Source organism: Barbus barbus (genome assembly GCF_936440315.1).
Source record: "Barbus barbus genome assembly, chromosome: 4".
NCBI lineage: Eukaryota > Metazoa > Chordata > Actinopteri > Cypriniformes > Cyprinidae > Barbus > Barbus barbus.
In genome coordinates, this window is record NC_136732.1 from 8,596,649 (window position 1) to 8,658,992 (window position 62,344).

A 62,344-nucleotide genomic window follows, 5' to 3' on the forward strand; every position below is an offset into this window, starting at 1 on the left:
GAAATACGACTGTGTTATAATGTTAAATTGCAAAGCCCATATATGCAGACTGGGTGGCTGTAAGTCTCCGATTGCTACATTGGAGGCCAAAATAGCTGCAATCCAGACAGCATTAAATGTCAAACTAATTCTGTTAAGTGAAAATAAAGGACGATAAATGGTCTGGTGATAATGTGAGGAATGTGCCTGAGCGCAGTTTTAAAGTTTGTCTTAATCCCCTACACTATAAAATCAATTCTATGCACAAACAGTCTAAATAAATAAATGTTTAATATTTATGATTTTCTAAAAATAACACTTTTCTAAAAAACAAAAGTGGTTTCTAGGATTTTTGTTAATGGCTCATGTCAAAAGAGCCCAAAAGATAATTGTAAATGCATTTGGAGGTGATCTGTGATGAGTTTTGACCCCATTTCATGAAGTTGTAAATTAAAATGTGTCCAGCTGTACAAGAAATATGCAATGTCACATTGTAAAAACCATATGCGTCACTTTGACAGTGTCACTTAACAATTGTGCTGCGGGTTCTTGTCTTTTTCTCTTTCTTAGGCTCTCACAATGTGAAAAATACAACAGATGTGTTCTTGCTCTCGTGAGTTTACGAAAAATAACTGATTATTCATCAAATTATTTTACTGAATACATGGCTACAAAGGACCTGCAGTATAAAAGGAGTCAACTTCATCGACAACTTCAATCTTTTCTGGGGCCACAGACAACTGTTTAAACCGGATGGCCTCCACCTAAACAGACTCGGTGCAAGAGTGCTTAAGGACAATATCTATTTCTCCCTCCGTCATCCTTATAATGTTAAATTGCAAAGCCCATATATGCAGACTGGGTGGCTGTAAGTCTCCGATTGCTACATTGGAGGCCAAAATAGCTGCAATCCAGACAGCATTAAATGTCAAACTAATTCTGTTAAGTGAAAATAAAGGACGATAAATGGTCTGGTGATAATGTGAGGAATGTGCCTGAGCGCAGTTTTAAAGTTTGTCTTAATCCCCTACACTATAAAATCAATTCTATGCACAAACAGTCTAAATAAATAAATGTTTAATATTTATGATTTTCTAAAAATAACACTTTTCTAAAAAACAAAAGTGGTTTCTAGGATTTTTGTTAATGGCTCATGTCAAAAGAGCCCAAAAGATAATTGTAAATGCATTTGGAGGTGATCTGTGATGAGTTTTGACCCCATTTCATGAAGTTGTAAATTAAAATGTGTCCAGCTGTACAAGAAATATGCAATGTCACATTGTAAAAACCATATGCGTCACTTTGACAGTGTCACTTAACAATTGTGCTGCGGGTTCTTGTCTTTTTCTCTTTCTTAGGCTCTCACAATGTGAAAAATACAACAGATGTGTTCTTGCTCTCGTGAGTTTACGAAAAATAACTGATTATTCATCAAATTATTTTACTGAATACATGGCTACAAAGGACCTGCAGTATAAAAGGAGTCAACTTCATCGACAACTTCAATCTTTTCTGGGGCCACAGACAACTGTTTAAACCGGATGGCCTCCACCTAAACAGACTCGGTGCAAGAGTGCTTAAGGACAATATCTATTTCTCCCTCCGTCATCCTTCAGCGGTATGTGCCAATCTACTCGGCCTGAATGGCACACACACACCTGGACAGTATATGAGTTTCCACAGGACTTCATGTCAGCTTCTGAGTCAACATGATAACACCACGCAGCCACAACAAGCACTGCTCATGGACATCCCAGCTGAGCCCTGCCCACAGAGCTCATCACATGCAGACTGTGACGTACTACAACAGCTCCAAGACACAGCACCCAAGGACGACTTTCTGGAAAACAGCCAGGGAAGCCAGAACGACATCTCACAGCCACCGGAAACACCAGAGCCAGAGCCCTGCTCACCAGATACACTATCACTCTCCCCAGAATCTCCACTTCTAAGCTTCTCACAGAAAATGGAGGAACTGGTGTATGCTGGGACCAAACTCTCCCACTCTTTCGCTTCAAGCCCCCAGATATCAACTAAAAAACGGCGGGCCCCACAACCACCAAAGACTGCAGGCCCAGCTCACCCTCCTCCTCCTGCGAGAGCTCTCCGGCCGCTGCCACAACGCCAGGGCCCAAACCCCTCTCCATCTGGTGTAGGTGAACCAAAAACAACTGATAACAGCTCTCAGTGATATGTGTCGGGTCCCCGCTATATTAGCAGCAACATTCACAAATGTTTACAAAACAAGCGGGAACCCAGTGTGCCTGTAGCCTCCTCTATTTCTGTTTTATTAAGCAATAGAAAGTCTAAGGCCTTCTCAAGCCGTACGGCTGACCCATCTAACCTGCGGCCTATAATGCATCAATCTAAGATTGCTGTAGAGACAAAATGTAATTCCATCAAGTTAGCATTTTTAAACATTCGCTCACTTAAAAATAAGTCATTTCTGATCAACGATTTAATAACCACAAACAACCTGGATTTTATGTTTTTAAATGAAACATGGTTAGAAGACAGCTGCAGTTCAACAGTCCTAACTGAAACAGCCCCTCCTAACTTTAATTTTATAAGTGTCTGCAGGACTGTTAGGAGAGGTGGAGGTGTAGCTGCTCTGTTTAAAGATGTTTATCAGTGCAAGCAAATGTCATTTGGTCAGTATTCATCTTTTGAATACCTAGGTATTGTGCTGAAAGGTGCTCCACGCACCCTGTTTATCATTATTTACAGGCCTCCAAAATATTCTCCAGCCTTTGTTGATGATTTCACTGAACTGTTATCAATGATTTCCTCAGAGTTTGACTGTTTTGCTATTGCAGGGGATTTTAATATTCACATAGATAATGCAGAAATCAAAACTACAAAAGAAATTATAACTGTTTTAAACACTTTTGACCTGAGTCAGCATGTGCACGGACCCACACACAACCGTGGACACACCTTAGATTTACTCATCAGTAGAGGTCTAAACATCTCATCCATTGTAATTAAGGATGTAGCACTATCTGATCACTTCTGTATTTTCTTTGATATATTGATCTCGGTCACCACTGAATCTAGATCTGTCTCTATCAGAAAGAGATGCATTAACGAGAACACTAGTGCGCTATTTATGGAGGCAATATCATTAACACCAAGCATTTCTGCAGACTCTGTTGATCTTCTCATTGAATCATTTAACACAAAAATTAAGAATGTTATTGATGATATTGCCCCGATAAAGGTCAGCAAGAAGACGGGGAAACAGAAATCAATTTGGAGAAAATCAACAGCAGTTCAGAGCATGAAAAGACAATGCAGAAAAGCTGAGCGAATGTGGCGGAAGACGAAACTCGAAATCCACTATAGCATCTATAAAGACAGCCTTCATGCTTTTAATGTGGAACTAGCCACAGCTAGACAGACTTTCTTTTCAAACCTTATAAACAGTAACTTAAACAACACCCGCACTCTTTTTGCGACTGTTGAGAGACTGACAAACCCCCCAAGTCAGATTCCCAGTGAAATGCTCTCCGACAGCAAATGCAATGAGTTCCCTTCCAGGAACTCGAGCTGCGTCGAACGCTACGGGGAACGCCTTCAGCGTGACCGCGCTCTGAACCAGAGTGTAAAATGTCCAATGAAAGGGCGAGACGTCATAGGCGGTGACGTCACTGACCGGAAAGCATATAAGCACGTGCGGTGGAGCCGGCGTTTGCTTTTTGTCATTCAGCAACCGCTTCTCTGTCTGTGTGTATTGTCTTTGCATGTTGTGAGTCTTATTTAGTGTTGTTTGTCCTGCACAATCACTTAAATAGGTTCCAGCAATATGTGCAAGCACTGGGGCGATAGCAGATCGCATTCCGGGCTGTGTGTTCCTCCCTACACAAAAAAGAGCTGCTTGGGATACACGCAGTCTGTGTGTGGTCTGCTTGAGAGCAGAGCGCGCAGATTCAGCTCTCGAGGGAGCTGACTGCCCGTTTGTGAGCTTTTTCATTTCTTACGCCTGCTCTCTGAAGGCTCTCTTTGAAAAAGAAAAAGAGAGGAGTGAGTTTCACTAGCCTTGAATGAAGACGGGCGAGCCCGTGTCTTCTTCCCTTCCTAGACCTGTCTTCCTCCGAGGAGGTGGACGCGTCAATGAAACAGTGTTTGCACAAGCATATTATGAATGAGAACGGCGCGCAGTCAGCTCTAAAAAAAAAAAAAAAAAAAGGAGAAAGGGGGCTGATTGTGTTTCTCTCCGCTGTACATCTCGCATTCCCGCCGCTGCTGAGGCACGGCGGCGAGTGTGAGTGCGGGGATCGCAGCGCGCGTTGCCGAGGCGACGCGTGCGTTACGTATTCTCATTCATATCAGAGCGATGCCCCGGGTGGAACAGACGCTCGCGAGCTATCTGTCCCCTTGCGTGGCGTTGTCTCTGAAGGCTCGCGGCTGCAGGTCAGGCTGGTGCGTGTCTGCACATCATGGCAGTTTTACGGAAAAAAAAAAAAAGGCGCACCAAGCTGACGTACCTGCTTAGAGAGCTGGACGAGGGATGGGGCTCAATTTGACTGGAATATAAGCTGATCACTGAGCTCCCTAGAAACGCTGTCTGTGGTCGACCCTATCTGACATGAAGGAGAAGATAGGGTCTTCCTCATGCACGCCCCACTTGCGCCTTCTGGCCTGTTCGGCGACGCCATCATTTCGTCGTCGACAGGTACCAAGAGGCCTGTATACAGGCGGCGGCGTTTCAGCGGTTTCTCCCTCGCTTATCTCTGGCTCGCCGCGTGCCAGCCCCTCTTTAGAGAGGCGCAAAACAGAGCGTGGCTACTCGCACCCCACCGAGGTGGGGCCGTGGCGGCTAACACTCTGGGTCGGGGACCTCTAAGGCTAAGCCGGATCTGCGGACCGTTCTTAAGTCTAAGGGGGTTCTCGGCCAAGAAGCCTACGGGCGTGGGAGATCAGTCTGCCAACCCTGCCAGAGTTCCAGGGCGCAGCTGGCTCCAGCGAGCGATGTTCTCAGTTTCTTCCGCCCCGAAGTGTAGCGGAGCTGAGAAGCTCGCCACCCCTGCGGGGGTCTCTAGAGCTTCTGGTTCGGCCGTCTCCTGCCGGTCATCCGCTTCAGGGTACCGAGCCAGCAGCTCTAGGCATGAAAGAGGCCAGTCTCGAGAGACTGGTTCCCTTAGGAGACCATCGGGCAGCGTGAGAACTACTGCCGATGTGTCTCTTTGGGTCCTGCCTTGCAGGGTCTGGTTCTTCAGCTTGGTCTTCCTAGGAATGACGCGGGTCTGAGGACCGTTGTTCATTAGGAGGCTGAGGCTGAGGCAGTCCTGGTGCTGTGCCCAGGACTTACGAGGGCAGACCCCTCTGGGGCAGATCGGGTGTCCGTCTCCCCCAGTGCCCTCGGGAGAGCAGTCTGCCAACCCTGCCAGAGTTCCAGGGCGCAGCTGTCTCCAGCGAGCGGTGTTCTCAGTTTCTTCCGCCCCGAAGTGTAGCGGAGCTGAGAAGCTCGCCACCCCTGCGGGGGTCCCTAGAGCTCCTGGTTCGGCCGTCTCCTGCCGGTCCTCCGCTTCAGGGCACCGTGCCAGCAGCTCTGGGTACATCAGAGGCCAGTCTCGAGAGACTGGTTCCCTTAGTAGACCATTTAGGCAGCGTGAAAACTACTGCCAAATGGATCTCAATGGGTCCTGCGTACTGTAGAGAAAGGCCTTTTGTATTCAGTTCGGCGCTCCGCCACCGCCTTTCAACGGGGTGATTCCCACGTGCGTGGGCCCCCAGCAGGCTCTGATCATGGAACAGGAAGTAGACACTCTCTTGGGGAAGGAGGCCATCGAGGTGGTCCCTCCTCACGGAAGAGAGTCCGGGTTCTACAGCCGGTACTTCATTGTTCCAAGGAAGGATGGTAGATCTGCGTCAGTTGAACCGCTCAGTCATGTGACTGAAGTTCAGGGTGCTTACACTCATCAGTCGTGTCTCAGACCAAGTCCGAGGACTGGTTTGTCACGATGGATCTAAGGACGCATATTTCACGTCTCCATCCTTCCCTCTCACGGGAAGTCCCTCAGGTTTGCTTTTAGGGGCAAAGCTTACCGATATCGGGTTCTTCCCGTTGGCCCTGCACTCGTACCCCGCATTTTTACATCAACGATTGGTTGATTCTAGCTCGATCAGAGCAGGTGGCGACTCGGCATCGAGATGTCGTTCTCGCGCACATGAAGGGGTTGAGACTGAACACCAAGAAAGTGTGATTTCTCCAGTATAGAGAACCACTTATCTAGGCGTGGTGTGGGATCCGACCACGATGCAGGCACGTATGTCTCCTGCTCGGAGCGAGTCGATCCTCACCTCAGTCAAGAGAGTGAAAGAGGGCCAGTCACTCACTGTCAGGCAGTTTCAGAAACTGCTGGGGCTCATGGCAGCTGCGTCCAACGTGATTACTTTTGGCCTCCTGTACATGAGACCACTACAGTGGTGGCTCAAGACCAAGGGGTTCTCCCCGAGGGGAAACCCGCTTCGCATGATCAAGGTCACGCGGCGATGCCTACGTGCCTTAGACATGTGGAGCCAAGCTTGGTTCTTGTCTCAGGGCCCGGTGCTGGGAGCCTCTTGTCGCCGCGTAATGCTAGCGACGGACGCATCCCTCACCGGTTGGGGAGCGGTCATGAGTGGCCACCCTGCCCGCGGTCTGTGGAGCGGTATCCATCTAACGTGGCATATCAATTGTTTGGAAATGTTGGCCGTGTTTCGTGCACTCAAGCACTTTCTCCCGGACCTAAGAGATCACCATGTGTTGGTGCGCACCGACAGCACAGCGGTGGTCTCTTACATCAACCACCAGGGAGGTCTGCGTTCGCGACCCTTGTACAAGCTGGCGCACCAGATCCTTGTGTGGTCCCAGGGCAAACTTCGCTCGCTCAGAGCCATCGATATCCCTGGGTATCTCAATGTGGGAGCAGACATCCTGTCGAGGCAGGGGCTGAGGCCCGGGGAATGGATGCTTCACCCCAAGGTGGTGAAGCAGATATGGAGGTTTTTGGCTGTGCGACTCGAGAGTCAGCGCTATGCCCCTCTAGTTCCTCCAGCTCCTTTGGACTGGACGCTTGGTACAGACCTGGCCGAGGCTTCGTCTGTACGGTTTTCCCCGATCGCTCTGCTCCCGGGAGTTCTGGATGGCAACATGGATCTGGCGAACAGGTTGGAGACGGGTTCGCCCTATCTCCTCCTGCATTCCCCAGATCTAGCGCTCTCGCTCGTGGAAGCCCGCGAGTGCGGTTCTTCCCCCTTTGAGTGAGAGCTCGCTGTTGCTGCGCGCGTTGCCGAGGCGACGCGCGCATTATGTGTGGAAGTTCTGGCCTCTGAGGGGGCGCAGCTCATAGCTTCCGGTCTCTCAACTGAGGTTGCTGAGACCATCTTCCAATCCAGAGCTCCCTCTACGAGGAAACTGTATGCCCTGAAGTGAAAATATTTCACTTCTTGGTGCGGAGACCGCCACCTTGACCCAGTTAACTGCCCGTTTGGTACAGTGCTGCAGGTCAAGCAGGCCTGTTTCTCCGCAGGGGTAACTCACTCCACCCTGAAGGTTTACGTGGCGGCTTTATCGGCCTACCATGCCCTTCTCGGTGGCCTTACAGTGGGTCGACACCCCCTGGTTACATGTTTCCTCCACGGTGCGCTGAGGCTGAGGCCTCCTGTACGACGTGTCCCTACGGGGACCTGGCTGTGGTCTCTTAAGAGAGTGGGGATTTGTAGGCCCTTCATGGCCCCTTCTTATCTCGTCTTTGCCCCTGGTCTGGCCAAAGCATTTTTCTACCCTCGAGCGGGTTATTTCCTAGATCCCCTCTTCTATACCATGGCCTGTCGTGCTGCAGGCCCTCAGTCCTCCTCCCTTTCGGGAGCCTGACCAGCGAAAGCATAACTGTGTGTGTCCAGTGCGAGCACTGGACGCATACGTCCACAGAGCTGCCCTGTGGAGAAGGACGGACTAATTGCTAGTTTGCTTCGGTCCTCCTAAGCGGGGTCTGCCTGCCTGCAGACCCTTAGCAGGTGGATTGTGGATACTTTTCCTTGGCCTATGAATCTTCAGGCATCCCTTCGCCTCTGGGGCTTAAGGCCCATTCAACTAGGAGTATGGCGGCCTCCAAGGCCTTTCTGGCAGGGGTTTCGATGCAGGATATCTGCAATGCTGCGGGTTGGTCCACGGCCCTCACCTTTGTCCGGTTCTACGGTCTTGATCTCAGGGCCACTCCCGGCTCTTCGGTTCTCTCGCCCTCGTTGTGCTCCTAGTGATACACACAGGGCAGGTATTTGGAAGTCTGGTGGCGTTGGCATCTCGTTCCCCGTAGCGTTCGACGCAGCTCGAGTTCCTGGAAGGGAACGTCTCGGGTTACGTATGTAACCCTGGTTCCCTGAAGGGAACGAGACGCTGCGTCTCTAGGCCATACTTCCTGTATCCCTGCGAGCGGTTGCTTCATTCCTGGAAGCAAACGCCGGCTCCACCGCACGTGCTTATATGCTTTCCGGTCAGTGACGTCACCGCCTATGACGTCTCGCCCTTTCATTGGACATTTTACACTCTGGTTCAGAGCGCGGTCACGCTGAAGGCGTTCCCCGTAGCGTTCGACGCAGCGTCTCGTTCCCTTCAGGGAACCAGGGTTACATACGTAACCCGAGACGTTTGCTTCCTTCTTTTCTGAGAAGATCAATAATATCAGAAAGGAGATTGGCACATCCTCAAGTTATGCAGAGGTCACACAGATTCGACCGCAATTTAAAAAAGAAGTGACTATGTGTGTATTTAAAGAAATTGATAACAACATTTTGGAAGAAATAGTACAGCACCTTAAATCTTCAACCTGCTATCTTGACACACTTCCCACATCCTTTTTCAAAAATGTGCTTAACTGTTTAGAAGCTGATCTCTTAGAAGTGGTGAACGCCTCACTTCTTTCTGGGACTTTTCCAAACTCCCTTAAAACTGCAGTTGTTAAGCCCCTTCTGAAAAAGCGCAATCTTGATAACACCATGTTGAGCAACTATAGACCCATATCAAATCTTCCTTTCATAGGTAAGATTATTGAAAAGGTAGTTTCTAATCAGCTGAACAACTACTTAAAGTCAAATGGATACCTGGACAATTTTCAATCTGGTTTCCGAGCACATCACAGCACAGAGACAGCACTCATTAAGATAATAAATGATATTCGCGTAAATTCTGATTCTGGCAAAATATCAGTGCTGGTACTACTAGATCTTAGTGCTGCGTTTGACACTGTCGATCATAACATACTTTTAGAGAGACTGGAAAACTGGGTCGGGCTTTCTGGGATGGCACTCAAATGGTTCAGGTCATACTTAGAAGGGAGAGGTTATTATGTGAGTATAGGAGAGCATAAGTCTAAGTGGACGGCCATGACATGTGGAGTCCCACAAGGCTCAATTCTTGCACCGCTTTTGTTTAACCTGTATATGCTCCCACTAAGTCAGATAATGAGGAAGAACCAAATTGCCTATCACAGCTATGCTGATGATACCCAGATTTACCTAGCCTTATCTTCAAATGACTACAGCCCCATTGACTCCCTCTGCCAATGCATTGATGAAATTAACAGTTGGATGTGCCAGAACTTTCTTCAGTTAAACAAGGAGAAAACTGAAATCATTGCATTTGGAAACAAAGATGAAGTTCTCAAGGTGAATGCATACCTTGACTCTAGGGGTCAAACAACGAAAAATCAAGTCAGAAATCTTGGGGTAATTCTGGAGACAGACCTTAGTTTCAGTAGTCATGTCAAAGCAATAACTAAATCAGCATACTATCATCTCAAAAATATTGTAAGAATTAGATGTTTTGTTTCCAGTCAAGACTTGGAGAAACTTGTTCATGCCTTTATCACCAGCAGGGTGGATTACTGTAATGGTCTCCTCACCGGCCTTCCCAAGAAGACCATTAGACAACTGCAGCTCATCCAGAACGCTGCTGCCAGGATTCTGACTAGAACCAGAAAATCTGAGCATATCACACCAGTCCTCAGGTCCTTACACTGGCTTCCAGTTACATTTAGGATTGATTTTAAAGTACTTTTACTCGTTTATAAGTCACTCAATGGCCTAGGACCTAAATATATTGCTGATATGCTCACTGAATATAAACCGAACAGACCACTCAGATCATTAGGATCGAGTCAGTTAGAAATACCAAGGGTTCACACAAAACAAGGGGAGTCTGCGTTTAGCTATTATGCGGCCCGCAGTTGGAACCAGCTTCCAGAAGAGATCAGATGTGCTAAAACATTAGCCACATTTAAATCAAGACTCAAAACTCATCTGTTTAACTGTGCATTTGTTGAATGAGCACTGTGCTATATGTCCGAACTGACTGCAATATATTTTATGTATAATCATTTTCTTTAAATTTATTTTAAATCATTTTCTATATCATTTTAAAATTCCTTGTTTTTATTATTCTTATTTCCATGTTTTTATTGATTTTAATGTCTATTTCACTTTCTTTTATGTAAAGCACTTTGAATTACCACTGTGTATGAAATGTGCTATATAAATAAACTTGCCTTGCCTTGCCTTGCCTTACTGGATTACACTTGGAATTTACAGTTTCTCTTACTTGTCCAACTGAACAGAATATAGAAATGTGTCAATACATACAATGTACTATATATATATATACTTTATATAATATGTATAGTATGTATATGTATACTATATATAATATGTAAGTGGCAATATAATGTTGTGTGGGAAAGGCAGGTGCACACTGTACGATTTGTAATATTTATTTGCAACTGTTGCTTGTCAGTCTGTATGAACATGATCGCAGCAATAAGCCATTTCATACTGTAGGATCTTAGCTGTCAAACTTCACGACAGTCTAGACTCATTAAAAATGTACAAATGCAAAAAGACTCGTTCTGAGTTTCAATTGCTAGTATCTAAAAACAATTGAACAATTGGGTGTAGGAGAGCATTAGGTTCTGTGCTACTGATGGTTCTTGATTTGATGGTCGTCATAGGACAAACCTACAGATTTTTGTATTGCTTAGAAAAGTAGCAGTATATTTCCTCAACTAGCTACATGATTTGAGAAATCATTAATGTCCAGAACTGGGCTGCATGAGTTACGGCAAAGCTCCTTTCAAGGCAAGTCAGTTGACTCAGCACTTCTAACAGCAGCTCCATCAAAAAGACTGAAAGCGTTGACTTTGCTTACTGGTGATTGGCTCTTTTATTTGAAAGGTGCTTCGTTTATTACCAAGGTGCTCTTTTAATTTTGGGTGTTTCTCAATACTCAAATTAAGGAATGCTTATTGCCAGCTTAATTAATATTTACTAGGATTTTTTTAAATAACCAAAAACATAAGTACAGATTTCTTTGAGCACAGATGATAACACTCTGAAGTGACTCATGAGTGATCAACAATTTTACATTTTTGTATTATGCACTGTTTGTGATTAGTGGTGGTCCACCAATAACATACAGTGTACAACTCAAAAGTAAACTACAAAAATATAAATCATATCTCTATCTGTATCTAGTCACTGTTTTAGATCCGGCCAAAAAATCTCTTCTACAGACACCAGAACAAATCACTTCTCATGCAGATATATAGGTTACCATTTATGGCCATATCAAAAAGAACTCATCTATGGGGCTGAGGAATAAGGAAGAGGGTTAAAGGAAGACATTAAAATCTCAGAAAGTCAATGAACCAGCTACATATCACTTGGCAAGTGGAAACCTCTCCACTTTATTGGCACAGCATGATGGCTCCGGCTGCCCGGATCCCTCTACTCATCATGAAATAATTCACCCTGAAACCAATTCTTATTCTTCTCTAATGTGAATTTCTAATCACTCCTAAGAATAAAAGTTATTGGTAACACTTTATTTTAGGGTTACATCTATTAGTTGCTTATTTGCATGCATATTACTAGAATATATATTACTAAAATTTTGTAAATGATTTGATCAATGATAATAATCTAGATTTGCTCTGTTTGACAGAAACATGGTTAAAACCAGATGAATACATTACTTTAAATGAGTCCACCCCCCAAGATTACTGCTATAATAATGTTTGTACTGGCTACTGTATGCAGGCCACCAGGGCACCACACAGACTTTATTAAAGAATTTGCTGATTTTCTATCTGAGTTAGTACTGGCTGCAGATAAAGTCTTAATTGTTGGTGATTTTAATATCCATGTCGATAATGAAAAAGATGCATTAGGATCAGCATTCATAGACATTCTGAACTCTATTGGGGTTAGACAACACGTTTCCAGTTGAAATCATACTATAGATTTAATACTGTCACATGGAATTGATGTTAGTGGTGTTGAAATTCTGCAGCAAAGCGATGATATCTCAGATCATTATCTAGTCTTGTGTAAACTCCATATAGCTAAAACTGTAAATTCTACTCCTTGTTACAAGTATAGTAGAACCATCACCTCTACCACAAAAGACTGCTTTGTAAGTAATCTTCCTGATTTATCTCAATTCCTCAGCATATCAGCAGAAAAACTTGATGATGTAACAGAAACTATGGACTCTCTCTTTTCTAGCACTTCAGATACAGTTGCTCGTTTACGCTTAAGGAAGATCAAAGAAAACAGTCCGACTCCGTGGTATAATGAGCACACTCGCACCTTAAAGAGAGCAGTCCGGAAAATGGAGCGCAGATGGAGGAAAACAAAACTAGAGGTATTTCGTATAGCCTGGTGGGAAAATACCCTACCCTACAGAAAAGCATTAAAAACTGCTAGATCTGAATACCTTTCGTCTCTTCTAGAAGAAAACAAACAGAACCCCGATATTTATTCAATACAGTCACTAAATTAATGAAAAATAAAGCATCAACAGGTGTTGGCATTTCCCAAAAGCACAGCACTAATGACTTTATTAACTACTTTACTTCCAAGATCGATTCTATCAGAGATACAATTGTAACCATGCAGCCGTCAGCTACAATATCACATCAGATAGTGCACTATAGATCCCCTGAGGAACTATTCCACTCATTCTCTACTATAGGAGAGGAAGAATTGTATAAATTAGTTAAATAATCTAAACCAACAACATGTATGTTAGACCCTATTCCATCTAAACTACCAAAAGAGCTGCTTCCAGAAGTCATAGATCCTCTTTTGGCTATTATTAATTCATCACTGTCATTAGGATATTTCCTCAAAACCTTCAAATTGGCTGTTATTAAGCCTCTCATTAAAAAACCACACAACTTGACCCCAAAGATTTAGTTAATTACAGACCGATCTCAAATCTCCCTTTTCTGTCAAAGATACTAGAAAAGGTAGTATCCTCGCAATTATATTCCTTCTTAGAGAAAAATTTTATTTGTGAGGAATTCCAGTCAGGATTTAGACCGTATCATAATACTGAGACTGCTCTCATTAGAGTTACAAATGACCTGCATCTATCATCTGATCGTGGTTGTATCTCTTTATTAGTTCTACTGGATCGTAGCGCTGCGTTCGACACTATCGACCACAACATTCTTTTGAATAGACTAGAACACTTTGTTGGCATTAGTGGAAGTGTATTAGCATGGTTCAAATCGTACTTATCTGAACGCCATCAGTTCGTAGCAGTGAATGAAAGCTCTTGTATCATATCGATCACAAGTGCAGTACGGAGTACCTCAAGGCTGTTATGATCAGCATAATATTTGTTATGATACTCAGCTCTATATTTCCTCGTGGCCCAGTGAAACACACCAAATTGAGAAACTAACAGAATGCATAGTCGATATAAAAAACTGGATGAGTAACTTCTTACTGCTAAATTCTGAAAAAGCAGAGGTGTTAATTATCAGACCTAAAAACCCCACATGTAATAACCTAGAACACTATCTAACACTTGACGGCTGCTCTGTCAATTCTTCTTCATCAGTCAGGAACCTAGGTGTGCTGTTTGATAGCAATCTTTCATTTGAAAGCCATGTTTCTAGCATCTGTAAAACTGTGTTTTTCCATCTCAAAAACATATCAAAATTGCAACCTATGCTCTCAACGTCAAATGCAGAAATACTAATTCATGCGTTTATGACCTCAAGGTTAGACTACTGTAATGCTTTATTGGGTGGTTATTCTGCACGCTTGATCAACAAAATTACAGTTGGTCCAAAATGCAGCAGCTAGAGTCCTTACTAGAACCAGGAAGTACGACCATATTAGCCCGGTTCTGTCAACACTGCATTGGCTCCCCATCAAACATCGTATAGATTTTAAAATCTTGTTAATTACTTATAAAGCCCTGAATGGCTTAGCTCCTCAGTACTTGAGCGAGCTCTAATCACATTATAGTCCTCCGTCCTGCGTTCTCAAAACTCCATTTGATAATACCTAGAATATCAAAATAGACTGCGGGCGGCAGATCCTTTTCCTATTTAGCACCCAAACTCTGGAACAATATACCTAATACTGTTCGGGAGGCAGACACACTCTGTCAGTTTAAATCTAGATTAAAGACACATTTCTTTAACCTGGCTTACACAAAACACACTAATACACTTCTATTATTCAAATCCGTTTTAGGATTGTTAGGCTGCATTAATTAGATCAACCAGAACCGGGCACACTCCCCATAACACATGATGTACTTGTTACATCATAAGAAGAATGGCATCTACGCTAATATTTGTCTGTTTCTATTCTGTTTCTCAGTCTGTGTCCGGATCAGATGGTGGATCGGCGCCGGGAGATGATGTATGTGGCCCTGATCGTCGGCGGAGGCCGGACACCTGGATGAGCCCCGGGGACATATCCCCAGTCACCGTAGCCACTCCAGCTGGAATTTGTGTGAAAATGGGAATCTTGTTAATTAATGAATTTGTTTTGGTACAGTAAGTGATTCAATGGTTTGAAGCATTTTGCTCATTATATGAGTTTTAGCCTGTAAGTGATTGAAAAGAAAAGTGTGAATTTGCTTTTGGTTATTATGCTTAACAGTTTTGTAATAACCATATTTGATGATTACAGTAAGCTAGCTTTGTCATGTCATGTAAAAACAGAATAGCTCCAGGTTAAATACAGTGATACATGTTTTCCCTGGATTCTCGCTGCTTGAGAGTGAGTGGCTGAGGAGCTTGATAGGAGCACTGCTATATTTTAAGCCTGGTCCAAATCCATTAAACTTTTATGGTACATAATATTTCTTCCCTCAGTTGCTGCATAATCAAGCAGAGCTTGGGGTAAACACATCGCTCTTTTCCCTGTTGGCTTTGATGGATCGGTGCAATTTCGTTTTTTCCCCACACATCTCAGAATCTAGGAAATCTGAAAGCTTTTTCTTACAGCTAGAACTCAGGTGGGTGGATTTTTCCTATTGCTTTAAAATATATAACCTCCACCCGTTGATGGATTCTCACAATCATTTCATCATTCACATATAGCATGGTTTACAGAATCAAAGTCATCTGTCTTTGCTGTTGTGTTGTTCTTCACTATCCTCTGCGTTGCCGTTTGGACTGTCTGTGTTTTCCAATTCAGTTTTACACAGAACTAAAGACTCCTACTATCAGGTACATTATGTAGGTAGGTTTTCATCTTTAACCTTGAATGCTTTTATATTTATCATTTGAACCTCAAAAATGAAAATATGGGCACATCAAATGATGTGCAACATGTATTTTTATCCTGCAGAATGTGGCAGATTGAAATCAAGTCATCAAAAAGTAATATGAAGGTATGAAGAGACATGGAGGAGGTGTGAAGATTAGTATTTCCATTATAGTCATTCACATATAAGCTTCATTTGAGATCTTCACAGCACTCCAGATAAAACCCATCTAATAGATCTTGTTATAACAGTGGCAGACCTCAATTTGAAGATGAAGTCAAGTGGGGATAGAAAATATCACTGTTTTATTCATATGGTATCTCATCTTGGTCTACTTATGTTCTCTACCAATGGCCAAACGTGCTCAAAATCTTCTGACTTTTATCTCATCAATATGTGAACCAAATTTGATGTGGGTTCTCTTGAATCATTAATGCTCAGGAATGATGGTCTTCTTCTAAAGTGTTGGTGTTTGAAGAGCACGGTGTGTGTGGACTGTGGATTAAAGGATTGTGGCTGGAGAGTCAGAGGCGGATTTGAGGACTGAGGAGTCAAGTTGTGCTGTAAGAAATCCTCCTCCACTTTGACGAGAACAGACTTTGGGTGCCAGATCTTTGGTGTGAAATCCCTCTCTGGCTGCTTTCCTTAAACACTAATTGGAATTCTAGTAAGGCATTAACTGAACTTAATTGCTACGGTACATTTCCCAAAACCATCATAATCTTAATAGTAAATACAATTTTCAGAAATAACTGAGAGCCTCAAAGAAAATGCTTAAGAATTTTGTTGCGATTACAGTGCTCTTGGAGAGAGATCCCGCCCACATGTACTTCTGATTGGCTGTGATCTTTGATTGAGTATTGTCGTGTTTCTATGTCAAGTCAAGTCAATATTATTTGTATAGCGCTTTTAACAATGCAAATTGTGTCAAAGCAGCTTTACATCGGCTTGATATAAAGCTGGGTGGCTTTATATCAGCTTTACAGTATTTAGACGGGGAAATGTTTGTTGATATAGTGTCATTCTCCTCCGCCAGACAAAATCAGCAGTTTAAATCTAGGCTAAAGCAGAGTCAGATTGTGCAAAGCACTCATCCTGTCGTGCCTGGTGTGGACAGACAAATTGCTTGTCACTGGAATATTATTGTGTCGCGTCTGGTGTGAACAGAAGAGGAACTGCCAATGTTATTGTGAAAGCTTTTTAACAATCAGGTTCAGGGATAGAGACAATAACAGCATATCAATTTAGCTCAGCTCCTGTCAGCTGTCAGCTACATAAATACATAAGAACAGTGTTTTTCAGTTAGCAGGTTGTGACCCAAAAAAGGGGTTACAAGTCGCTCGTAGGTTTGATGAGGTTGAATAACAGGTCAAAGCAATGCCAAATTCAAATCATAAAACACAACTAATTATGTACCGTAATTGTGCATATGGGAGAGCTAAATAAATATGTCCCATTCATTTTGCTGTTGATGTGAAAGGTTGTGCATCCAATCAGCTTCTACTATATTTTGCCACAAATGTCACCTGTCTCTTCATAATAATGATTCAAAGAGATTTTTTTTAAAACAGTTTAGGCAGTTTAGGTAGGAGTCTTTTGTCTCTTTGTAAGGTTTTGGTCCTGGAGTAAAATCATTGAGAATCAATGTACAGGAATAAAAGGTGACTGTAAATCCAGTCAAATAGTGATGAGATTCAGAGCTAATTATCATATCTTCATACACACATGTGGTTCATTCAAATGCTGCTCTCATTTGGAGTTCATAATTTGGCTAAATTGCCTTTTGAGAAGAAAACACCAGATGGCACGACTGGATATTGACAGATTGTTAAGGAGAGAGCCAATGATGTCAGAATGCCAAAGGCATTTTCAGGTCAACAGGAATCAAAAAGTTACTTTTTTAATGCATGTTAATGATCTTATTGTCCATGTTTCATCAGTGCACATAATTCCAAAGGAAATAATTGTCTCAGTACAAACTGTAACTTGGTTTTGATGTGAAATGAATGAATATTTTTTTTTTAATACTTTCCTCCAAATCAATAACACAGAGCAATATATGAGTGGATTAAATTTTTCCTAGTTAAATATACTGTTTTGCATGGACTGTATATAACAGAAGTGAATTGCGAATTTTGTCATGTTCACCAAATTTCCCAAAACACCTGTGCTGCCGGTGACCAAAAAGTTTTTGAATGTCTTTGTTTTCTGGATGTGGGTAATAAAATACAGAGTAATAGGGTGAAGTATTGCATTGACAAGCAGTGAAATTGTTTTCTCAGAAAGAACCATATAATTTACCCTGTAGAGTCTCCTGGTGCCTTCAATGGGCATGTCCAGGCATGATTTATAGACTTGAAATTGAAATAAAATTGGCACTTGCCTGCTCCTTAACAACTGATACAAATCAGCAGCCTCATTTACACACACCGCAGGGCCTAATGCACAGGTTCAATATTTTGATGCGTTTCAGTGCAAATGCAGTCTTTGTTGTTGGAGAGTTAGCTAGTGCCAATTTTCTTGCAGAGTTTTGAAGTGTACTTGCAGCCAGTGTATATGCGACCAATTTTAGACAACACAGTCCAAACAATACCCCATTTCAAACAAGAAACACGTTACAAATGGTGCTTAATGTGATTGAACATGGATTGAAATCTCAAAGGGTTTAGGAAGCTGATTTAACTGTCCAGTGAACATATTTTTTATCTACTCTCACTCTATTAGCCTATATGATATGCATTTTTTTAGGTCTACATCACCCATTTGAGACCATCACTTAACAGAAGAAAAAGCATATGTTTTACAAAAAAGAGAAACAGGCTCAGTACTGGACCTAAATATCAAAGAGACTGAGGTATATTGTGATTGATGAGTACTCATAAGAGCCAGAGCAAACACACTGAAGTTATCAGCAGGTTATAAGTAAAATTAATTGTTTTTGTCAGGGTTAACCAGTTTGACTTAAAGGGATAGTTCACCCAAAAACGACAATTCTGTCATCGTTTACTCCCCTTCCATTAGTTCCAAACCTGTATGAATGTCTTTGTTCTGGTGAACACAAAGGAATATATTTTGAAGAAAGTTTGTAACCAGGCTGTTCTGGGGCACCATTGACTTCCATAGTACGAAAAAAAAAAATACTATGGAAGTCGATGGTGCCCCAAAACTGCTCTGTTTCCCACATTCTTCAGAATATCTTCCTTTGTGTTCAGCAGAACAAAGACATTCATACAGGTTTGGAACTACTTGAAGGGGAGTAAACGATGACAGAATTTTCATTTTTGGGTGAACTATCCCTTTAATTTGGTTGAGCTACAGATGCAAGAACAATGTAGCCACTAGATGTCCTCCTAAAATCATGCAAATGCTCGTTAGCTGATTCACAGTCATCAGTAAGACATCCCCAAACTTTGTGCAAAACGTATTATAGTTAACCATGCTCTTATCCGTGGAAGGCGAAATGTATATTGAAATCCATGTCTGGTCCATTCACTGCCATACCATCCAGAACACATCACATCTGCTGGTTTTCATTTTTCAACAAATGCAGAGGGAGCCAGAGCAAGGCAGCTGTGTTAGGTTATTATTTGAGAAAATATCACATTCGCCACGCTCACAGGATCACAGAAAATACTCAGTTTCTTCCAATGAGTTTCTTTTGCTGACCCAGATTATGAAGTCTAAAAGCAAACTAATGTGATGACTGGTAGATGAACACACAGTCAAATGTCAAAAGTTACCATGATCACATCAGACTCATATGGCTGTGAGGACATTGTGATGATTATTAAATGTCAGTGGTTTCTACATGATCAAAATAAGACGAAGCTAATGGTCTGCTACAGTATGTTCTGCTTATTTAACAAGTTTTGTTTTTTAAATGATTATTGTAAGGTATCACTATACTTTGACAGCCATGTTATGATAATGTAACACACTATACGAATCTCAAATATTTCATTAAATGATAACAGATGATTTACCAGTGACTGATTACGTTTGTAGAACTCCTAAAATTGATAGTTTCCCTGTTGGATTAAGGGGATCCTGTGCTAACAAACCTAATGTTAATGGATAGCTTTCTATAGACATCATTGGTTCATTCTGAGTTTTTGTAAATAAAATTAAAAGTTTAGTTTTGTCCAGTCCATGTCTAGCTCTCCTAACATATGAAATAATAATAATAATACATAAACTTAACAACTATTCTAATTATAATCCTCACAATTTTTTGTTGAATAAAAAATGGTCTCTGCCACAGACTAAGAAGCAAACCATTGCTTGTCAGTGTGTTTTCCATTAAGCTTGTATTTCTTTTATTTACTCGATCTCCTTTGCTAGCCACGGCTTGGTTGTGAAGAAAATGTCTTAATTTGTTTTGTCTGTGGTACAAGCTGTCATGTGTGGACACTTAACTTGTCATATTGCATTGTATTTCTTCAACAAAAAATGGTACTAAACAGCACCGACAGTGGTTCTTTGGCTTGTAAAGTCGTGGCCTAATGATTAGAGAGTCGGACTCGTAATAGAAAGGTTGCGGGTTCGAGTCTCGGGCCGGCAGGAATTGTAGGTGGGGGGAGTGAATGTCCAGCGCTCTCTCCACCCTCAATACCACGACTGAGGTGCCCTTGAGCAAGGCACCGAACCCCCAACTGCTCCCCGGGCGCCGCAGCATGGCTGCCCACTGCTCCGGGTGTGTGTTCACGGTGTGTGTGTGTGTGTGTGTGTGTGTGTGTGTGTGTGTGCATTTGTTCACTACTCACTGCTGTGTGTGTGCACTTGGATGGGTTAAACGCAGAGCACCAATTTCGAGTATGGGTCACCATTCTTGACAATACGTCACGACTTTACTTTACTTACTTTACTTTAAAAGGGCTTAACAGGTCTTTGTATGGCAGTGGTGCTATATAGCACCTTAATCACCTCAAAGAACCACTGAAGAACTGCTGAAGAACCATACAGGTGCTTACCAGGTTCTGTATATGGTAGCGGTGCTATATAGCACCTCAGTCATGCCAAAGAACCGCTGAAGAACCACTGAAGCACCAAGATTGAAGTAAAAGTGGTTCCCCTATGATTACGAGACAAAGAACCACTTTTAAAAACTTTTAGAGTGTATTTCAGGCAAAAACCATTGATTTCAGGATGATGGAAGTGAAAATGCTAAAATGCTAACTCATTTCTGGGTTTTACCAATCAGTTCTATACTGACAATTTACAAAAGGCATGAGCCATATGATTTACCCCTCCCCCAACTTCCTGTTTCAATAGGAAATACGTCAACACAGGAAAGAACACTGTGCCATTTCATGACATCTTTAATTCCTAAATGTTTGTAATTAAACGTTTTATATATATATATATATATATATATATATATATATATATATATATATATATATATATATATATATATATATATATATATATATATATGTGAGGTTTAGTTTACCATCTAAACCTCACCTCCTCTTTCCTTTTGGAAACAATGAGCTTGCCTCATCCATGATGCATCCCAGGCCTGAACACAGAGTTGTTTTCCTTGGTAAAAGTTTAACCCTTGTGCCAAGAATGAGCTCATTGTTAGAATCCTGCTTGCTTTTGATAAAGAAAGGTTGCATGAGGAATGCAGTGAATGGTTTAGATGTTACTCTGGTATATTTCTGCGGTCAAAGTTAATACACCTCCATGTCAAAACGTAACATCATAATTGACTCATATGTATGATAACAGTTTGAGACTGAACATGATTTGTTTTGGTTCAATGCGTCAGTCGGCATTGTCATGACATCAATCTCCAGTGGCTCTAGAGTGACTAGGGACATGGCATTTACGTCTCAGGTAACTGGCTTAAAAAATGTTTCTGGATGTGAACACCAATCAGCAAAGATGGCAGCATTCCAAGGAAGCGTATGCCAGCCAATCAACTGCCTTTGAGATGAGTGGGAATGCTAACAGATGGCTTTTCCAGGTATTACATTCCTCCTTATGATGAACAGCTGAAAGCCTATTTATACATATCTTTCTTTACAAAGAACATTTTGTATAGTAATGAGTGGAAATTTAGAGGACACTGGCATATTTCTGGTAAATGCTAGTTTCAGAAGTGACAGAAGAACGGATATCTTTGTCTTGGGTGACAATGTCTTCATGTGTGTGTGCGCTCATGTGTGTTTCTGGAAAAGCCATGAGTCATCATTTATAAGTGTCTAATTGTTCTTTGGAGTGCTGTCTGTTATATTTACACAAGTTTAGAAGAGTTCAAGCATGCCATAAACACTAAATTCTATAGAAAACTGGGCCGTTATCACAGTCAGCCTTGACTTCCATCTTATGTAAGGCAGATAAAATGGAACTCAATCTACCATGAAAACGTCTCGGGTTACGTATGTAACCCTGGTTCCCTGAAGGGAACGAGACGCTGCGTCGAACGCTACGGGGAACGCCTTCAGCGTGACCGCGCTCTGAACCAGAGTGTAAAATGTCCAATGAAAGGGCGAGACGTCATAGGCGGTGACGTCACTGACCGGAAAGCATATAAGCACGTGCGGTGGAGCCGGCGTTTGCTTCCAGGAATGAAGCAACCGCTCGCAGGGATACAGGAAGTATGGCCTATAGACGCAGCGTCTCGTTCCCTTCAGGGAACCAGGGTTACATACGTAACCCGAGACGTTCCCTTCCAGGAACTCGAGCTGCGTCGAACGCTACGGGGAACGAGATGCCAACGCCACCAGACTTCCAAATACCTGCCCTGTGTGTATCACTGGGAGCACAGCGAGGGCGAGAAAGAAGAGCCGGGAGTGGCCGTAAGATCAAGGTGATAGAACCGAACAAAGGTGAGGGGCGTGGACCAACCCGCAGCTTTGCAGATATCCTGCATAGAAACCCCTGCCAGACAGGCCTTGGAGGCCGCCATACTCCTAGTTGAATGGGCCTTAAGCCCCAGAGGCGAAGGGATGCCTGAAGATTCATAGGCCAAGGAAATAGTATCCACAATCCACCTGCTAAGGGTCTGCCTAGAAGCAGGCCGACCCCGCTTAGGAGGACCGAAGCAAACTAGCAATTGGTCCATCCTTCTCCACAGGGCAGCTCTGTGGACGTATGCGTCCAGTGCTCACACTGGACACACACAGTTATGCTTTCGCTGGCCAGGCTCCCGAAAGGGAGGAGGACTGAGGGCCTGCAGCACGACAGGCCGTGGTATAGAAGAGGGGATCTAGGAAATAACCCGCTCGAGGGTAGAAAAACGCTTTGGCCAGACCAGGGGCAAAGACGAGATAAGAAGGGGCCATGAAGGGCCTACAAATCCCCACTCTCTTAAGAGACCACAGCCAGGTCCCCGTAGGGACACGTCGTACAGGAGGCCTCAGCCTCAGCGCACCGTGGAGGAAACATGTAACCAGGGGGTGTCGACCCACTGTAAGGCCACCGAGAAGGGCATGGTAGGCCGATAAAGCCGCCACGTAACCTTCAGGGTGGAGTGAGTTACCCCTGCGGAGAAACAGGCCTGCGGGACCTGCAGCACTGTACCAAACGGGCAGTTAACTGGGTCAAGGTGGCGGTCTCCGCACCAAGAAGTGAAATATTTTCACTTCAGGGCATAGTTTCCTCGTAGAGGGAGCTCTGGATTGGAAGATGGTCTCAGCAACCTCGGTTGAGAGACCGGAAGCTATGAGCTGCGCCCCCTCAGAGGCCAGAACTTCCACACGTAATGCGCGCGTCGCCTCGGCAACGTGCGCTGCAACAGCGAGCACTCACTCAGAGGGGGAAGAACCGCACACGCGGGCTTCCACGAACGAGAGCGCTAGATCTGGGGAATGCAGGAGGAGATAGGGCGAACCCGTCTCCAACCTGTTCACCAGATCCCTGTTGCCATCCAGAACTCCCGGGAGCAGAGCGATCGGGGAAAAACCGTACAGACGAAGCCTCGGCCAGGTCTGTACCAAGCGTCCAGTCCAAAGGAGCTGGAGGAACTAGAGGGGCATAGCGCTGACTCTCGAGTCGCACAGCCAAAAACCTCCATATCTGCTTCACCACCTCGGGGTGAAGCATCCATTCCCCGGGCCTCAGCCCCTGCCTCGACAGGATGTCTGCTCCCACATTGAGATACCCAGGGATATCGATGGCTCTGAGCGAGCGAAGTTTGCCCTGGGACCACACAAGGATCTGGTGCGCCAGCTTGTACAAGGGGCGCGAACGCAGACCTCCCTGGTGGTTGATGTAAGAGACCACCGCTGTGCTGTCGGTGCGCACCAACACATGGTGATCTCTTAGGTCCGGGAGAAAGTGCTTGAGTGCACGAAACACGGCCAACATTTCCAAACAATTGATATGCCACGTTAGATGGCGACCGCTCCACAGACCGCGGGCAGGGTGGCCACTCATGACCGCTCCCCAACCGGTGAGGGATGCGTCCGTCACTAGCATTGCGCGGCGACAAGAGGCTCCCAGCACCGGGCCCTGAGACAAGAACCAAGCTTGGCTCCACATGTCTAAGGCACGTAGGCATCGCCGCGTGACCTTGATCATGCGAAGCGGGTTTCCCCTCGGGGAGAACCCCTTGGTCTTGAGCCACCCCTGTAGGGGTCTCATGTACAGCAGGCCAAAAGTAATCACGTTGGACGCAGCTGCCATGAGCCCCAGCAGTTTCTGAAACTGCCTGACAGGAGTGACTGGCCCTCTTTCACTCTCTTGACTGAGGTGAGGATCGACTCGCTCCGAGCAGGAGACAACGTGCCTGCATCGTGGTCGAATCCCACACCACGCCTAGATAAGTGGTTCTCGTTACTGGAGAAAATCACACTTTCTTGACGTTCAGTCTCAACCCCTTCATGTGCGCGAGATCGACATCTCGATGCCGAGTCGCCACCTGCTCTGATCGAGCCAGAATCAACCAATCGTTGATGTAAAATGCGGGGTACGAGTGCAGGGCCAACGAGAAGAACCCAATATCGGTAAGCTTTGCCCCTAAAAGCAAACCTGAGGGACTTCCCGTGAGAGGGAAGGATGGAGACGTGAAATATGCGTCCTTAGATCCATCGTGACAAACCAGTCCTCGGACTTGGTCTGAGACACGACTGATGAGTGTAAGCACCCTGAACTTCAGTGACATGACTGAGCGGTTCAACTGACGCAGATCTACCATCCTTCCTTGGAACAATGAAGTACCGGCTGTAGAACCCGGACTCTCTTCCGTGAGGAGGGACCACCTCGATGGCCTCCTTCCCCAAGAGAGTGTCTACTTCCTGTTCCATGATCAGAGCCTGCTGGGGGACCACGCACGTGGGAATCACCCCATTGAAAGGCGGTGGCGGAGCGCCGAACTGAATACAAAAGGCCTTTCTCTACAGTACGCAGGACCCAATGAGATCCAATTGGCAGTAGTTTCCACGCTGCCTAAATGGTCTACTAAGGGAACCAGTCTCTCGAGACTGGCCTCTGATGTACCCAGAGCTGCTGGCACGGTGCCCTGAAGCGGAGGACCGGCAGGGGACGGCCGAACCAGGAGCTCTAGGGACCCCCGCAGGGGTGGCGAGCTTCTCAGCTCCGCTACACTTCGGGGCGGAAGAAACTGAGAACACCGCTCGCTGGAGCCAGCTGCGCCCTGGAACTCTGGCAGGGTTGGCAGACTGCTCTCCCGAGGGCACTGGGGGAGACGGACACCCGATCTGCCCCAGAGGGGTCTGCCCTCGTAAGTCCTAGGCACAGCACCAGGACTGCCTCAGCCTCAGCCCCCTAATGAATGACGGTCCTCAGACCCGCGTCATTCCTAGGAAGACCAAGCTGAAGAACCAGACCCTGCAAGGCAGGACCCAAAGAGACACATCGGCAGTAGTTCCCACGCTGCCTGATGGTCTCCTAAGGGAACCAGTCTCTCGAGACTGGCCTCTGGCGTGCCTAGAGCTGCTGGCTCGGTGCCCTGAAGCGGAGGACCGGCAGGAGACGGCCGAACCAGGAGCTCTAGGGACCCCCGCAGGGGTGGCGAGCTTCCCAGCTCCGCTACACTTCGGGGCGGAAGAACTGAGAACATTGCTCGCTGGAGCCAGCTGCGCCCTGGAACTCTGGCAGGGTTGGCAGACTGATCTCCCACGCCCGTAGGCTTCTTGGCCGAGAACCCCCTTAGACTTAAGAACGGTCCGCAGATCCGGCTTAGCCTTAGAGGTCCCCGACCCAGAGCGTTAGCTGCCACGGCCCCACCTCGGTGGGGTGTGAGTAGCCACGCTCTGTTTTGCGCCTCTCTAAAGAGGGGCTGGCACGCGGCGAGGGCTGCTCCCGCCTAGCAGCCCCCTGAGCTGGAGAAAGGCGAGGGAGAAACCGCTGAAACGCCGCCGCTTGTCTACGAGCCTCCTGGTACCTGTCGACGACGTAATTGACGTAGTCGCCGAACAGGCCAGAAGGCGCAAGCGGGGCGTCCATGAGGAAAACCCTATCTTCTCCTTCATGTCAGATAGGGTCGACCACAGACAGCGTTTCTAGGGAGCTCAGAGACCAACTTATAATTCAATCAAGTTGAGCCCAATCCCTCATCCAGCTCTCTAAGCAGGTACGTCAGCTTGGTGCGCCTGCAACACTCTCTCTTTTTTTTTTTTTTTCGGTGTGCAGACACGCACCAGCCTGACCTGCAGCCGCGAGCCTTCAGAGACAACGCCACGCAAGGGGACAGATAGCTCGCGAGCGTCTGTTCCACCCGGGGCATCGCTCTGATATGAATGAGAATAACGCACGCGTCGCCTCGGCAACGCGCGCTGCGATCCCCGCACTCACACTCGCCGCCGTGCCTCAGCAGCGGCGGGAATGCGAGATGTACAGCGGAGAGAAACACAATCAGCCCCCTTTCTCCTTTTTTTTTAGAGCTGACTGCGCGCCGTTCTCATTCATAATATGCTTGTGCAAACACTGTTTCATTGACGCGTCCACCTCCTCGGAGGAAGACAGGTCTAGGAAGGGAAGAAGACACGGGCTCGCCCGTCTTCATTCAAGGCTAGTGAAACTCACTCCTCTCTTTTTCTTTTTCAAAGAGAGCCTTCAGAGAGCAGGCGTAAGAAATGAAAAAGCTCACAAACAGGCAGTCAGCTCCCTCGAGAGCTGAATCTGCGCGCTCTGCTCTCAAGCAGACCACACACAGACTGCGTGTATCCCAAGCAGCTCTTTTTTGTGTAGGGAGGAACACACAGCCCGGAATGCGATCTGCTATCGCCCCAGTGCTTGCACATATTGCTGGAACCTATTTAAGTGATTGTGCAGGACAAACAACACTAAATAAGACTCACAACATGCAAAGACAATACACACAGACAGAGAAGCGGTTGCTGAATGACAAAAAGCAAACGCCGGCTCCACCGCACGTGCTTATATGCTTTCCGGTCAGTGACGTCACCGCCTATGACGTCTCGCCCTTTCATTGGACATTTTACACTCTGGTTCAGAGCGCGGTCACGCTGAAGGCGTTCCCCGTAGCGTTCGACGCAGCTCGAGTTCCTGGAAGGGAAGCTTGATGGCTCATTTGACTCGATTCAAATATGGCGTGATCGCAATAAAGGCTGTTAATTACACATAATGTAATCAAATTTTACTGGAGCTTGTCATCGTCTTTTCATTTCTGTGTGTGTGTCCACCATTTTAAAAATACCTTTCTCACTTGTTGTTTTGGGTGTTGAAGAATAGTTCACTCAGTGATGAGAATTCATCATTTGAATTTTCCATCTGCATTCTTGTTCTATGGACCCCAGAGGTATAGTATACATTTTGAATGGCGTGCTTTGAATGAACTATTCATTTCAGAGCAGGAGGCATTACTGGACACTGGAGGGATATGAATTTCCCAAAAAGCCTCAGACAAAGAGCTCTAAATTTCTCAGTGTGTGTTCCCAGCATTCAATCAGCTCACATCAATTCCTCTTGTTTGGTGCTGAAGGCCTGTAGGAGTTCTCATGTCCCATGAATCAGTGGAACAGGAGCAGTCGCCTCACCGGCACAGCACAGAAATAAAACAAAACAAATGAAAACTGGCAAAGGCTGCAGGGTAATTCTGCCAGGACTACATATAGGAGATGTCATTCTTTTTAAAGCAAAACATACAAAATAAAAGTTTTTGTTTACATAATATATGTGTGTGTACTGTGTATATTTATTATGTATATATATATATATATAAAGACACACACATACAGCATATATTTTGAAAATATTTACAAGTATTTACAAATGTGTATACTTTAAATTATATAATGTATACATTTATTTACTATATAAACATAACATATTTTTCTTTAATATATGTATGTGTGTGTATTTGAATTGCATATAAAATTTCCATCTGTTTAGATTACGCATTAATGTATTTTAGATTTGTTTAACAGTAATAATCTGAAAAACAGGCAAGAAACGGACAATTTCTATAACTGTACTAATAAACTGAATGTGGTTTAAATACACAATAACCAGGTTTATATAATTATCATCAATAAATTGAATTTGAATCATACATTTGAACTAATTGCACCTTGCTTGTTCAACAGCTAACCATATTTTAACCTACATTTTTAACTGAATAAATGTAATTGTTTTGACAATGAATGGATTTATGCTTATTCTGAGCAATTTTGAAAATGCATTTTATATGTTCATTTACATAAAATCAAATAGAAGCAAATGGTTAATATTAATTTATGCAATGACTATATTTGAGTGTATAAATCTTACCTGTTTCAAGAATATATGACTGACGAATATTCCTCATTTATTTATGTTTAAATTGTGTAACCAAATGGATGGCGATGGCTGACTTTGAGTGAGTTGATTAGGGAACAGGAATGGCAAGTATATTTCAAGCATATAATTGTTAAAATAGTTGTTCGATAATTTACCAGACTCTTACATAACAACAGAATAGTATTCATTGTGTGTGTTTAAATATGGGTGTTTAAAAATGGCTTCCTCAGCTGTTGCCTTGGGTGTAGAAGAATAGTTTTTCTTTGATATTTTACCAGACTCTTATCTAACAGATTGGCATTCAGACGGCATTCCTGAGTTCCTGTGTGTCAGTTAGATGTATGAGCATAAGGAAGGCATTTACTGGATGTGCACAGTTTAACAGAAGCATTCAGACCTGGAAGATCTCACATGCGCTTACAACTCAATAAGACCTTTCACACTCACTATACAAGCATAGCACAGTTTAGTGTGCTGTGCAGCGATATACAATGTGTTTCTTGCAAAACACATTTCTATTTTGTGTATATTAGCTTGTAGTAGCTTGTAGCGCTGTAGTAGCCAATCAATTACCAATAACATAAACTAAATGAAAATGCAAAACGAATCCAAAAACTAATAGTCTAGATTGAAATGAATAATGTTTGGAATACACTATAAATAAAGTGTGCAGTTTTCAGTTAGTTAGCTGCCATTCATTTCCCAACAACCTATGAGCCTACGCTTTGCATCACACAATATCTGGCTGTCATGACAGCAAAGAGGGCTTGGTTTTCTTGTAAAGCCTGGAATAGCAAATCTATATTCTCGGTTCATCTCCTATCAAGGTTCTTCAGGGAAGCACCGGAATCTTTCTCTATTTTTAATTTTTTTTGCCTTCCTCAGCAGCATGTTGTTAATCTTAATGCAGTCCACTTTCAAACATTTTCCAGTCTGTTTACATATGGTCTGATACATTTTCAGACCGTTTCATCTCAAGTTTCATGCTCGTTTGCACTGTGCTCTGATTTTGCATATCGTTTACAGTTATGGTACACAGTTGGGTCAGCACACAATATAAAATCTGGTTCCTGAAGCAAAACCAATCGAGAGCCACTGACGTAAACACACAAATCTAAAGCATGACAGCATGACTTTTTGAAACTATGTTATTTAGACGCTGTTCTTCAAAGTGAGAAGAGCGTGTGACATCTGCGCAAACAGCTCTGTCAACACTGACATGCCATGACAGTAAATAAAGGGCAGGGCTTTTTCCATCCAACTTGCAATTGTGTCCAATGTTTACATGTGTTTGTTTAAAGGCTTTTCCCTCCACTTAGGGAGAATCACACATCAGTACCAACAGGAATATCAGTGGAAGATAACGGATAACAAAGGCCCAGGTGACCCTTTCAATGTTAACTTTAGTAAAATGCAGTCTGATTACTCCAGTGTATGCAGTAAATATTTTATCTGTAATATAACCGCACTACAGCTGCCGCTCAGTGCAGTCTAACAGCAGCTCACTACAGTACAATTATAGTTAAATGTAGTAAATTTGCACTAAAACTGAAGTTCAGTGAAATACAGTTAGACTAAACACAGTACTGCAGTTCAATCCAGCACAATGAACTACACTCCTGTCATGCAGCTGTTGGCATTAGAGCTGTGTCGATTTTTATATTGCACGTATTACACAACTGCAGTTGTAAAGTTAAACTGCCAGCAGCTATGAATGTTTCTGGTCTGTGTGTGACTCTTTCATTCTTTATGTGTGACTTCTTTGCTACTTGGCAGTTTGCTTCAGGCATCTTGAGTACTGATTTTTGTTAGCCATTCAAGTGAAATTTCTGTTATTTAACTTTTTAATGTCAGTAAATTTAGATTTGATCACACACTTTAGGTAGTGTGCTAGTTGTTGCCGTTGATGTGTTTACATAGCTACTACTTACCATGGTGCAGTTCTTGGGAACAGCTACAGCAGTGTGGGAATAAAGCAACTGGAAACCTGAACACAGTTTGAAATACATGCAGATGTAGCAGAACTACAAATGTGGAAAACTTGAGACAATATTAACAAAACCTTCAGTATTACAGCACAAAGTGTTGTTAACTGGAAAGGGTAACAATTTAGTTTTTTGAGTCCACTACTTTGGACATATAACTATAACTAACTATAAGTAACTTTACAACTACATGACAACTAGCAGTCATTAGAGTATTAGTAGACTGTAGTGTTGAGTTCGAGTCCACCTTTGTCGAGTCCGAGTCGAGACCAAGTCCGTAACCTATTGAGTCCGAGTCCGAGTCCGAGTTCGAGTCCAAAAGGTGCCGAGTTGGACTCAAGTCTGAGTCCTTAATGTTCCAGTCCGAGTCGAGTCCGGTCGAGTTCATGGTAAATTATTGTGTTTGTGGAGGTTGCCCAAACTCCAGCCTGTCAGGACATCGAGTCCACAGGTTTCCTAGCAAGAAATAAGACGGTATCTTCCGGGTCTCTGTGCGTTTGTGCAGCTGAAGAGACTGGACTTCACTAAAGCATCTGCTTCAAACACCGCGGTGGTGTGTAATTTAACGATCACTACACCGGAGGATTATCATCCAGGCAATATGAGTTTCACATGAGATGCTGAAGCAAGAACTTAGTGAGACTGGTTCCTTCGGTGCACACAGCACCTTCATCGGGTCCCGGTCTGCCTGTGTTCCTGTGTTCCCATCTCTGTGTCCCTCAGAGATGCAGCTCCACGAAAATGTCAACTGTTCACCGTAAGTCTTGTTTATTTTAACATTTGTTAACTACCAAATTAGTGAACATAATTATTTAAATAATGAGCCACAACGAGATGTGTATAAGTTGTTGTAAAGCGCCGCAGCTAGCTTGTAAGCATTTGCAATATCGTTATATATTTAAAACCGTGTAAAAACGTTACCGTATGAGAAGGCATAACTGGTAAGTTAACCTCATTTTGCTAATATTATTACCGTAAAGTCTAGAGACAGCTTAGTGACATTGTTTGCACAGCTAATTGGTAATTTATTTTTGTCATGTTGTGTGTTTTTAAGGCTTTGGGAGATGGGAGTGTGAAGATCTGAAGACCGTCCAGTCAGAGGATCAACATGATGAGGCTGTTGGTGTATCTCTAGCACAGCCTTCACCATTTAACACTTTAACAACACATTAGTGTGATACCCAGACTGAAAGGTTGTTAAATGTTTTTAAATGGGTCAGATGGTATTTCTTTTGGTAGTATATGTTTGGTACATCTACATATATATACTGTATATATATATATATATATATATATATATATATATTAACAGTTGAAATGTTGTGTTTTGAGTTGGGTATTAACAGTGCTATGAAATAATATTTATGACTTATTGCTGTATAAATAAAACTGAATTGAATTAACCATAAATGCAGATCTGCTTGATTGTGATTTATTTTTTATTGATTGTCGACAAAATGGGGCCATTCAAAACCTTTATAAAGTCCTCCTTCCTCTGTAAACTATCTTCTAATGGCTGACACAACACATGCAGGTAAGAGCTGCTCAGAACACTACAGGCCCAGCGGACAACTTGTCTGTATGCTATCATTATTGATTGTGTTTTACCAATGGCATCAAAAAGTGTTACTTATAGGTAGTCATGACCTAAATAGAGTTAACTTGTATAATAATAATTTCATATAGCTATCTGTAGCATATATGGGTTCAGACAGCAAGCCTCAAAGCCTGGGTGTAGAGTCAGACACTGCACATCAAGTGTGGGGGTCACATTCTCCACTAAGACCCAGTATGTAACGTATTTAACTCCCTGCAGCACTGACTTTCCTCAGCTGTGACCATGGCCTCGAATTTCCCACACAAGCACCTATGAATCAAAAACGTGTTTATCTCTCTCTCTCTCTCCTGCGGTGATAAGAAACCAGTATCACGTAACGTTAGTGTCGGATATCAGACTGGGCGACCCCTAACACGTTCGCTAGGTTCTATAGCCTTCGTGTGGAACCGGTTTTCTCCTGTGTTCTCACCTCAAACGGGTAGAAGCACTGAGAGGCTCCGGTTTCGGGTCGGCTTGCTAAAACTACTCCAGAGAGTCCGTACTGTAGACCCTGTCGAGCTCCTCCATTCCCTCGGCAGTCAGACGTGGCGGAGCGTCTGATGCCAGGCCCTCACTCGATTAATCCATGAGAACCGGTAGAGGGCTGGGTTCCATATGTGAGACCTAATTGGATCCCATATGTGTGAAGTCCACGGTATAGCCTTAGAGCCTGTGTTTCCCCGGCAGATGTTCTGCCATTGTCCAAGAGGCTACAATCTCCTCTAATCTTCCATATGCACCTAAACGGTTGTTCATATGCATAAGTGCTTCTGAACCTCCTTCGGGAAGAGTGGGCTTCCGCAGTGTCCGGTTCCAGGTGGAAGGGGTACGTTTTCCCAGTGTTATCCAGTCTTACTGAGTGGGTAGTGGCATAGCAACAGTAACTGGTCTTCTGTGCCAAGCCCTGACCTGCACAAAAAAATAGGGGCGCAGGAGGCTTCCACAATTTTGGATGCAGCCATTGGCCCTCCAGGATCAGGATTGGACACCCCTGATTACAGTAAAAGTGTGGCAATTTAAAATAAAACGTGGGGTTTTCAATTAGCACATGTGCTACAGCAATGCTGAGCATTAGCATTCACATGGTTAACGATTTGAATCCAACACATCATCACTTAGTCTTACTGTTTCCTTATTAGCTTTCTACTATCACAGTTAATGAAAAAAGTGGTAAAAAAAGATCCTATAGGGAACTGTTGGTTTTTTTAGTAGTGCAGTAGGGCGCTAATGCTTGACATAAACATGACAGAAACTGCTTCTCCTTTCATTTAAATGCATTAAAATTTAATTTGTTGCCTTTATTTTAAAATATTATAAACACCACTTTTGTTATACTGTATTATCCTGGCCACTATATAATGAATGTACTATTCATATAAATCCATGAATCAAACTGTTTTAAATATACATGGCTTACCGTGACAGAGTGGCTTTATCTTCAGATAGGCAGAGCAGTAGATTTGAATGGGAACAAATTATCTGTAGCAGATTCCAGGAACAGGGCTGATATGAACACATAAATGAATGGGTATATTCCTATCTACATTCCTATGAATGGAGCTTCTGTGTACCTGACTGCATACATTATATGTATATGTTTGAGAGTTGATTTTGCGAGAGACATGTTTCTTTGAAGTAACTTCTGTAATTTCAGGCTGACAGTACAATCTGCGAGAAAGCCTTTGGTTTTTATTTGAACAAGTTTTCACAGAAGCTCACACTGGCAGAAGTGTTAAAAGCATTTCCAGGTAAAGGGGGTAGCTGTGGTTTGACTAACTATAACTGAGTCAGACATGAATGTTAGAAGATTGCTGTTTTGAGAACAAGGTTGTGTACAACGCCTACGAGTGCATCTAAAGTGTGGGTGAAACTGTTGCAGTGGGTGGGTTGTATTTATTCCTGTGCTACAATGCTACAAAATGGTTTAAAATAGCCATTACACCATAAACTGCACTGAGTCATATTGCTAACAATGAAAAACTGTCATTGATTTGCTTTAACCATTTGGTACTTTTTTTAAGGTGACATTTGTAAATTTTAATAAAAAAATACTTTGTCTAGTTACAGCTTATACAAAACTATAAGCCATTTTGAGTTGATTTCCCTCAAAAGTGCTTCTCTACCGTCGGGTTGAATGGTTCAGTGAGTAATGATTCCAGTTGCATTTGCACTTGAGAGCAGTTTAGCACAGCCCTAGATTTCTTAGCATGCTTAGCTAACATCCTGATAGAATGTCTTTAGTGATGTGATGATCTACATTATGTAATATATCAACATGTTACTCATATAATTTTATGGGAGTAAATGTCTTTAATAGCTGGTCTGGAAACTTTTGACTGTCTTCACATTGCACTGTGATCATCCAGCACTCGCTCCAGTGTTTACCTACATTATCACTCCCTCGCCCAACCCTGCGCCATGAGCTAATGTACATTCTAATCACGATTTCACAGCACTACATTGGAAAAAGACTTTTAATTTCACTGTGTTTGGTTAAGCATCCTGAACTGGGGAACTGCATTGCAGTAGCTATAATGTGTATCTTTCATTCCATGTAAACGAGCTATAATCTAACGTTCAACCTCAAACCACTTAATTATCAGAAATGATTACTCCACACCTCACTAACAACACCTACACTGTGGAAAAAAAAAGGAAAATATACTAGTAATTTTCTGTTAGGACATTTTACGTTAAGTTTACTGACATTTCCATTTGCCCTAAAACATAATACAATTCCCAATTCAAAATATGGGAAAAACATGGTTCAAGTGGCCCAATTCTGTTACCAGGAAGAAAAAAAAGACACTGACAACCTGCCAACAGACAAGACAGAGCAGGTTACTTTTGTTATGAAACAAAGTCTCAGCTTTCAAATGTTGTCATTTTGTAAAAAATTCAAACAATAAATACCGTTTTGTGGCTCTTTAATGTGTTGTGACAGATATTGTGTAGCGCTTCAGTTCAAGCAGCATGTGAACCGATCATCTCTTCCTCTTTATTAGTTATTGCATGAAATAAACATGAATGAACATCAGATGGTATCTTGTTTCAAACGTGGAAAGATGTCAGTACACCCATTATCAAGTTCAAGTCGTTATGATTGGCCAGATCGCCTGTCAATCAAACTCCCTGTGAAGGGTCAATTGGGTTAGTTTTGTTGTTTTCACAGACCTTGCACCCTGTCAGAAGATTTTACTCTGGGTTGTTTTGCCAACTGTACATATATCGGATATGGGAACCGTTTAAAAGAAGATACAAGCTGGTCGCCCCCCCCCACACACAAACAAAATGGATATAGTCAACTATTCAGAATTGAGCACCAAGAATTGCAGTGCAAATGTGGCCGTAAATCAACTTTCTTTCCCATTCTGATGCTCAGTCTTGACCATCCAGGGGGGCATTCCTTAGTTCCACTGAACTCTATTGGTAATGACGGAACTTGTGACCATTCTTGCTTTTGGGAAACGCACCCCAGATCTTCTTGGCCATGTCAAAATGCCTAAATGCATTGGATTGTTACCATGTTATTGGATTAGATATATGCACTTGCAAGCAATGGAACAAGTGTACCCAATAAAGTGGCCAGTGGGTGTACTGTATGTATGTATAAAAATGAAACAAGATTAAAGAAAAATATTGTGTAAGAAGGCACTGCACACAGATCAAAACCCCTTTACTTTACTCAAAAGGAGCCCCAGGGTCTTGCCGGAGTGATGATGTATCTCTGAGTTTATGAGTGTTCAGTAAGTGCCCAGGCCTCTGTGTATGTCATTTCCTGTCAGAGTGGTGAGTGGCCAGGATGTCTTCACTCATGGCCATGTACAGCAGCATTGAAGTTTTATTCAATACACTAATGGCAAAAGACCTTGTGTAAATATGAAACGGTCCTTCCTTTAGTAGATAAAACAAATGACTAAGTACTGTTAAAGCTGACACGTCAACCATATCCTCTTACCAGTGATGATTCAGTAGATTTACAATGAAAATGGGGGTTAGTTTAGACCAGGAAACCTCTTCTATTGTCCAATTTTGTTGAAGTTATGCAAATTGTATCCTCGGTTTCCTGTTCCTATCTGATAGGAGTGGCACCTGGTGTGCTCTTCAAATGTGGAAGAATTGACAATAAAGCAGACTTGACTTGACTTGACTTCTGCTGCTGTAGCTCATCAACTTCAAGGTTCGATGTGTTGTGCATTCAGAGATGCTCTTCTGCGTATCTTGGTTGTAACAAGTTACTGTTGCCTTTCTATCAGTTCGAACCTGGTCTGGTCATTCTCCTCTGACCTCTGACATCAACAAGGGATTTTAACCCACAGAACTGCTGCTCACTATATTTTCCCTTTTTCAAAAAAGGGCTTAGTTGTTATTTGGGCCAACTCCAGCATAACTCATTTTTTATATTGTAAAAATGCTAAAAGGAAATGTAAAATAGAACAATATTAGATTCAGCAAGTACAAAATGACTCTTGCTAATGTGATACTGCCTAATTTAAATAACTAGAATATAAAGGGTTGGAGGAACACTTTCCATAAACCTGGAACAAATGAATTGAGAACAAAAGAAACGTGGCATTAGTCTCTGAATCATTTAGGTTAGGATGCATTGTGATCATCGGAAGGGTTTCCTGATACATCAAATGAGTCACATTTCTCAGACTTCTTTGAATCATTGCAGAGAGAGAGAATGTGGCTACAACACCTTGCTCTCACTTGCGCTCACTCACTCGTGGTCAACGTGAGATTGCCCACAAAAATGATCACAAATATTTATCTTCACTCTTTCTCATAAAATGAGGTGGGATTAAACAGAGAGGAAATGGACAATGCCTCCTCTTCTTAGATGTTTCTCAGATTTCAGTATGATCTCTAATATTTCTTATCACATTTATCAAAGACTAGATTACGTCCTCCCAGCATCATTTTAAATTCAGTTTGGATGGCAATTTCTTTCAGTGGTAACTGGGTGAAAATAGGAAGTTAATCCCACAATGAAATTGGTTTGATGTACAGTATATGTAGGCCAACATGTTTGACGTTCAGTTTACATCAAATCAACGTCATATCAAGTTTTGTTTTGCATATCTGACCTGTTTTTGACATTAATTTTCATTAATTATTAATTTGATGTCTTTTCAAAATCATTCGCCTACTGGGCTTGATGCTATGCTTGTTATTCTTACCTTTACTATGTTTCAAAAATTGCTACTTTTTGTTCTTCTAGGGATTTTTTTGAAGAAATGTCTGAGACATATGGTGTAGAAAACAGAAAATCAGCCAACATATACCCTCTGAAATGAATCTGGGACTGTTTAACATTTAAAGTTAAATGAAACACAACCAAGAACTCCATGAGTTATGAGTCTACTGAGTAATGAAAGCGCAACCTCTGAGTAATATAGTTTTCCTCTGGGTGTCTCCAACAGCTGTACTTTCTCACATCATTATGACTGTCTTCCTCTGAGATATCCTACTCTTTCATTCAATGCCCTCGTCCTCACATACTCTCCTAATAGCCAGAGGCTGGGGTTAAAATACTGTATATCCCTTATCATTGCTCCCCAGCCATTTGTGGCTTTGTCCTTACCTGACAGATCTCATGCTATTTGAGCTCGTTCTCCTCTGCTGAACTTCTGAACCGCAGAAATGTGTAAACACCTGTTGCCTGGCTCGTTTCTGATTCCTGGAAAACCGGCAGGACGTTACAGTAGACGAGGTCTCATAATGGCACTGAGAGAACTGCAGTGGTGGAAATACACACGCTCACAAGTTCACTGGAAAGGAACCTGACCGCAATAGTGGAAGAGATAAAGACTGAGAGTGTGTACGATCTGTAGTACAGTGTACATCGAGGGTCTTTTTGTTCTACTGACTGAGTCAAAGAGATTTTGAAACCGCTAAAGAGGGGCCAGGACCACTCAAGATATGCCTCTGATCAGGGTTTTGAGAGGAAATCTTAAAGTTTGTTTACTGTAAATCACTGATGAGTGTGAGAAGACTTTACTCAGATGAATGTACAGGTACATCTAAAAATGTTTGAATATTGTTAAAAAGTTAATTTTTTCTTTTAACTTCTTTCAAAAAGTGAAACTTTCATATATTTTAGATTCATTTCATGTAAAATAAAACATTTCAAAAGTGTTTTGTTTTAATTTTGATGATTAGAGCTTACAGCTCATGAAAGTCAAAAATCAGTATCTCAAAATATTAGAATATTTATATTTGAGTTTCAATTAATGACCATCCCTACAGTATAAATTCCGGGTATCTCTTCTTTGAAACCACAATAATGGGGAAGACTGCTGATTTGGAAATGATCCAGAAGACGAACATTGATGCCCTCCACAAAGAGGGTAAGTCACAGAGGGTGCAAAGTTGACTGGATGGAAGAAATTGGGTAGGAAAACGTGCACAAGTAACAGGAATGACCGCAAGCTTGAGAATACTGTCAAGCAAAGCTGATTCAAACACTTGGGAGAGCTTCACAAGGAGTGGACTGAAGCTGGAGTCAGTGCATCAAGAGTCACCACACTCAGACGTCTTCAGGAAAAGGGCTACCAAGCCACTTCTGAACCAGAGACAACGTCAGAAGCGTCTTACCTGGGCTGTGGAGAAAAATAACTGGACTGTTGCTCAGTGGTCCAAAATCCTCTTTTCAGATGAAAGTAAATTTTGCATTTAATTTGGAAATCAATGTCCCAGAGTCTGGAGGAAGAGTGGAGAGGCACATAATCCATGTTGCTTGAAGTCCAGTGTGAAGTTTCCACAGTCAGTGATGATTTGGGCTGTCATGTCATCTGCTGGTGTTGGTCCACTGTGTTTTCTGAAGTCCACAGTCAACACAGCCATCTACCAGGAAATGTTAGAGCAATTCATGCTTCCTTCTGCTGACAGGCTTTATGGAGATGCTGATTTCATTTTCCAGCAGGACTTGGCACCTGCCCACACTACCAAAGATACCAAAAACTGGTTCAATGACCATGGTGTTACTGTGCTTGATTGGACAGCAAACTCGCCTGACTTGAACCCCATAGAGATCTATGGGGTATTGTCAAGATGAAGACACCAGACCCAACAATGCAGGTGACCTGAAGGCCGCTATCAAAGCATCCTGGGCTTTCATTACACCTCAGCAGTGCCACAGGCTGATTGCCTCCATGCCATGTCGCATTGATGCAGTAATTCATGCAAAAGGAGGCCCAACCAAGTATTGAGTGCATAGAAATGAACATACTTTTCAGAAGTCTGACATTTCTGTTTAAAATATACTTTTTTTTATCGATCTCATGTAATATTCAAGTTTTCTGAGACACTGAATTTTGGGTTTTCATTATCTGTAAGCCATAATCATCAAAATTTCAAGAAATAAAGGCTTGAAATAGTTCACTCTATGTGTAATGAATCTATATAATATATAGGTTTCACTTTCTGAAATGAGTGACAAAAAAATATTGACCTTTTCCACGATATTCTTTTCTTTCTTTTTTTTATGTACCTGTATGTTGTCTTACTATAATAGAAGTAATGATGGAAAACATTTTGTATTTGTGATAAGATAATGTAGATGACAGTAAATGTTTATCTAGCTAATCTAAATGAGGACATACTATACTTATACAATTAAAAAAATTATAATAATAATGACAAAACAAATCGTATTTTTTTTTGTTTTCCAGTGTAAATATCTAAAAATTCTTAAATCAAAATACATTTACTTGAGAGGAATAAATAAATAAATAAATGAATAAATAAGTAAATAAACGAATTAATGAATGAAGTGAAATATTCAACAAATTATGTTTTATTAACAAAGTTCAGGAGGGGCGCGTCAGATACTTAGCCTAATTAACACAGGGGGTTCGCACTCAAGTTAATCAATGTACGGCTATAAATACAGCTGATATACCTCTGTTCATTTGGCGGATAATCATCATCCCTCCACCACTCCTTCTCCACTCAAGAAGGTATCACTAGAGTTCTCACCACACTATGGGGGGGCTACTCTGGGTTCAGGCCATTCCTGAGCCCGGAGACCTTCCCCAGGACAGCACGCCAACTACGCATTACTATACTCGCCAAATACGCATTACCTTACTCGTGCTAAATATATGTAAGTGTGAACTCATGAACTGTGAAATAAACTGGCATTTTTCACAAAATTTCACAGGCATTTGATGAACAGAAATGGACTAACAAGTCAGTTTCTTTCTTTCTTTCTTTATATATTTTTGCTTCTCAAGTAAATGTATCTTCATTTCATATGCTCAAAAAATCAACAATCACTTCACAGACAGCAGAGACACACGGAGCCTGTGGCAAGCCAAGCAAGGCTGCGGGTCCTGACAACATACCTGGCCATGTTCTGAGAGACTGTGCTGCTCAGCTGACAGATGTGCTTACAGATATCTTCAACACCTCGCTGAGCCAGGCAGTCGTCCCCACATGTCTCAAATCCACAACAATCATACCGGTACCAAAGAAATCACCTGTGTCCTGTGTAAATGACTACCTTCCCATAGCACTGACTCCAATCACGATGAAGTGCTTTGAGAGGTTAGTCATGCACAACATCAAAATCAGCCTCCCCAACACACTCGACCCACTCCAGTTTGCATACCGTTCAAACCGCTCTACAGACGATGCAATTTCCTCCACCCTCCACCTGGCTCTTACCCACCTAGAAAATAAAGACACCTATGTTAGAATGCTGTTCATTGACTTCAGCAAGCCCCGGCCCCACCCAGTTTACAGACGACTCCTATCCGCCCCGTCACTCGTTTCTGGTTCCAAAAACACCTTAAGTTAGTCCTGCTCCTATCTGGTACCCCAGCCGAAAACTTTTCCAGCCATTCGTGCCGAATAGGCGCAGCAACCACAACGGCCCATAAAGGCCTTTCCCAGCAGCAGATACAAGTGCTTGGTCGCTGGTCGTCAGAAGCTTTCAAAAGCTATATTCGATCATACCGCTCCCACATCAAGGAAGCTCACCAAACACTAATCGGTCAACCCCTCTAATGACATACATCCCTGGGAACCCGAACTGCAGACCCTCCATAGCCAAACCCTCTATACCATCAACAATATCCACCTTCAACGGCCCATCTCCGCTCCATTCATTCCAAAAGCACCACATTCAGCCTTGTCTGTACTCCCCCACTCCCCCACTGCCTCCCCCACTATCTATATTCCTCCCTGCCGCAGCAGTGACTGCTCCTGCAGGAGCCTGTATCTCTACCTCCCTCTCATCTCTACTTCCAGACTCCACAGAAGTACCATTACCACAGCAGTATCCAGCATCCCTTCAGCCCTAAGACATGCCAGTTTTGGGAGGGTTATCAAGCCCTGCTTCGGCTGCTGTCCCGCGATAATTGCGTTTTGGGGGAGTGCTCTGGGTCCAGGCTAAATGCGGAGCTCGTACCCTCTCCCCAGTCGAGGGGAGTACCCCGGGTTCGGGAATGATTACCGAGCTCGGAGCCCTCTCCCTGGACAGCACGCCAAATACGCATAAACTTACTCTGTTATTATATGTAAGTGTGAACTCGTGAATCTACATTTAAACTGACAGAGTGTGTCTGCTTCCCGAACAGTGTTAGATTGTTCCAGAGTTTGGGCGCTAAAAGGGAAACGATCTCCCGCCCGCAGTTGATTTTGATATTCTAGGTATTATCAAATGGCCAGAGTTTTGAGATTGCAGTGGACGTGAAGGACTATAATGCGATAAGAGCTCACTGAAATACTGAGGTGCCAAACCATTCAGGACTTTATAGGTAATTAGCAAGATCTTAAAATGTATACGATGTTTAATAGGGAGCCAGTGCAGTGTTGACAGAACCGGGCTAATGTGGTCATGCTTTCTGGTTCTGGTAAGAACTCTAGCTGCTGCATTTTGAACCAGCTGGAGTTTGTTTATTAAACGTGCAGAGCAACCACCCAATAAAGCATTACAATAATCTAGCCTCAAGGTCATGAATACATGAATTAATGTTTCTGCATTTGACATTGAGAGCATAGGTCGTAATTTAGATATAGTTTTAAGATGGAAAATTGCAGTTTTACAAATGCTAGAAACATGTTTTTCGAAGGAAAGATTGCTATCAAAAAGTACGCCTAGGTTCCTAACTGATGACGAAGAATTTACAGAGCAGCCATCAAGTATTAGACAGGGATCTAGGTTATTACATATAAAACTTTTTGGTCCAATAATCAACACCTCTGTTTTTTCAGAATTTAACAGTAAGAAATTGCTAGTCATCCAGTTTTTGATATCAACTATACATTCCATTAGTTTAGAAAATTGGTAAGTTTCATCAGGTCGCAAAGAAATATAGAGCTGGGTATCATCAGCATAACAGTGAAAGCTAACACTAAGTTTCCTAATGATATCTCCCAAGGGTAACATGTAAATCGTGAAAAGTAAGGGGCCAAGTACTGAGCCTTGAGGTACTCCATACTGCACTTGTGATTGGTATGATACCTCATCATTTACTGCCACAAATTGATGGCGGTCAGATAAGTACGATTTGAACCATGCCAGTGCACTTCCTCTAATGCCAACATAATTTTCTAGTCTATTTAAAAGAATGTTGTGGTAGATTGTGTCAAACGCGGTGCTAAGATCCAGTAGCACTAATAGAGAGATACAACCACGATCAGATGATAAAAGCAGGTCGTTTGCAACTCTAATGAGAGCAGTCTCAGTATTATGATATGGTCTAAAACCTGACTGTAAATCCTCACATATATAATTTTTCTCTAAGAAGGAACATAGTTGTGATGATACTACCTTTTCTAATATCTTTGACAGAAAAGGGAGATTCGAGATCGGTCTGTAATTAATTAATTATTTGGGTCAAGTTGTGTTTTTTTAATGAGAGGCTTAATAACAGCCAGATTGAAGGTTTTTGGGACATATCCTAATGACAATGATGAGTTAATATTCAGAAGAGGATCGATTACTTCTGGAAGCACCTCTTTTAGGAGCTTAGATGGAACAGGGTCTAAAATACAGGTTGTTGGTTTAGATGATTTAGCAAATTTATACAATTCTTCATTTCCAATAGAAGAGAATGAGTGGAATTGTTCCCCAGGGGATCTATAGTGCACTATATCTGATGCGATACTGTGGCTGACAGCTGCATGGTTACAATTTTATCTCAAATAGTTTCGATCGTGGAAGTAAAGTAGTTCATAATGTCATTGCTATTGTGCTGCGGGGTAATGTCTGCACCTGCTGATGTTATATTTTTTGTTAATTTAGCCACTGTATTAAATAAATGCTTGGGGTTGTGTTTGTATTCTTCTAAAAGAGACGTAAAGTAAGCAGATCTAGCAGTTTTTAATGCTTTTCTGTAGGATAGGGTACTTTCCCGCCAAGCAATACGAAATACCTCTAATTTAGTTTTTCTCCAGCTGCGCTCCATTTTCCGGGCTGTTCTCTTTAGGGCCTGAGTGTGCTCATTATACCACGGTGTTGGACTCTTTTCCTTAATCTTCCTTAAGCGTAAAGGAGCAACCGTATCTAAAGTGCTAGAAAAGTGAGAATCAGTAGTTTCTGTTACATCATCAAGTTGTTCTGAGCTATTGGATATGCTGAGGAATTGAGATATATCAGGAACATTATTTATAAAGTAGTCTTTTGTGCTAGAAATGATGGCTCTACCATACTTGTAACAAGGAATTGGCTTTACAGCTTTAGCTATATGGAATCTACACGAAACTAGATAATGATCTGAGATATCATCACTGTGCTGCAATATTTCAACGCCACTGACATCAATTCCATGTGACAGTATTAAATCTAGAGTATGATTTCGACAATGAGTAGGTCCTGAAACGTGTTGTTTAACACCAATGGAGTTTAGAATGTCTATGAATGCTGATCCCAATCACCAGCAATTCAGACTTTATCTGCAGCCAGCACTACCTCAGATAGAAAATCAGCACATTCTTTAATAAAGTCTGTATGGTGCGCTGGTGGCCTGTATAGAGTAGCCAGTACAAACATCGCAGGGGATTTATCATTAACACTTGTTTCTTTGGATAACGTTATATGAAGCACCATTACTTCGAACGAATTATACTTGAAACCCGACCTCTGAGAAATACTGAAAATATTGCTATAAATTGTGGCAACACCTCTCCCTTTACCATTTGGACGCGGTTCATATTTGTAACTGTAATCTTTGGGGGTAGACTTGTTTAAAGTAATGTAGTCATCTGGTTTTAGCCAGGTTTCTGTCAAACAAAGCACATCTAGTTTATGGTCAGTGATCATATCATTTACAAAAAGTGCTTTTGTAGAAAGGGATCTAATATACAATAACCCAAGCTTTATCATTTGTTTATCTGTATTATATCTGTTTTTTATTTGTTGAACATCAGTTAAATTGTTACTCTTACTTTGGTTTGGATGTTTTCTGTATTTTCTACTTCGGGGAACAGACACAGTCTCTATAGTGTGATATCTAAGTGAAAGAGTCTCTATGTGCTGAGAATTAACTGACTTCTGTGACGTGAGGCGGCTAGCAGACGGTCGGTTTAGCCAGTCTGTCTGCTTCCTGACCTGGGCCCCAGTTAGTCAAGACCATCTCTTTTCAACGTTTCTTAACTAACTAACTTTTAACCAAATATAACTAGTAAAGCCCAAAACAGATGCAAACAGATCACCTTAACACCTGATTTCACTCTGAACAAATAAGGCTCCCCAAATCCATTCACTCAAATGCATTCTATCTTTTGCAGTTTTGGGGAAAGGAAAGTAATGCATATTGCTTTACTCCAAGAAAAAGTAACTAATTGTGTTTCTTATAGTTACTTTTTAAAAGTAATGCATTACTGCCCACATTACGGCTTGCTTATTTATTTTCAACAATAAAAAAACCCTAAAATTTATATTGTGAAAGGGCCGTGAAAGGCAGTGTGTGTGCGTGCCCACCTCTGTGGCGTAAAGGCCAGTTAGCATGCATCATGTACATAATTTCTGAGAAAGAGGAAGTGCCTGGCTATTGACGCAGCAGCTGATATATGAGAACCTTGTGTTGTTCTTGTAACTACAATTATGCTGCATTCCACAAAGTTAAACATGAGGGCTAGGACTTCCTGTGGTCTTTCAAAATAGAGCCAGTCAGTGATATTAGTGGGGTGTTATAAGATTTTTTGAGATACACATTTTTGAAACTGAGTTACCTGGAATCTGCATTTCACAGTAACAGCCTTTTTGCTTAATTCTCTACATATTAATGTATTGAGAAATTAAAAAAATAATTGCATCAAGCTGCTCATCTTCTGCTGATTGGGAAACACTGTTACACCCGATATCTGATTTACTGGTAGTTTGTATGCAATAATAAAATCTTTCAAAAAAACTAAAGAAAGAAAATAGTTACATTTACAGGAGAATACATTTTTTTACAAATGTATTGTTGTCATTTTACTTTATATTATGTGTGTAATTCCTTTTTAACACATGCAAGAAGGTTATTAGTTCAAATGTATTCTATGCACAAAACAATGTACAAACCCAGACACTTCTACTGTAGCTATACACAAACTCGATTTCATGAGTCATTTGTATTCAAAGTGCAATCAGAATGCAGTTCATAATGCAATTTTTTGTACTTGCTTAAATAATGTTTCTGCCATTCTAATGCAGTGAACCTCAGATGAGATAATTGCTTTTATGTATAAATGAGTTCATTGCTTTTCTTATGTATTTATTTTCCCTGAGGTCAATTCTAGGCTAATATTAGCCAAGATTTGTTTATGCCACATCACAGTTTATTTTGCATGACCATTTCCGCTCTTTTCTTATCCTCTAACTATTAAGATCAGACTGAAATGATCAAGGACGCAGTTCACTGTAACTTCTGCTACACACAGCCCATAGCAGAACATTGACAATATAATACATAATAAACTGCACGTGTTAAAAAGTACAGCTTTCTGTCTTTACAGTATATTTTTTTATCATTACCCTTTCATTTCTAATGCACTGTTGATTGTTCAACATCACACTGCAGTGACACAATACCTTCATATGCTATGCAAGTCAGCGTCTTCCCCACTTTTGTAATATTGGTCAACCTTTAGAGTATTCCACTGTTACAAGAGAACATTTTAGCAGAATGTTATTACTGTACTTTTGGGAAATCTTACAAATCTTACAAAGCCTACATCTTGTCTTTTTTTATTCATTGCAGATGCAGATCTTTCAAGTACTTATGTGTAGATCAACTAAAGCTAAATTAGATCCTCTGCTTTGGGCCATGACTGTGTTGGGAAACTTTACAACAAACGCTCACCTTAAAATGAACATTCTCCTTAAGGCTTGAATAGACTACATGACTTTGCCCAGTTTTTTGCTATGATTTCTGGACAAGTTGACACTAATTTGTCTGATTTCTGGACAATCTGACGCTAGCTGCTGAAAGTCAGAGCCAGTCTGCAGATTTGAGTTGACAGATTTCATGGAAATTCATGTGGTGTATGATGGTCATAGACTCCAGACTGATTCCATCCATATGTTTGATATTTTGTGACGTTTTAGAACACAATATTGTATTCGACTGTCATGCATCTCCTAGTAACAAGGCACATGTTTCTGCTTGGATTTGGTGTGTTCTGAAACAACAGGTGATATATCATGAAAATCTGACTTTTTCCATTTTTAATGTGCTATAATCGGGTCCCCAGTGCATCTACCTACCCAGAAAACGTGAAAAACAACAACCCAGTAAATTCTTTGGTAAGCCTTTCTCTGTAAGCTTGTCAAAAAAAACTCAGCCGCTCAGATTTCGCTCCCCCCGTGAGGTAGAAAGGGGATCTTATTATAATATTACCTCCCCTTAATCTGCAAATTTCCACCCACAGCCATTGTGTTTCCGCAAGCAACAACGGTGTACCAGTTCTAACGCCATGACAAAAGTTTGCGTAAAACATGAGTCCCAGAGGAGGCACGAGAGCAGTGGATTTATTGATTTATTTACTTTATATTACGCTGCTGCCACACAGATCTAATATAAACATGTAATTTCTGTCCCAGCTGTTTACTTTCACAGACATAACTGACTGTTTTTGTAACTTATGTGTGTTTTTTATACACTTGTGTGTATTTGACAGTTTAACCGCAAGAAGACATGAAAGAGAAACTAGTTTAGTACTCATATGCCGTATGACAGCCGCTTTCTGTGCGCGTGCTTTGGATGTGTACGCTCAGAAAACGTATATCAGAAGTTTAAACTAAAATGGTTTAAAACGTATGACTTCAGAAAGATAGATATAATAATCAAAACCAAACAGATGTTTTTTTTTTGGCAGAATATCTGAGGTTCAAGCTGAAAAGGCACAGCCCTATTCTGGAAAAGGGGGCGGGGAGCAGCAGCTCATTTGCATTTAAAGAGACATGCACGAAAACAGCCTTACTAGCATCTATGGTTCCATGAAGAACCTTTAAAATCCACAGAACCTTTCCATTGCACACTGGTTATTTGTGGTGGAAGAAGGTTCTTCAGGTTATTGAAATGTTAACAAAATGGTTCTTTGAATAATTGTTCCCTTGAAGGCTCTTTTGAGAACCAAAAAGGTTCTTCTATGGCACTACTGTGAATTTTATTTTTAAGAGTGTAGTGTGAATTCTGCAGTTTATGATGGCCACGACGTATGATTCAATATACATAGTAAGGTTTCACAAAATAAAACAGAACAAATAAAGTGTAATGATATTAATAAAAACAATAGTCTTCCACCAAACAATGTAGTTCCTCAGAAAAGGTTGTGGTTGCAACAAAGTGGTTGCCGAGCAACACACAGACATAAACAAAGTTGTATGTTTGTAGAGTAATTTACAACAGCTTCGAACGTGACTGAACCAATCAGAATCAAGGACCGGAACTAACCGTTTTAGTCTAATTGTAGTCACTATGAACTGAAAAAAAAAAAAAAAAACTACCTGAAGATTCTTCAGAAATGATCCTTAGGTTTTGGAATGACATGAAAGTGTTTTTTTTTATTTTTACTGTCTAAGATTACGAGATAAAAGATTTCACACAAATGTCAGAGAATTCAGGTTATAACTGGCCTGGCTTTTAAACATAATGTCTTTGCAAACATGTTTCTTTAAAGTTTCCTCTTTTACATGTGGGCTCCATGTCAACAGCAATTATACAACAATATCAGATTTTTTGCAGGTGGGCAGCTCGTTTCCATGGATGCACCAAAGGCTGTGTTTGTACTGAGCTTTGTGCTGTGAGGTTTCCGTTGAGGTCAGAGTCTCTGGCTGTAATCTGGAGTGGTCACCATGGCTGCAATGTATTTTATTTCCCTTTTTTTCCCTCCCTCTCTCTGGGAGTAGTTCCAAGTTATTGCTTGTCTTTTCCAGTTGAAACGAGCAGACGCGTTGCTCTCTCTCTCTTTGACTTGATCTTCTTTGTTTTGTTTTGGGGCATTCTACTGTCTGGAGACTGACTGTGGGTCAGAGCTATAATTAGGCAATTTAGAGAAAATTTGAACATGACAAGTGTGTGGGGGGGGGGCTTTAATACTAAAAACAGTTAGGACTTCAAAACTAGAGACAATCTAAACAATGTGGCAGAAAAAAAAGAAAGAAAAAAAAAGAGAATAGGCAACATTTAATAATTCATAATTAAATTATGAATGTATCACTTATTTTTTTTTTATTCATTCAATTGTTCCACATTGATTAAAAACAAAAAAAGAAAAGAAAATGGCGAATGATGAAGATTCAATGTGATTCATGTTGTAACCTGTTCCTTGGAAGAGTCTTGGAAGTTCATGGAGAGACGGCGTTCTCCATCACTGCCTGGGAGTTTAGACAGACCTCTGAAGAAGCTTTTCAAGATAGCAGAAATAAAGAAGTAACTACAAACAGTGACACCATTAACATTTGAGAAATAATGCAGTGGGCAGGAAAGTAGTGCTCAAAGAAGTTATTGTGTGCTAAACGCATATGACAGCACATGCTATCTTCTTTTATATGAATGTGTTTTATTTTTTACCTGTTTTGTTTGATTTTAATAAAGTCGGATTTGAAGCACAACCTTTCATGGTGCAAAATTAAATATTAATGCATATTTCAGGAAAGGTTGAAAGGCTGTTTAATTATTCCATGTTTTCAATGAGCTATGTTGATAGAGTCACTATAAATTACATTATGTAATAGTTCTCACACTATACACCCTTTACATTAGAAGCATGACAGATGAATTATCATACATAAGACAGAGTATTCAGTAAATCTTTGAGAATCACTTTGAATCACCTTTTTACTCTTTTCTTTTTCACTTTCTACACTAACTTCTTTGCTTTGCTTTAAGCACTTTTACGGCAAGCAGAAACAATGAAAATGAAACAAAGGGCATGAAAAATTTGACCTTTTCTTTGTTTCTTCTGGTGTCATGAATGGCATTCATTGTGGTGTCACATGCACACATATGAGCATTCAGCTTTTTCGGTGGAACTAAAATAAATGGAAACCCCAGTCGCTCCAAACTAAATCATCTATTTATCTATAATCGTTTAACTGAAACCTTGTCATTTAAAACTAAGAATACTTGATTCATATTGAGGATATATGTTATGCTAACTGATATATAGGAAGTCTAAAGAACCTTTGAATATAAAAAAAAAAAAAGAGGAAAACTTTAAAATGTCATCGCAGTAGATGCCAAGATAATGAAGTAGTATTTTAAAGACGCTTTTCACAGGAAACATAAGAGGTTTTCTGGTTAGAAATGATTAAACAATAGATACATAGTTAAAAAGAAAGACAGAAACATATTGTGACATTTAGTTTTTGTGAACGTGAGGAGAACTCGCTTCATATATCCACTAAAAATCACAAAACACCAAATAAAAAAACACACATAAATTTTTTTTTTTTTTTTTTATTAGTATTTTGCCTGGTCTTCTATCTGAACATTCTTAAATCGAGATGAGAAGCAAAGTGACAGAACAAAGCGATAAAAAAAAAAAAAATTATTAATTCAATGGGAAAGCAACATTTTTTTTCTTGCTCCAATTTTCAGGATTAGTAATCAAAAGCCCTCTAAACACACAAAACAGTTCAACAGTTGTGAGGTGTGGTTTGCTCATTTCGTAACGCTTGACTTAGTTCTAATAAAGTACTGAATGTCCTCACTTCTAATTCTGTCCTGTCTGCACACGTAATTCACTTTAACCACAAATTTCCACGAGAAAGCTAAACAGAATTGGTGGTGTGTGTGAACTATTATATTACTTCTGTGAAACACCTTCCATCCAAACCAGCTGATGCGGTTGTCTGCCTGGAGTTATAATTAGTTATCTTATTTTACATAGAAGTATTCTGTTGGATGAGGAAGGAATCTCTTTAGCGTTGGGGATTCCTGAGAGCTCTTAATCTCTGCCTCAAACCAAAATAGCAGAACTCTAAAGAAGAACTAAAGCACCTCAGGCTGGTACGTCTGGTATTTTTACTGTCATTCCCAGCTAATTTCATCTGAATCAGGGCAGACGTTTACAGGGCCTTTTGAGGGAAAATTGTATTGAACATTTTTTTCAATACAATTTGCCAAGTATACAAAATCTGAAAACAAATCTGCATTCAAACTTCCATGGAAACTTTTTACTGATAAAGCATGCCACATAATCAAAGGCCAACATGCTTATCTACCGGTTCTGAGGTATTAATAGTCTTTCCACTGTTTTATAAGTTATGCAAATTGTTCCTTATTTAGTGTAATAAAACCCAGGTCAGTGTGCGGATGATGTGATTAGCTTTCAGTGTTTCCATGAACTTTGTTACGCTGCTAGATGTTGCAATGCTCATTTGGGTCTTCATATTGAGCAATGCTGACAAATATGCACGGGCTGTAACGTCATTTAAGATGGTTAGTAATCAAGATTAGTAACTTCCTGTATGAGAGCATTTGCCCCGTTTCACAGAAACCCTCTTAGAAAGATTAGCTTAGTAGGGAATGCAATAATCTTAATTTCAGTGAGAAAAAAAAAAAAGCAATAGCAAGGATAGCAATTCTCAAGATTTTTGGCCAGCAGACAAGTATGAAGAAGGGACATGAGCCATGTTTATCAGACTTGGACTATTTTGACTTAGTACCTAGTTTTACCTAGTTATTGTAATTACTATAATAAGTACATAATATGTACATGAGTAACAGGACTGTAAAATAAAGTGCTACCGATATATATATATATATATATAGATGCCTTATTAGCGGATGTTTTTATGGGTCGCTATACTTAAGATGTCAGCCATATTGTAAAGGTTAAAGCAGGTCCATGAACACTCGAGAGCAAGTTAAATTGTGCATTTGCAGCAATAGTTATACGTATGAATAGAAAAGCATTTGTAGTAACACGTATGCGTCGTGGTACTCTCCTCTCCAAAATGGTGTGAGATAGCAACTCGGGGAGAAGAATTGTGGAATAAATCTTTGTTTTCTTTGCACACAAAAAGTATTCTCGTAGCATCGCAAAATTGAAGTTGAGCCACTGATGTCACATGGACTGTTTTAATGATGTGCTTACTACGTTTCTCTGTCTGGAAACATTTCCGTTGAGTTGCTGTCTATGGAGGGTCAGAAAGCACCCGGATTTCATCAAAAATATCTTAATTTGTGTTCTGAAGATGAATGAAGGTCTTATGGGTTTGGAACAACATGAGGGTGAGTAATTAATGCCAGAATTTTCATTGGCTGAACTAACGCTTTAAATCATATGTTACCTTGTACACACATCAAAAAGAAAGTCTCACAATTTCATTGTGTCATTAAGACCTCAGACTGCTTTGTGATTCGGTAACATGTCCTCACACGCTTAGCGTTGTCATAAAAGACCTATAAGCACAATAATGTATATGTAGGTGAGTTTACATCTGCGTCTATTGTACTTGTATGAGTGGGAGTGAGACTTACCCTGCCTGACTCACGCTACAGATCCATTTACTGCGATCTATCACGGGTACACACCAAACAAACATTTGTGTTGGATTCTGAGTCTGTTTGTAACAGTGTGCTTAAAATTATACACATTTGGGGAGTAAACAGAAACTACGTTTAACTACGTTTAGAGAGCACTTTCGAAATGTTGATGAAAAGCCTCTCACGAAAGCATCTTCCCTGCATAGAGATTACATCACTTCCCTGTTGTCATACTGGAAAAGTGCAGCCAGCTGCAAATGTGAATAATGACAATGAGGTGCTTGTAAGGGGCAGTCCCTTTGGACAAGACTGATGTATTTAATTTTACTATATGTCGTAAGCATCGGTTATCTTTAGAGTCCATAAAGGCATCATTTTATTTTCATAGACATCTGAGATAAATGTTCTCGGAAGTTATGACATTTGTTATAAAGTCGGGTTGGAAGTTAATAAAAGTAATTCATAAGAATATGTAAGTAGTTCTTTTTTTTTCAGGGTAATTTTTGGTAAATTCCTTAATATTTGACCTCAGTAGTGTCAATGAATCATTACAACGTCATACTTCAAAATACCATAATTGTATGCATCCTATATACTTCCTTCTCTCGCTAGAGGGGCTTTACTTTGTTTGTTTTATCTTTCTTTCACTGTAGATGTACAACTTCCTTATTTCTCAAGAAAATAACCTTGCCAAGGCAGCACACGTTAAGCTCAGGAAAGACAAAAGCAGTGTGGCACATGGCATGTGAAATGAAAAAAAAATGTGCTAGAGAAGGCGTGTGGTATTTGTGACACCACGTTACTATTACAGCTCACTGGGTTGCACAATTACAAAGTTCTGTGGAATCACATGATCACTCGCTTGGCTACTAGAGAATTTCGCATTTGATTATGGAGTACACTGGAAAAGCTGGCAGCTGGCTTGGAACTGAAATGTGATATTTACCTTATTAGAACTGATGAAAGGAGTTTTTGTGTTTTACCACAGCAACCTAAAACGGCTCACACATAGGGTTAAAGATTTGAACACACTCCCACTCAACAAAATAAAAAAATCCTCCATTGAGAACAACAGCATAGCTAGCGATGCTCTAGAAACCACAGACAACAGCATGATATGGTGGCACTGTTTAGATTTCCTTCAAATGATGTGAAAAAAAGATAAATTAATATATACATATACACACACACACACATAGCGGGGGAAAAAAATATTTGATCCCCTGCTGATTTTGTGTTTGCCCACTGACAAAGAAATGATCAGTCTATTATTTTAATGGTAGGTTTATTTGAACAGTGAGAGACAGAATAACAACAACAACAACAAAATCCAGAAAAACGCATTTCAAAAAATGAGTACATTTTAATGAGTCAAATAAGTATTTGATCCCTTATCAATCAGCAAGATTTCTGGCTCCCAGGTAACAAGCTGAGAACAATTGAGAACAAATGATAACCAACCAAGAAAACAATTGGTAACACACAAAGCCGTGAAGGACTGAAATCCTGCAGCGCCCGCAAGGTCCCCCTGCTCAAGAAAGCACATGTACAGGCCCGTCTGAAGTTTGCCAATGATTCAGAGGAGAACTGGGTGAAATCGTTGTAGTCAGAGGAGACCAAAATCAAGCTCTTTGGCATCAACTCAACTCGCTGTGTTTGGAGGAGGAGGAATGCTGACTGTGACCCCAAAAATAACCATCCCCACTGTCAAACATGGAGGTGGAAACATTATGCTTTGGGGGTGTTTTTCTGCTAAGGGGACAGGACAACTGCACCGTATCAAAGGGACGATGGATGGGGCCATGTACCTTCAGGGCATTGAAAATGGGTCGTGGATGGGTATGACAGTGTGACAGTGACCCAAAACACATGGCCAAGGCAACAAAGGAGTGGCTCAAGAAGAAGCACATTAGGGTCCTGGAGTGGCCTAGCCAGTCTCCAGACCTTAATCCCATAGAAAATCTGTGGAGGGAGCTGAAGGTTCGAGTTGCCAAACGTCAGCCTCGAAACCTTAATGACTTGGAGAGGATCTGCAAAGAGGAGTGGGACAAAATCCCTCCTGAGATGTGTGCAAACCTGATGGCCAACTACAAGAAACATCTGACCTCTGTGATTGCTAACAAGGGTTTTGCCACCAAGTAATAAGTCATGTTTGCGAAGGGGTTAAATACTTATTTGACTCATTAAAATGCAAATCAATATATAACTTTTTTGAAATGCGTTTTTCTGGATTTTTTTGTTGTTATTCTGTTATTCTCTCTCTCACTAAAAAAAACCTGCCATTAAAATTATAGACTAATCATTTCTTTGTCAGTGGGCACACGTACAAAATCAGCATCACGATCAAATCATTTTTTTCCCACTGTATATATATATATATATATATATATATATCTGTCTCTGGGAGGCAGATTTATGATGACTATGACTTCAACATCAAGACCAGCCTCCCCAACACACTCGACCCGCTCCAGTTTGCATATCGTCCAAACCGCTCTACGGATGATGCAATTTCCTCCACCCTCCACCTAATAAAGACTCCTATGTTAGAATGCTGTTCATTGACTTCAGCTCGGCATTCAACACAATAATCCCACAACAGCTCATAAATAAACTAAACCTGCTAGGCCTTAACAATTCCCTGTGTAATTGGATCCTGGACTTTCTAACTGGAAGACCTCAGTCAGTCCGTGTCGGCCACAACATCTCGAGCACTACCACACTGAACACAGGTGCCCCACAAGGCTGTGTGCTTAGCCCGCTGCTCTTCACACTGCTGACCCACGACTGCACTGCCAAGTTCAGCTCCATAATTCTGAGATAATTAAGTCATTAATTCAGAAAAACAGAGAAAAAACTTTTTTCATGAAAAATTATCTCGTAATTCTGAGATAATTAAGTCATTAATTCAGAAAAACAGAGCAAAAACTTTTTTTTCATGAAAAATTATCTTGTAATTCTGAGATAATTAACTTGTTAATTCAGAAAAACAGAGTAGATTTTTTTTTCCTCAAGTGAATGCAATACGCTTCCGTAGTCTGCCACTGCTTCTGGTAAATGCAAAAAGCTGAGTTGGTTCTGCACATGCGTACAGCAGCAGCAGGTGGTTGCACGCCTTTGGGTGGCTGCAACGAAACTGTTTCCTGCTTAAGAGTCTCATAGTTCACATGTTGTGAGAGAGGCATGTTTTTTTCTCATTTTACTGTAAACGTCAGTATAGCAGGAAGAAGAAAAAGGCACAGGGTTTTTAGTAAACAATGTTTGTCAGAAGCACCTAATTTTTCTGTGGTGAAACAGTTTTTCCCGAGCGAACAAAACTCAACATTTCAAATTTGACATTTTGTTTGCTAAATCCATGGGCCTGACCTCAAAGCATTTGCAAATGTGTTTTATTGCCAAGCTCAGTAATATTTCTTGAAGGGTTGAAAGCACATCAAATGTATAGCATGTTAAACAACACTGGATGATTTGGTGCTGCATGCAAGCAAAGCTCAGGTTTGAGCTTGAACATGCATGGGCCACTGTTGTTTTAATTAATAAATTGCCGTTTGACTTTTAGCGCTCTTCGGTTATTTAAATTATTTTATTTTTTTTTACTTCATTTGAATGGTAAGAAATTATTCCTTATTTGGCACGTGGTATGCAAACATGCACAATAAATAAATAAATAATTAAATAAACAAGGGAATTTTTTCAAAAAATAAAATGGTCCTTATTTTTTATATCAACTTCAAATTCGGAACACAACTTGTTTCGATTTATGGCTTGGATTTTCTCACAGTAACACATTTAAAGTAGAACTGTTTGGAAAATATATATTTCATATCAAATTTAAAATGAGTTTTTTGTGCATTTTTCATAACAATAAAACTCATATACTGCTTTTACATTCACTTAATTTTTTTTTTTTACTTCAGCAATAATCTCCAAAGTGTCTTCAAAGCATTCAAGATTTACAACAGTTTAAGTTGGGAATTTTATATTCAGGTCTATGATTCAAAAATGGTTCATAGGTAATAAATAGGTTACAGCTACTGCATAAATATAATTTAGTACCATAAAATACCCTAAAAATACAAAATATCAAACTAGTACATTCATTTAATTGAAGTACACAAATAAAAAAATTATAAATCAGTCATTTTTTGACTGCCATGCAAGGAACAGAGGGCTAAAAAGTTAACTCGGATATGAATGATTTTTTTCCTCATTGTGATAACATATTGATTCTGGTGATGTGCCAGCTGTCACATGCTCATTCTCTTGCTCATATAAATACTATCACACACACACACACACACACACACACTCCCCAGCTGTATAAGTACAGTACATTCCTGTTAGGTACGCCACAACACAATGTGACTTTAGAAACCTGATTGGTTTCCCAGAAGACTGAGTTCAAAAGAGTTGCAGCAGTCACACCTCTTCCCCTTTATCACAGTCTCTACCAAGTAAAGCTACACTTGTTTAAAGCGAAAGAGAGAGAGAGAGAGAGAGAGATCAGCTGTTGCTACTCTTACACTACCAGTCAAAGGACTGAACATTTACTGCATTAATATTTAATATTTGTCAATGGCTTCTGTTTAATTTAATTTTAATTGAATATAAACTGTCTTTGTGTATGAATTTCTTTAATAAAATATTTTTATTTGACCGAATTACTATTATTTGATTTGTATTGATCTATTTTTTAGTTTTAATAAAATGTGAAGGAAAAGCAATCAAGTGTGTGGCATACATATATGATATGAACTCCCTCAATGCTGTTTAAAAAGTATTAAATGAAGTCGATTGAAAGAAATTACTTCCATTTGGTTAGTGGTATTATATTAAAAATGTTATATAAACAGAATCTGATCACATAGTTTGGATAAACTAATTTCATTATCATTCAAAGAAACAATGAGTTATATTTTCTTCTCTAATTGGTTAATGTTTTCCCACATGCCAGATATTTTGTTCTCTTAAATACTGTTTAAAACGTTAAGTGTAATCCCGAGCTTCCTCATATCAGTCAAAGTCTTACTGGAAGAGCCTTGTCAGAGAGCGCGAGGGGAGGAACATTCCCGCTCACTAAAGTGAATATCTCTGAATCAACTTTAACCCTTCCAGGCGAGGCGCTCCGGGAATCTGAATCATAGGCGCCAGCAACTCTGATTCATATTCATTTTGAACTATTTCAGACCATTTCAGTGCGAATCTGAGGTAAAACACTTGTGAGAAATGAAAAACCCAAAGACATGGAGTTCATTTTTACAAAAATAGTGCTCTTTAATAAATTATTGAAATGTTTTCTTGTTTTCATAAATATAAATATGTAACATCAAAACATGGTTGAGATGTCTTAACAATTCTAAATGCATCTTCATGTATGTAAACAGCATCACAAGGTAAAACATGGGTGATCTGTAGACACAAAACACTCATGTGTGTTAATACATTCAATAACAAGCAGTCTGCTTTGAACTGCTCCTGACACAAACCACTAAAAACACCGACATTTTGTTCCAAAGTGTCGCTTTTTCAAGTACAAGCAGAATATCGACAAGTGTCCATCTCAATCTGTGTTCAGTCCCGGCACGTTTTATCTGAACCGCTTTGACTCCAGAAGTCATTTCTCAACGGCATGTCTGCTATGCCTCAGTGCTGTGCTGTTACTCACTTCTTCCTTTTTCCCTTGAAAGGCACAAATATTTACTTGGAAGAAGGCGGCGGCTGATTTCTGTTAAATTGCTTGCTGTCTCCCTGCTTGGCGGAGCTCGCAGATTCGGGGCAGTGCAGAGGCAGTGATTGGTGCCCACAGAGTGGGTTACGATACTGGCACTGGTACAGAAAACAGTACAAACGTCCATTCATTGAGACTGTTATGGCAAGAACGGTGCTTTAAGATCAATGCATCAGGTGATAGCACTCATGCACACATTCGACTAGCAATCTCCATGTACTCAGCTCAATACTTCTCGGTTCAACAGGCTTCCAAAAAGCCTGCTAAAGCTAGCTTCACTGCTTCACTAACCAGAGCTCTTTAAATGGGAGCATCGTACTCTTGTAAGAATTCTTTCAGCTGTTGAGGCAGCTGCTCTTTTTTGCTGGAAACGTCTATATGTCCATTGACAGTCTTCCTGCAGAGATGCTGCAGGGAGGACATTATGCAAGGAAGGGGTCTCAACAGCTCCAGAGGGATCTTCTCGCCCCCCGTGTAGATGTAGTAAGAGTTCCTTGAGTTCCCGATGGACAGAGAACTTCTAGACGAGGGCATGTAGTGATGGACGAGCTTCAACACGCAGTCGAAGCGAGGCACGGACTGCATGCTCTTGGAGTCCGTCTGAAGGAAAAAGGACTTGTTGTCGCACTGTACCCGCAGGTTCTTGGTGCCCGAGTCGGTCTTGACGCTGAGCGTGAAGAAGTGCCGGTTGTCCGAGCTGTCTCGTACCAGAAAGGTCCCGCTGGGCTCCGAGTTCAACAGGTGATTGGCGTCTTTGCCGCTGATGGAGCCCCAGTAGAATCCGCTCTCCTGGAGCATCCTGACGGCATGTTGCACCATCTGGAACTGCAGCTTCGAGCTGAAGGTCTTGTAATGGTGAGACGGCAGCCGCATGCTTGCGTCAAACAGGCTGCTGCTCATTGCGTTGTCAAACTTGCTGTGGGTGACCATGGCGCTATGCACAACTGGGAATACCACGCAGTGTGCAGCTCTTACGGTGAAAGAGTGAGCCTCTTAAAGCTGGCAACAGAAGAAAGATTTTAGGTTAGCACCACAGAAAACGTACATTCGGTAAAACTGAATTGTCTATTTTAAAGTATAGCGGTATAAGTCAGTCAGTAAGTTATATATGTGATGCTGTTCTATCATTGTAGATTAAAATACATAAAGCTACCCTTATTCTAGCATAACATTATTTTAACTTAAGCTTGATACAATTATGATTATGACATGTTAAACAAGATACATATGTCTGATTTACGTGTTTATATAAGTATATAATGTAAATGTCTATATAAATACTCTAATTTCAAAAGAAGACAAGTCTCTCTTACCTTCAAGTCTCTTTTGGGAGATGATAACCTTTTGTAATATCCAAAGATGTAAGTCTCTACTCTGGCAGACTGCAGTGAACTGGTGTTGCTCAGAGAAGTTAGTGTTTCTTCACTCTGCCGTGCTGTGCTGAAGTTCTCTGTTATTTGTAGTGGCCTCCTAGGCATGTTCTAGTTTAGCTCCGCCCTCATAGGGTTCCAGTAAGGGTAGGTTGTCAGTAATACTATTCCTGGTACTACAAATGCTCTTCCCCTCCCCCTCTGTGCTCTTCCAGATCTGCCGCCTTACTGTAAACGTATTCCCTAGCACAACACCTTCCTATTGTTGATGAACAGATATCATCGCCTAGCCTAGCAACTGTGCTATATTACAAATTTTTTTAGGAATGCGTGTTTTACACCGTCGTCTGTTTAGATTGAATAGTTTATACCAAACTTATGGGATTTTGAGGTGTTTGTGCCCAGAAACATGACTATACTGAATGAAATTCAACTCGTAAGCTATGACACGATTGATCTGACTCATAATAATACATGTTTATCCACAAGAAGGCGCTAATGTTATCGGCTTGACTTTTATTTTAGCAGATAGGCTACTAAGTAATAGTAAAATAGACAATAGTAAAGTAGTAGCCTACAAAGTACACGTTTTATTTTAGCTCATAAATTTGAATCAAAATAAAATGAAAATTGTCTGTACATGCATTTTAAACAACGCAGACATAATAGTCAGATTTACAATGTGCTTTATTTGCCAAGTGTGCACAAACACACAAGGAATTCGCCGTGGCTTCCAGAAAGTCTGGGTATTTGCATAGGCTACATAAAATATTAACATTAAAAAAGGAGAATTAAACAAGAAGCAAGAATCAGAAGAGTTGTACACATCATTTACTGTATACAACAATATCAATATTTGCTTACACGTAATATCTAAAAGGGTGTAAAATATATTTTAGAATTAAAAATAAAACAAGAATCAGAAGACGTGTGCTGATTTGCACATTATTTACTGTATATGGTCTATAGTATCGATATGTGTACACATATGTATCTACTAGTTTCACTTCTGTTTCGGTTTTTATAACCATTTCTTCTGTGAAAGTACGTTGTTGTTTCTTAGCATGTGTGTTTGGCTCAGTGTTATTTTTTTAGGATTACTGATAAACTAAAGTAGTTTGATTTTTATTTGTTATCCATTTTCAAGTCGGAGTAATGTTTGTCATTTTATTTGTTTTTTTATTATGTCTGTATAGGCTTTTTAATACGTTTTAGTTTTTATTTCACTTAAGTAATTATAGTACTTCAACAAACTACATGGAAATGAAAGAATATTGAATTTTTTAATGTATATGTATGTATATGTGTGTGTGTGGTTGTACATAGACATACATGTAGTTGTTTTTTGGTGTTTGGCTTAGTCTTATGTTCGAATCATTATTACACCTTTTGTTATTTAATATTTTGAATTGGTTTTAGCTTTAGTTTTTGTTTTCATTTAAATGTTAAGTTTTAAAATTTTGTTATATGCAATTTCTTTATTTTTTTAAATATAATATATATATATTATATATATATAATATATAATATTCTGCTTTAGTTGTTTTAATGGTACATACTTTAATGGGCAAGAAAAAAAAGGAAATTCAGCATGTTATCTTGTGTCAAGTCCTGTTTCTGAAGAAATACAGTGTACTTTTCATAACAGTTTATTTGACCATTTCCCAAAACTGCCAATGGACTATAATTATAAGCTTTTCATATAAGTACACATTATCAAATAAATGATAAATTAAGTCATCTTGACTAATATTTTTTAAAAGTCATAGAGAAAGCAAGATGGAAAATGCTGACTCTATTTGTCATGATGCTGAAATGTAAGCTAAAATGAAAATAAGGGTAGTCTGACTGGCTGAGAAAAAGGAACAGAAAGACACATCGTTGGGCTTGTTAGAAACCGGAATAAATATTCTGCTGGTCAGTTTTCCATTAACACTCAGGGAAAACTGACCTGGACTTTCCGCAACAGAATACAACAGAAACACATTATCGGTATCAGTGGTGTCATCTTCATGAGAAATTTTCCTGGTGTCAGTTTTCCTGCTAACCCTCATATACATACAAATGCCTTCAACAAACTATCTGTTTTATTTGGCTGCGTCCTCAGTTGACACAGGAGAAAGAACAAGTGACTAACTCATTTAATAATAATATGTTAGTAATAAGTCAGTACACTTGCTCAGAGTAAATATGCAATGTTGATAATTGTTATAAGGAAGACTTTTTATTATATTTAAACAAGACTCTCAACCTGAGATGCGCTTTATCAAGTTCATCTTGTGAAACACTCAGACAGTTGAAGGAGATATAGGTCAGGAAAGTTAAGAGTTGAATAAAAGGCTGGAATGAAACTTTTTTTGCTGGATATTTTTCAAATTTGTGTGAAATGGTTTCATCATTACTATGAATTTGGCATTAAGGAGGAAATGTCTTCTTTCTGACTCGTCACTCGTGGAAATCTGAAGTATTTTCTGTTCTGCTTCCAGATTTCCCCCTCTGCAATTTCACAAGTAAATAGAGGTGATATTACTGTGCAATTTGTAAACTATCCGTAGAATGTTTCTACAAAAACACGAGCACAGTTTTATCAGAAATGTATAAGCATATGCTGCATTATTCATACAAAGCTTCAGCAGTATCTTTACTGTAAAACAATCATGCTGCAGTCAAGTCTCATTGGTTTACTTCCTTCTGGAAATATTGCAGTTGGTCTCTCCTCTTCCCATCTGTGTGTTGTTCTCTGTAAGCACATTTTGGAAAGCGTTTCCATATTCTAAGATATACATAGTGTGTATGTACAGGTCCTTCTCAAAAAATTAGCATATTGTGATAAAGTTCATTATTTTCTGTAATGTACTGATAAACATTAGACTTTCATATATTTTAGATTCATTACAACACAACTGAAGTAGTTCAAGTCTTTTATTGTTTTAATATTGATGATTTTGGCATACAGCTCATGAAAACCCAAAATTCCTCTCTCAGATTTGTATCTATTAAAATTAGGCTAATCCTCATCATGCAATTATATATAGTCTTTATGGCATACTGTAATACGGATCAAATCAAGTTATTTCCTTGTTTTAGAAGTGTAGCCTGCTCCCTGCAAGCAAATGAGAATTCCCAGCAACGACTGCTTCCTTAAGTATTGTGCACATTAGTAACATTATAATTATAATCACTTAATTTCTAGTGATTATCATCAATTTGATTTCTCAGATACTATTTAAACTAAACTGATCTAGACAATGACATCTCTGAACTCAATAATGAAATGCATTAACTGAAAAGTGAATGTTTAATCTTATATTTATACATTACTGACACTATCCTCCAGTTTGATTGCTTTGACACAATCTGTATTGTTAAAAGCACTATATAAATAAAGGTGACTTGACCTTGTTCGATCTAATAAGTCAGGCCTTATGATCAAAATTAGTATAAGTTAGACATGGGAACTTGATAAGATCGCAGTGAGGTTTCCTGT

The 62,344-nt window shown here is 40.9% G+C and overlaps 1 protein-coding gene across 1 annotated transcript; it reads right to left on the reverse strand.

Moving 5' to 3' along the window:
* Positions 1–55,724: 55,724 nt before the first annotated feature.
* On the reverse strand, positions 55,725–58,939 carry LOC306860474 (suppressor of cytokine signaling 3-like). Its single transcript, XM_079402209.1, has 2 exons — positions 58,801–58,939; positions 55,725–58,486 (listed from the first exon to the last, which is right to left on the reverse strand). Exon 2 carries the CDS (start codon positions 58,415–58,417, stop codon positions 57,788–57,790), a length of 630 nt encoding a protein of 209 aa, XP_079258335.1. The 5' UTR covers positions 58,418–58,486; positions 58,801–58,939; the 3' UTR covers positions 55,725–57,787.
* Between the last annotated feature and the right edge of the window lie 3,405 nt (positions 58,940–62,344).

What these genes read in the sequence shown, in the direction of transcription:
- LOC306860474 (XM_079402209.1), bottom strand. Translation starts at nt 58,417, where the DNA reads ATGGTCACCCACAGCAAGTTTGACAACGCAATGAGCAGCAGCCTGTTT.